At 40.9% G+C, this 72,089-nt stretch overlaps 1 protein-coding gene across 1 annotated transcript; it reads right to left on the bottom strand.

Annotated features, from left to right (window-relative positions):
* Positions 1-20,898: 20,898 nt before the first annotated feature.
* Positions 20,899-34,708, bottom strand: LOC133135693 (nanos homolog 1-like). Its single transcript, XM_061252890.1, has 2 exons — positions 33,955-34,708; positions 20,899-21,213 (listed from the first exon to the last, which is right to left on the bottom strand). Exons 1-2 carry the CDS (start codon positions 34,601-34,603, stop codon positions 20,999-21,001), a joined length of 864 nt encoding a protein of 287 aa, XP_061108874.1. The 5' UTR covers positions 34,604-34,708; the 3' UTR covers positions 20,899-20,998.
* Between the last annotated feature and the right edge of the window lie 37,381 nt (positions 34,709-72,089).

A 72,089-nucleotide genomic window follows, 5' to 3' on the forward strand; every position in this document is an offset into this window, starting at 1 on the left:
AGCTCTCGCCCCCACAGATGACGCCTGTTGCAACATGGGCCTCCACGGAACCCCTCCATTTGTTACAAAAAGAAGAAAAGTTGTATTCGGAAACTTTTACTTAGTTTAAATATCAGTAAAAACCTTCAATGACGCTTCACTGACTGTTCACTTTTTACCAGAAGTTGTAGTTAAGGTTAGTACAGTAGCGTAGTGGTGAAGGTACATGACTGGGACCCGCAAGGTTGGTCGTTCAATCCCTGGTGTAGCCACAATAAGATCCGCACAGCCGTTGGGCCCTCGAGCAAGGCCCTTAACCCTGCATTGCTCCAGGGGACGATTGTCTCCTGCTTAGTCTAATCAACTGTATGTCATCCTGGATAAGAGCGTCTGCCAAATGACATTAATGTAATGTAATGTGGATCACACCTGAAATTTGTCAAACTAACTATGGCTAATTTACTTGTTGCAACCGACAGTGAACTGTTCTTGTTTTATAACTTGATATGTAGTCTTTGCTTGGATAATAGGAAATAGTATACCAAGTTTCAATGATAGCTTGTCTGGAATGCAATTTGGGCAGCTACATGAACAATCAGAACAAGCCCCCATGCCATTGGCTGTGGCAATTATAACCATTTTCCAACCAATGAGCTTGAATTATTGTACAGCAGTGAAATGTTTTGGTACACAGTGATGACCCATCAACTGTATATTTTTAAACCAGAATTTAACAACTATAAACACAGGCAGAGGGTGAGTCAACATGTCAGTGAGCCTTTTTCAATGATAGGAAGGGATTGTAACAATGTCTTGTAACAATGTTTTAACACCAAAACCTTACCTATTGTCCCTTTAACCTCTTTATTGTTGTCTACTGTCCTCCTGGGCCCCTAGGAAATTTCCTTGATGAACTAGACCCCATTCACATGAACAGCTGTCACAAGATAACGGATGATGTCAGTTGATGTCGAATGATATAAAACATTTACTTATATTGGTAAATATTATGACAGATCTTATGTAATTAGATTAGATAAAAGTATGACCATTTTGTCAATTGACATAAACTTTCCATCATCCGTTACCCCCTCTTGTGACAGCTGTTATGTGGTGTATGAAGGTTGTATGTCAGCCTTATGACAAGGAGTTAAAGTAATGTAAAGTAGTACACTCTTTAATGTGTATAAACCAAAATAACAGGAACATGTATTAATTTATTTTTATATTTAATAAAATGACAATTTGCTGGGGGGGGGGGGTTCATACCCCCGACATTCCCAAGACAAGAGCTTTACATTGTGAGGGGATACTGTAGGACAATTAAATCCATTTTCACCTGGATTTTGGATTTTCTTATTGTGGTTTCCCTGCCTTTGAAATGATTCTGGAATTTAAATCTATTATGGATTTGGTTCTCTGGATCATTGTTGTTGTTGATAAATTAAGGTATGCAGCATTAAGAGTGGGAATCATGGGGATTGTTCTGTTTTGAGTGTTCTGATTGGTCGTGTATGTGAGGCCGCTGGGTGAGTGAGTGGAGTTTTTGGTTGTGTGTGCATTTTCAAAGCGAGCATGGTCACAGAGAAAAGTTGGTCATACAAGGGAGTTAATGTAATTTTCTTTGGTGCAATAAAGGAAGCAAACGCCTAAGAACTCTAAGTTTTTGCAACAGAAACCAGCTAAAGTCATTAAATTTGGTGTTATATAATTAGCAGCTTTGGCCCTGGAATCGAAAAGGAATAGTAGTTTGGTCCCCCTGTTCTCCCAGCTACGGTTTGGAAACAGAAGCAGGAAAAATAATTTATCATGAAAATAATTTTAGCCTGATTCATGTTGTCTCAAGTACTAAAATGCATGGAAGTTGAGATCCCTGTTATAAAATAAATAATCAATATTGCTAAAACAATGGTATCATAAAATAGTGTATTCAAATAGAACACACTCTGGTCGCATGGTCTAACCCATTATTGACTAAGGTGCCCTATAGAAAACATAGGTTTTCCATTTCCTTGCGAGTCTTTCTAAAAAAACTACACTGAACATCGGTATGATGCATATCATCACTTGTTATTGGAAACAGGAGTGCTACATAGAGGAAAATATTAACCACACCAATAAGTTACGGGTAGACCACTGTATTTCAATGGCATCCATGGCTTGCAAAAATACATCCTAATGGGCCCCTATGGCGACTCATTCTTAACATTGTAAAACTATACAGTAGCCTAACCCCCAAGTAGCCTAACGTACATGTCTTTGTATGGTGGGAGGAAACGGGAGTACAGGGAGGAACCCCACACAGACACAGGAAGAACATGTAAACTCCACACAAAAAGGCCCAGGTGCTTGCCACCCCATAATTGGCAACAAAAATAATAAAATAAAAAGATTGAGCAAATTAGTAAAACTAAAAATACTAAAAATAAAATAAAGCAACTGCCGGGATTAGTAGTCTATAGTTTAAAACTGTATGTTTCATAATGCATCAGGACAGGCTGGCGGATTTGCAGCAGCCGCAAAATATCAGGACGAGTGCTACACTTATTTTTGTTGAAGTAGAAATTGCTAGCTACATGTTTGAGGTCATCTTGGAAACAAATCTCCCAATGGATACTAATGCTAGCTACCAGGATGATGGCGATACTAGCTACCAGGATAATTGTGATGAGCTGGTGGAAACTGCCAATGAGAATGAAGGCAAAGGGGGTGAGTGATTACATGGACTGCTGTGTTGCTTTGTATTGCCAAAAAAGCAAGCCAACCCTAAGTGGCAGATAAACCCTGGAATTTGATACCAAACTGGCTGGTATCAAATTCCAGAAGCTAAACAGCGGCTCAAATATTCAGACAAATGCGACTAAATGTTTTGCTTTGCATGCAGGTCATTGGCATCTAGTATAACCACCTTTAATGACATTGTTTTCATAGCATGAGAGTGTCAAAAATATTCAAATATGCAGTAGGAGATTGGCATAATAGAGCAACGTCTAAACTCCTCTGAGATTGTCGAATATCACATTCATTTTTGCCATTGTGTAGCTCAACAGTCTCAACAACCAATTGTGTCTACACAAACGTTTCTGCCAAAGCACACCAGTACTCTGGGGCAAAGTGTTAATGACATTGCAAGACATTCCAACATTGTCTTTGCACAATTTAGAACTACAGTTCAAAGAGGGCTAATGTGCACTGATGTTTGGATATGCAAGCTAAGCGCAGCAAACAACTAGCTAAAACACCCCGGAATACTGGTGTAATAATCTAACTAGCTTTCATATGTTGATGGGTAACTCGATTAATTTGCTGATGTTTTGGGATTAAGTCAAGATTTTCGGTTTCATAAAGGGATTTCTGTTACTGGGACAACAGTGTCTAAACCCCAGGTTTAAGGTTAAGTTAGGAGGATAACATATATGTAGCCTATATAAACCACCTGACGAAATCACACTAAAACCAAGATCAGAAATGGGCTCACAGTTTGTCAGAGGTATGTGCTGATGATTATTGTTGCATGTGCAATACTGCCCAACATTGCAACAATCAGGAAAGAGAGGGTCCACGTGTTGGGTCCACGGGTTTGGTCCACCAGCTGGGTCAGCCCTTCCCTGTCAGGTGCTGGGATCCAAGTCCTCTTAAATTACATACTACATTTTTACGAATTAATAATTATAAAATTAGGTTTTTGTTTTGCACTTACCTCATTCAAAGTGTAGGTTGAGAGGGTTTCACTTTCGTCTTCTGGCACTGGGTCACTGGTGTAGGCAGGATTGTCAGGGCATGAGTCATTATGCATGGTTGGGAGGCAGATGAAATGGCCCACAGGAAATTCCAAAAGGGAGTGGAGGTTATGAAGGATGAAGTGCACCTATTACCAATATTGGAGCTGCTGCATCCAGCCTGAGGTTGAGAATAGGTTCCTGCATGGATGGCCTGTTGGCATTGTGCTGGAGCAGAGGTAAAGACTGAGGTTCCTGGGGTCCAGCCCCCTTTATTGGCTACATTAGGACAGTTTTGAGAGGTTCACCACGTGTACATTTTCAGCTACAGGGCGGCCTGTAGCGTAGTGGTTAAGGTAAATGACTGGGACACGCAAGGTCGGTGGTTCTAATCCCTGTGTAGCCACAATAAGATCCGCACAGCCATTGGGCCCTTGGGCAAGGTCCTTAACCCTGCATTGCTCCAGGGGAGGACTGTCTCCTGCTTAGTCTAATCAACTGTACGTCGCTCTGGATAAGAGCGTCTGCCAAAATGCCAATAATGTAACTAGGTCATGTAGAATTCCAATAAAGAATTACTGTTTGCAATATGTAAAGGATAATACCCTTTGAACAAGTCAGTTATGAGGAAATAATCGCCTGAAAGGGCGGTGTTTGCGGAATGCCGTTTACCACCCTGAAGGGCGGTTATTTCCTCACAACTGGCTCATTCATAGTTTTTTGAAACACAGGACATGATGTTATGATCCAGAGTGCCTGGGACTCTGCATGGCAGGGGCGTCCTCCCTGAGCCAAGCTTGCACCTAACTGCATACCTATTTAGGACTAGGTGATACAATCCTTGTTTATACCCTGAGAAACATGCTGTTGTGTGTGGGGACGATGATGGCATTTCAGGATTGAGTGGTTGAAGGAGTTAAGCACTTTACTGGGGTCGTCAGGTGGGCACCCTCCATCTCTGGTGTTTCGTTGAAAAGGCCCACAACACCTCCAGAGGGCTCAACAGCAGCATCTGGCGTCCCAGGTGTGCCCCCCTCCACTTTAACCCCTTCTACACCTCACTCCCTTGATGTCATCTTGTTCTTGCAGTTATTTCAGAGCCCAGATGTTATCTCGCCTCCTGATCCAGAGCTACTAACTTGCCCTTTCAGCAGCACCGGAGAGGGCTTTGATGGCTTGACGTTGGGCCTGGCCTCGGATTCCTATATCTTTAAGGAGCCTGGTAGTTGACTTGCCTACGAAGTCTCTGCAGCCAACTTCCATTAAAAACCGTAGCTTTCCAGTCCCTTTGTTCAACATCAGCTGCCAGCTCAGCGTACCTAAGCCTCTTGCGTTCATAGGCCTCATCCACAGCATCCTCCCAGGGCACTGTGAGCTCTATGATGTAGACACTTCAATGTGAAGAGGACCAAAGCATGAGGACCGCTCTGAGGTTGGTAGTGGCGATCTCCGTTGGGAAGCAGAGTCTCTGGTCGGCCAGTAATTTCCAGTCTCGTGCTGCTCCCAGCTGCCTGGCCACTGGTTTTGGTGTACGAGTCTTAGGTTGCTTTACACCTTCACGGACAAAATGTCCTGTAGGTGCACGATGGGATGGCAGCGGAGGCAGGGTGTTGATGGTCGTCCGTCTCCTCTCCAGCGTAGCTGCTAGACACTTCATTACCTGATTGTGCCGCTAGGTGTAACAGCCTTGTGTAAGGCTTGTCTTGCAGCTGACTAGAATGTGCTTCAGGTTTGCTGGAGATGGACAGAGGGGGCACGTAGGGTCTTTGCCGTACCATTGACTGAGATTCTGAGGAGATGGTAGGACATTGTATGTGGCTCGTATGATGAAACTGATTTAAATGCTTCCATGTTCCACAACTCCTTCCAAGAGAACTTTCTCTTCACACCTCCTCGACCACGAGGCCTCATCACTGAGATGGAGTTGCTTTGCACCAGGACGGTTTGCTCTCTCCAAGGCCAAAGCCTCCTCTCCTTTGTCGCACATGGCTTGAGGGCTGACTTTGCCTGTTGTGTAGCTGCAACTGGAGTCCACTTCCTCCCAGTTGCCAGGGTGGGAGCAGTTTGAGCTACACATGGGTCACAGGATTCTGTCGGCATCATCTCCAGCCTTACCTTATACTCCTCTGTAAGCCTGGACATAGGAGGTTCCAGGATGCCTTCTTTCAGGATGAGCTGATCATCCTCTCAAGCTTGTCAACCTTTGAGATTGGAACCTCGTAGATGGTCAATGGCCACATCAGCCAGAGTAGGAGACCGAACTGAAGACACCAGAGCGTCAATCTGTCAGGGAGCATCGACTTGTCGATACTCTCAAGGCCGCTGGTGGTACCCTGTCTAAGCTGGTCAACTTGTTCTGTATCCTTGAGGGTTGCATTGTACCAACGTCCGAGGCTCTTGACTGGCTTCTCTGTCACAGTTGGTATGGGCTCATCACCAATCTAGAAGCATTGATCTGACAGCTTCCCTTTGACTACTGATATGCTCCTGGACTTGCTCGGCTTCATCTTCATCCGGGCCCACTCGATATTCTTCTGCAGCTTTCTCAGCTGTCGCTTGGTGCATGCCTTGGTTGTGGTGAGTTTGGTTATATCATCCAACTATGCCCTAATGGGAGGGAGCAGCTGGCCTGGTTTTAGCTGCTCTCCTCCCACCGCCCACCGTGATGCTCAGATGATGACCTCCATGGCTATAGTGAAGGCTAGCGAGGAGGTGGTACATCCTGGCATGATGCCCATTTCCAGGTGCTGCCATGCTGTGGTGTACTCTGCCATCGTCAGGCATAGCTGCTCGTCCCGGAAAGGGCAGTGATAGTCTCTGGGACACTGAAGAAGCTGAATGCAGTCCAAAGGAGATTATGTGGAACTGAGCCAAAAGTGTTGCCGAGGTCCAGGAACATGATATGGAGATCTCTTCCATCCCTTTTTGCGGCTTGGATTTGATGCCAAGTCATGCTTGTGTGCTCCACACACCCAGAGAAGCCTGGAATCCCTGCTTTCTGCACCGATGTGTCAATGAAGTGGTTCCTTTCTAGGTAGATGGCCAGCCTGCGAGCCACCACGCTGAAGAATATTTCTTCGACTTCGACGTCAGGAGGCTGATTTGGTGAAACTGGCGAGTCCTTTTCCTTTGGGATCAGGATGCAACCTGCCCTCCGCCAGGCTGTTGGTATTGTTTGTTTCTGCCACACCACCTTCGTCAGTCTCCACAGAAAATGTAAGACATCTGGTGCATTTTTATAAAGCCTGTATGTGATCCCGTTGGGCCCAGGGGAGGACGCTGCTCTTTCCTCACGTACAGTTCTCTCCACTTCACTCCACTTGGGATGGCTAACATCTAGCTGATGTTCTGGAGGATGTATTGGTGGCATATCAGGTGGAAGGGCAACCTGTTCATGTTGACGGCTGTCAGTGTGGGTTTTTTCCAGGTGGGCTTCAAGGTCTTTCTTTGATTTTATGAGTTTTCTGCTTTTCTCCTTTGTGAACAGACTCTTCACAAACTTGAAGGGGTCTTTGAAGAAGTTTGACCTTGCCCGTTTCTTCTTTCTGTGCCTCTTTCTGAGGTTCTGAGCTCTCCTCAGTGCTGATAACCGGATCTTAATTTCTGCCTGCTGCAGGTCTATTCCCTCCTTTTCTTCCTCTGGGGCTTTCCTCCACTGTTTCTTCAGTTGCCTTCTCTCCTTGACCAGTCTCCTGGACTTAGTTGGGATGGATGGTGTATTCCTCCTCTTCTCCACAACTTTAAAGCATTCAGCACCGTAGCTGAAGATGAGCTCTCCCATTCTCTCCAGCTTCTTCACTGCAGTTCCGCCCCGTTGTTCCAACAGTATGCTGAGGTCTGTGTTGACTGTTTCACACTCCTTTTTCTCACAGAATTTTGGCCAGTTAATTAGTGGCTTTCGCCCCTGGATCTTTGTCTCAGTTGCATGTTGTGGAAGACTAGGCTTGTGGTGCTCTGCTGTGCCCTGGGACAGGAGGATTGATGTTCTGTGGACTTTGGTTTTCGTCCTGTCACTGAACTTCACTTGACTGACTCAACCTGCTTCTTAGGAAGAAGTTCCACTATCTTCAAGCATTTTTTCCAGCCTTGATGTATCCTCAGGCCTGCAGAGGATGTAACCTTCGCCCAGTCACAAATGCAACTCTGGAGTAGGTGTTGTAGTCTCAGGTATAGTGCTGATCATCGTACTTGTTGTCTGATTCTTTCCTGGGTCAATCGCTTATTATTAACCTGCTTATACCACATACCACGTAAATGCCTTTTCCACTTGTCATTCCTGCTTGCAGCCTCGATAAGATCATCAATCAGGTCATACATGTGTACAGGAAGGGCCATGGTGGCGCACAGCCGAAGTAACGGACCTTGATGCTGGCATCAGTTTGTTGCAGTGCCACTTGTGTTCCCAAATAACCCAGACATCTAAATTGTATTCAACACAAAAACTATGTTGAGATGTGAGAGATAATGTCATAATGATTGGCAAAAGCCGAAAAAGACAGGAAATTCACAGACAGGAAGCACCGAATACATTATCTTGACCTATGCACTGACAATGCCTCCAACACACAATGCATTAATACCTGCTATGGGTACTGTAACTATGAGTGGTCTACTTCAAACAACATGTATCACTGGGCAGGCTGCTGAGGATTCAATCAAATATTCTCTTTGAATCAACAACCAAATAGATTATAGATTTCAGAGGAATGCTCTGTATTAACTAGCAAATACATAATGGCCCTTACACGTAAACATCACAGCAGCAAGAGCTTCGGTGAAGTAGCCAACAAGCCTTGAACCCCTTGAACCACATTCTTTTCCGCCTTTTCTGGACCCTGTCAAAAATAAATAGTTCAAGTTATGGTAATTGTCCGGAAGCAATTGGTTGATTTAGCAAAACTTTCAGCTACCGTTTGGTTTGTGCCATTGCAAGCGGAAGTTGCTTTACTTTCTATAACTTGCTCCCCAAGACCATGTATATATTATGATACTAAGGACACATGCTAGATGTGGAAAGCATCTTATATCGGCTTAGAAACACATCCAGATATTTCCACAGGGTGTCTATGTGTATGTGTGTGTGTGTGGCAGAAATGATTTCCACAAGGTCAGTCGCAGTTGCTGTAGCTTCTCAAATCAGCACCTTTTAATACGACAAAGTTATCCTCAAAATATCTGCTTGTTTGGAATGCAAGATAAAGTGACCACTGATATAAAGTAAATATAGTGTGCTACATACACCAATCAGCCGCAACATTAAACGCACCTGCTTAAACCAGTTTTTTCATGATTAAAAATGCTTTAAACTGTATAAACGTGTCGATAAACAGTTAATATTTAATTATATGATATGATTATCTGCTTATACTTAAATGAATTGCATTCAAAAATGAAATTTCGTAGATGAAAATGGAAATCTTGTAAGCTCATTGGGCTGGGGGGTGCATTGTTTTGTTATTTAAATATGTTGGTACGTAGTGGTGTTCATGATCACGTCTTAACAGGTGGTCCATGTAGAATCTTAAAAAAATTAAGACCACCCGCCATATTTAAAAATGCATCCATCTAATCCTACATCAGTTTCACCCTACTTCCTACCATTGTTATTACATGGCACTTCATGTGGTGAAACCTATGTAGGGTTGCTTGAGCATATTAAGTTTTTTCTTTCCAGTTTGCCATTAAAAAACAACAAAGAAGATGTCATGCCTCATGCCAGGATGTGCTAGCTGTCGATAATGGCAAATCTGGAGATAACACTACACTAAGGCAATGTCGTTTTGTAAGCTTGGCAGTGACAACTAGTCTGCTGTTGTTGGTTTTTACATTACATTTACATTAATGGCATTTGGCATCCCCTAGAGGGAGGTACAATTTCAACTGCTACCTGCACAACAAAGATAAGGACCACGCAAATGTATGAACAACCCCTTAACTAGCCAAACACTGCTTACCTAGCCAAACTAAAAATACTGATACACAGAAAGTAAATCATAGAAAGACAACAATTAAGGTTCACAGGGAGGTAGGGAGGGACGGGGAGAGGTGCTGCTTGAAGTGGTGAGTCTTCAGTTTGCGCTTGAAGATGGGAAGATGGGAAGTGATGGGAAGATGGTTTAATTGATATGCTTTACAGGACTTAATTCCATAGCTAGCAATCTAGAAGTTGCCATTATAGCCAAATTGTCCTATTTAATGTTACAGCTACGCACATCTCCCTCCTCCGAATCACGATCTAGAAAGTACGCCCCAAATTTTACTTGGTTCCATGAATGTTGGATGAAAACATTTTCACTGTGGCTCTGATATTCCAACCACTGAATTGCAGGTGTTGAAAAAGACTTGCTTGCGAATGTAATTGTCAAGCGTAGTGATAGCTAGGGTGTCTTTGGGCAAAAAAATTGTGCAGAATTGTTTCATACATACAGAAGCTATTGAAAAGGGTCAATACCAGTGCTAGTACCTTAATCTGACACCCCTCACGCAAAATGACCACAATAGTCAATAGTCAGACATCGCTTTACAAAAGTCAAACAACCCCCCAGATATTGCTTCATACCACTGCATAAACCCACCCATCTTCTTTTCTGACATGGTATTGTAACCATAGAATACATTATATTAATGGCATTTGGCAGATGCTCTTATCCAGTTGATTAGACTAAGCAGACATTTCTCCCTTAGAGCAATGCAGGGTTAAGGGCCTTGCTCAAGGGCGTGGATCTTATTGTGGGGATTGAACCACTGACCTTGTGGGTCCCAGTCATGTACCTTAACCACTACACTACAGAATAAGGGTGGTGAGTACGGTCTAACGTAATTCTGATTAGTGACTGTGTTCGAAAAGTGTGGCATTTTAAAAACCTCATGCAGATGGCATGGCATTCTGCTTCATAGCAAGAAAACTGAATAAATCTATATAGACAGTTTCAGTTTTTATTTAATGTTGAACCGGATAAAGATTTAATAGAGATTTACCTGCATAACTGTTCTGTGAAAGAGGATTATAGATTAGCTATGCTATTGTTGTAACACGGACCCTATTGGGGGGTACATGGGAGTGTTGGTCTAGAGTAAACATTCATGCATTGTAAACAGGACCAGGATTTCTCAGGCAAGGTGCCGGATAAATAAGAGAACACAACAACCACTCCCTGGCCAAGTCAAGATGATACATAACTTTGCTACTTTCCCCCTAAAATTATAGTATATACAGGAGGAATTTAATTGTGTTCTATATCAATATGATAACATCCCTGCTTTTGTAACATGCAACACAAGGTCTTAAAACGTAAATGTGAAAACATGATCCCTTTTTCTTTGTTTTTGTTCTGGATGCGTCGTATCCAATCATATTCAGTCTTGCAACCATTTATTTTTCAATTACCAATCATGTGCGAGTAAGGCAGTTTTTTCATCAAATGAGTAGGGAGCTACTGTCAATCTGTCAGTCACCATGTCAGTCTTTGTGCTGAGTACAAAAGTATCCCCTGAAACATTGAAGCTATATTCATTCAAACTCAGGAAGACACAAGCCTAATTGACAGGGGAGTGAAAAATGAATGGAGAAAATGGTGTTGACGGGCAACCACTTAACACTTGGTGCAAGAAACTGTGAAGCTGGTTGTTGTTTCTGCACAGTGTGACAGGAAACTCATTCACGGCAGTGGCAATGTTTATCTGACAAGTTGAAAAAAGGAATGTTTTCTTAAAATGCTGATGTGTCTCCAAGCCTGAACATGGATAGAATTCTTAATGTCTTGTGTTTCCCACAGTGGTTTAACTGGTTAAGCGGGCCACCTTAACAAAAAATGACCCTGTCTTAACTAAGGTTGGATTGAAAAATGAAAATCAATTAAAAAGAAAAATACAAAATAACAAATTGACGTTGAACAGCGGCATTTGCTGGTTTAAAATAACATCACGCAGTTTGTCATTGAATTGTTATCAAATTGGAAAGTGAATAATCATAGCTCCATAAAATACCAGCATAACTTGTCTAATATTTCGCTAATTGTTAACCTAATTGGTTTGTCATGACACTACGAAACCATGACTTTTGCTCATCTGTTTGTCGACATTTATAGGTAGACTAGCGGCTATTTAAATTCAACCAATAAGCACACCAGCTAATCATCATGTTATATTACACACTATCCTCCAAGACTGTAAGCGTCTTCTGCTAAGAGGAGCAGAAGAAAGAACAATATAACGGTAAGAATCACCACGATTGTGTGCATCATTAATGTTTAATTATTTTCAATTAGCTTTTCTTCAAAAAAAAAAAGCCAGCCTGTGTATGTATGATTAAGAAGTCTACCATGGCCCAAGAGCGTCTCAGTGGACTCCCACTGACTGCCTGTGACCCCAACTACGTCTTGGATAATAATTGCCTCTATTAATGACCACAAACTCTGCTACCTGTGATATTCCCGTCTGCTCGTATCTGACCCTCGTATCTGACCCTTTCGGTTTTCAGTACACTTCTCCCTGGTTATGATTTGCACTTTATTGTAGGTCGCTTTGGATAAATGAGTACAGTGTAATGTAAAATTGGTGTAATCTGTACTAGGTGTACTTGTTCTTGCAATTGACACTTGAGGACATCTGGGTGCAGTTTTGGGAAGACTCACATGGAATTTGAATGCCTGTTGATATCTTTACCACATTTTGTAGACAAGTTGGCATCAACTTTGTACACAAATGTAAAGTAGTCCTGAGTTGGTTCTTAACCTAGAAATTGAGATATTCAATGCTAAATAATAAAAACATAAAGTTTTGTATTTTACTTTATATTTGGTGTACACTGTATAGACATGCTCTGACAAATTTGATGTGTCTCAAATATCTCAATGGAAGAATCCTCTTCTTTAAATTAAGTCTTCAACCATGTGTGTGCAGTAAATAGACTAGTACAAAATAGGTGGCCCTCAAGGGGGGGCAAAGTGGAAAGGCTTAATAGATGATGAACAAGAATACACTAGCCAAAACAGAAGCTAAATTCAATTTATGTACATGCATGGCAACCAATAAACATAAGGAAGGCATCTCTGCATTTGTGAAGACACTCTGTTCTTCTTCTCATCCACAGTGTGCGCTGGTGTACTGAACAGCTGTACAACAGAACACATTTGTGCAAGCTGTTCACATAGGTAAGCTTGTGCTGCTTCTGCCAGAAAGCCAGTAGCTGAGCTGACACAATCCCTCTTGGCAGTGCAGTTCCTAGAAATAATTAAAGTAATTTCAAGACTGTCTAGAATCAAATTGTTTTGGGATTTTATTTGCTATTTCTTTAAATGTGACTAAAATGTTAATCAGTGACCAGTGATCAAATCTCACTATTTGCCTTCTGAGCGCCACACTTCCGATATCAATACATTTCTTACATACAGAGACGTTAATACATTTTTTGTGCCATGGTATTGGCTGGTTGGATCACCTATGAATATCATCCAATATGTATTGGCAGCTGATAAATTGGCGCATCCCTAGGTTCAACACTTTCCACTGACCTGCCTGGCCTCTCTTCCGTTGGAGTTGTATTTGACTTGGCCTTCAGTCTGGGCCAAATGTGTAGTGACAATTGGATGGAATGGAGTCTTTGATGCTGAGACCTATGGGTCACTACTGGCAAGTTCAAGCTACTCTGTAGGGTGTTTTGTCCAGTTGAGTTTCGTGGGTCCAGGCTGTTGCTCTCGTGGGGGCAGTTGTGTCTGGTCAACTGGTTTTTGCTGGTGATGTTCTAGTGGAGTAGGAGGTAAGGTCTATCTGATGTGGTTTAGACTCAGCAGTTGGGCTCATTGTGGTGATGTGATGTAGGGGCACCATGTCTCTGAAAATGTGTCCCTTTGCTCCCCAAAGACCTAATTGGGCCTCATTCACGAAATATTTATTCAATTCTTCTAAATTTTGTTCTTAATAAATTTTCCTTCAAAAAACCATTGTGGGATTCACATCCATTTTGTTTGCATTTGGAAACACTGTAGCAATCCCAGAACAGGCATGCCACCTTCAGGCTCCTGTGCAAACATCAGCCATTCATCATTCTCCACTAATGTATCTGCATCTCATGCATTACTGTTTCTGCTGGAGGAGGGGATAGCCATTTCAGAGTGTGGGGCCAAGGGGTCAGCAGGGGCCACATGTACTCCTATCACCCTGGGTCAAACCTCAAAACAGGTAGGGGATAGTCTTGGGCAATGTATTTCTTTTTACTGATGCTTAGATGATTAGATCGATACCAATTTCATCCCTGTGCATCTACTACAAAAATATTTGAAAATAATTATGGTGTGCTACCACTGTGAATAGCTGCAGGTAGAAGCAGTGTTAGCTTTGCTAATGATTAATGGATCTCTCCCTTTTAAGAGGGCCATATACTGAATATGTAAGTGCTCACAGTCCTAGCCAGAAAGTAAAGTGAAATTAAAGGGAATAGAACAAGCAAATAAGTCAGATAAATTACATGAATAAAATACATTAAAAAATAAGGGAGAACAGCATGCACTCTGACACAACCCAACAATTTTCCATCAAGAAGGATTACCTCTGAGGATTTAATAAGTTTGCATAATAAAACCCATAATGAAGAAAAGAAGGAACTGACTGCAAATAACACTATTCACATGTGGAGGGCAATGCTGTACACCATCAATGCAATAAATGTGGATACACATTGGGGAATAGAGGTGAAAGGGTACAATTTACCTCTTACCAATTCATATGTTCTAGTATGTACTTGTCTTTTTTTAATCTTTAAAAAGTTGATTTTTAGAGTGAAACAAAACTATCCTTGAACAATAATTGGTAAACACCTGAATTATTAGAGAACCCCAAAGCACCCCAAAACATGAAAGAAGTCATTCTGATGTACAAATGCTAATGGGAGTGCAAATACAGTAACTAAAGTAACTGCTGCATTTTTATTAACTGAAAATACAGCACAATTTGGCAAGGTCTGAGAGCCAACCTACAGTTCCAGTTGAAGCCACAGAGTGGCAGCATGGAAACAGTGCAACTGAAGCTCAGGACCACTGATAGCACACAGAGAAATGATCCTCTTGGAAATTAATACATTCATTTCCAAGAGGATATTTATGGTTGGCATTTAATACAGCCACATGCTCATTCCAGTTACATTTCTACTCACCATGCCTAAAGTGTTACCTTCATTTCAAACTTTTTTACACAAAAGCAGAAAGAAATGAGGGACTGATATAATACAATTTTGTAATACATCTCTTTCTCAGGGTTGATTTGGATTGTGCTACGACTAGGAATTACACCCACTGACATTACTTGTTTTCTTTAGTTTCTCCCTTATTTTGTTTTTGTTCTGGCACTTGCAGTTGTGACGTAAGACACTCGTCTGTTCTACAGGTGAATTACATTGGCCTAATTGCGGGAGGAGGGGAACACAAACAGAGATTGGGTTTTGGTGAAGACAGTTCGATATACTGCTTCAGGGGGTAAAAAAAAAAACTGTCTATGGTTGCCACACGTCGTCAGTCAGTTGGAGGCAAGATTTCTGCACGCAGTATCACGTGGTCATCATCCGTGCCTATGGATTTTGTTTTGCTTGGCTTTTCTTTTGTTTCTTTTGTATCCACTCAAAATTCAATTAAATGAAAGCACAAAGAGAGCACGCTGCCGCAGAAGGCAGGATGATTGGGCTGGCCCTGGCAAGAATAAGGGGCTGTCTTCCAACAGAGGTGAGTCACTGGTGGATGTGTCCTGTGCCCTTTTGGTTTTTTCCTTTTTCCATTAGGCCCACAGACAGGAGTCTCTCAGTAATTCTAATTCTAAGTCTAATTACGAGAATTACGGTTTGGGCAGCACCTTATAGGCTGAATTTGATCAATGAATTTTCCAGCACAGAGGGATTCATAACAATTGATCTGGTTTTCCTGTACAAGTCACTTACAGTCGATTTGTATCTTCAGTCACCCACTACAGTGGCCTTCCATGTTCAACCAGGTTGTTTGCTATTGCTGAGCTCGCCTGTGTTGCTTCTTAACAATGCACCAGACAGTCCACTGTCTTGGGTATGTCTATAATCTATGTATTCCGATTTACTGGCATTAACACTTTTTTTGGCCTCATGTTGAGAACAACAGCAAAACGCTCCAAATGCAAATCCACTCTACACCTTTTGTTAGATTTCTTGTGCATTAACAACACACAGCTGGCCAAGACACAGGTGAGCAGCCAACTGACCAATTACCTTTTTTGTCAGGTTCTGTTTTCCCCTGTCTGAGCTTTTCTCCATTTTCTGTGTATTTTGTCTCTGGTCTCTTTCTGTGATCTTGTTTTTCATCTCAGCTGCGTCTTGTTACCCGTTCCCCACTCTTACATATGTTCGTCATTTCAGTTCATTATTGTATTTTTACCTCCCTGTTTTCCTTTGTTCCCCGCTAGATTGTTGTGTGTCTTGTACCATTAATTCCAGCTTTTTTCTGCCAACTGCTCAATTCTACCTCCACCTCTTGGATTATCTTTCTGTTTGATCCGCTGTTACCCAACTTTGATTGGACAATAGGTTACTGAGTTTTGGATTATGTTTTGCCTGTTCTGATTGCATTTTGCAAGTACAAACTTTTGCCTATGACCTCGACCACCCTCTGGATTATCCCTACTGTGTCCAGTAGCCCAGTGTAGGGACTTGTGCCTGAACCTTTGACCAAGAACTTCTCTGATATTCCCATCTGTGTCTGGCCTGCCTCCCACTGAATAAAAACCCTCATTCAGTCTACTTCCTGGTTGCTCTTGATTCCTTTCTTCTGAAGCCTGACAGAACAATCTGGCCAGCGACCCCACCTGCCACTCAGGAAGCCATCCATCTCCAGGGGCAGCAGGAATCGGAGATTCACTCTTTGCACCAAAATCTCCAGAACGTACACCTCCAAATGATGGGCAACTCCAATTCCCTGGTCAGACTCCCACTCTTGACAGCTTAATTGACCTAACCATTCGAGGCAGGTGAGAGACGGGCCCAGAAACCAACCCCCTTCAGGCCAACCTACCAACCCCTGACTGATGCTCCCGAACCTGAACCTATGCAAGTGAACAGTTTATCTTCACGGGAGAGACAGAGACGGGTGGCTATGTCTCTACTGTGCTGGTCCGGAGCATTTCATTGCCAACTGTCCAGGAAAAGGCAGTGCCCATCTGTAAGCAAGGAGTTCTGATGGACGACTCCATTGACCCCTCTGTCCCACCCTGTTTTCTATCTTTTCCTGGGGTAGGGGTCCTCTTACGGGACTCCAAATTATGTAGGGTCCTCGCACGGGCCGCCAAATAACGTAGGGATTTTACTCTCTACGAAACCGGGGCGCCAGTTAAACGTTGTGTAGCAGTATAACTGCAAAAAGTAATCAGTCTCATAAAATTACTATTATCATAAATATCTAACCACAAATTTAGTATTTTAATTAATAATTAAATTAACCAATATTAATGATTAAACATACCGATAACCTGAAGGTTGGAAGTTCTTCGAAAGACTGCTTTAACTCGGCTCTCATGTCTATGTGATTCCAAAACGGACACCGGGGTTTAATAAAATATATTTATTAAACAAACATACAAACACATAACAGATAAACTAACGGGAATTAGTAGGGGAAGTTAGTAGGTTAAGTTAGGGCGTGTATGTGTGTGTGTGAGCGCGCGTGTCGCTTGAACAAAGGAAAGGTGGGAGTAGCTAGCTTGAGTAAGCTAGAGTTCTGGGTGTGGTAATGAGTTAGAGTTAGCTGTGAGAAGGGACTACTTGCGTAGTTTTACTCTATATATGCGCAAAAGACGGCAAATCAATTCACGTACATATATATGTAGCTAACCAAACACATTACAATGGTAGGATGGTAAATATTGAAACACAGATTCACAAAAACAGTTAAGACTAAACTAAACACTGGCTATGCCTGAATGTTTGTTTTCTTACTGAGTCCATACGCATTGCTGGATCCAAAAGACATGCTGTCCTTGTAGAAGCGGCGATGGTGCTGTGAATGGTGTCCGGGAGAAATGCGCAGGCTGGGGTGTTCCCGTCTTAGCAGCGAGTTGTCGTCTGATCCGCTGGCCCTTTTCCAGGTGTAAAAGTTCGTTGCTGTTTCGTTGTTGAGCTTTATTGGGGTAAACTGATGTAGCGTTCCGCGTACAACTATTTCCACTCACTATAGGCCACGTAGTTACCGCGAGGTAACTGGGTGTGTCCGTAGGCCTGGTAGTGCGCTGTGCAGCATTCAGCCTCTGTCCGAGTCTCGGAGCAGATGAGCTGAAGCGAATGGCCAAAAAGGGTGCGTCTAAGAGAAGAAGCAGAAGAGGCAGAAGAGAGATCCCAAGAACGTCTTGCTCTTATACGGGACGTTTATTGCTCCCGCCATTACGGGATTGGCTGAACCAAGTTAGACGTCATTCGTGGTGGACGTCGCGGAATTTTCCTGTGGGAATGTGGAAGCTGTAGTCCCTACACTGGAAGGGTACCCGGTTACAAGTAAGGGTCCTGATTGACTCAGGAGCTGAAGTGAACTTCATATGCCCTACCCTGGTTCACCGATTGAGGGTCCCCACGACCCACTTAACTACCGCTCTCCGTATCAACGCACTCATGGGCACCCCTCTGGCCGAAGTTGACCACATCACCACTTCTGTCAGTCTCCTAGTCTCTAGGAATCATCACAAAGAAATCTCCTTCGGCATGACGTCACCTCACTTCCCCGTGGTTCTAGCCAGACCCTGTTTACTACATCATAATGTACAGATCAACTTGGCCCAAGGGACGATCATAGGCTGGAGCCCAGACTGTCATGTTTCACCGGACTACAGTTCAGTTTTTGGGATTCATGGTTTGTCGAGGCTAATTGGAAATGGATCCAGAAAAACCAGAGCAGTCGCTAGTTAGCCTTCACCTGCCAACTGCAAGGAACTACAGTGGTTCCTGGGCTTTGCCAACTTTCATAGGCACTGTATTTGCTGTAGCTCTGTCACTGCCCCACTCATAGCCCTTTCCTGTGTTCATGGCAATGTCAACCAGGTTCCTGCAGTGGATTTAGCGGTCCACAGTGATCGTGGTGATTGGGGAGTTACACCTGGCATTGTCCCTGAGCTCCCGGTTCCACTCCATATGGGCCGCAACTGTCCGGGATTCAATGTGCTCTACTAGCCAGCTAAATGAAGCTAGAGGGGGAGCCCCAGAGGCCTGAAGGGCAAACCTAGACGATTGTGCTGCCATCCTGCCCCAGTCGCCAACCAGACCTGCGAGCTGCCTGGCTGGGCGAGTGTACTACAAAAGGAGGATAAGGCCAGAAAGTTAACTTCCACTGTGACCTGTTTCTGACTTTCTTCAACAGATGTAGCACGGCAGTTTGGTACCACTGAATTTAGCTTTTCTGAAATGTAATAAACTTGTATGTATATTTTCTGCTTTATATGTTCTTTCTCTGCATATTTGCATTGATTTTAAGAGTTTCGATTAGAAGCTAGATAGGCAGCCCCTGTCTCTGCTTTTCCCCTATTAAATCCAAATATGAGTGTCAGAGCTCTTTCGCGCATGCACACTTTGATTAATAAATACTACACAGTTAACATCAAAGGGCAGAATATTCACTGCCTTTAAGCATAAATGTGTCTATATCAGTGATGGCTGAAAAAAATTAGAAGGTAGGAGGAAAACCAACCCACTGCATCATGTTATTCTATATGCGTAGTCTACTTTCCTCTACTTTCTTATGGTCAAAGAATAATTAAGCATTAAAATGATGTCTCACAGGGTTTTGGAACATGCTTTTTGTTTCATGCTCTCTAATTTAAAGAATAAAATAAAATCTAAAAACCTGAAATGAATACAAAGCACCAGAAAATTAAGGCTGGTATATTTATTTTGCCTGTGGGAGAGTTATAAGTTTACATTTTGGAAGAAAAAAACAGCACAATATTTGCTTGCAATTGCAGTAGTCCTCTTGTTGGAGAAGAGTGGTGCAAGATGTTTTGCTTCTCTCACGGATGTTTTGCTTCTCTCACACTGTTCCCTGCTACCTCCCTCACAGTAGCATTCAGGGGGTATTTCGTGAAGTCAGATTACTGAGTTAGCTAGATAACTGCACTGAATAAAACAAACCAGGGACATGGAAGTATATTTTTTACGGGTTTATTCAGTGCAGTAATATACTGCTTTGTAAAATACCACAAGTTCAGATTGCTAGCTATACCACATTGTTAAAATGGTATTCTGTGCTATACATGGTTGTAGCAACAACAGCATTAAACCAACAGGATCGACCAAGATAAGCTTGTATAGTACAACAACTGTGAGATGAATTTACACAAACGAAAAGAAACTGAGGCATTGAGTAGTTAAACACAGGCACACAGTACAATACAGCATATACACTGAGTGACCTGTACACAAGCTTGTTAATGCAAATATTTAATCAGCCAATCATATGGCAGTAATTAAATACATAAAAGCATGTAGACATGGTAAAGAGGTTCAGCTGTTTTTCAGACCAAACGTCTCTAGATTCTCTAGTTTGCAGAGAATGGTGCAAAAAAAAAAAAAACATCCAGTGAGCAGAAGTTCAGTAGGCAGAAGCCTGTTGTTAATGAGAGAGGTCAGAGGAGGGCCAGACTGGTCAAAGCTGACAGGGAGGTTGACAGTAACGCAAATTACCATGCATTATAACAGTGGTATGCAGATCTCTGAACACACAATGTGTAAAACCTCTAAGTGGATAGGCTACAGCAGCAGAAGACTTAATAAGTCTAAGAAATACCTAAGAAAGTGCTCACTGAGTGTATCTCCCTACTCACTATGCTCCTCTCCTGCCTACTTGGGCATTTTAAAAAGCAGCTCAAAACATTTTTAATTTGGCTTTTAACTTATTTTTATCCTGCCCATTACCTTTTCGTATTTTCTGTCTTATACATTTTTTTGTTATCTTTTATTTCTATTTATTTATTATTTCATACTATTTCATTCATACTTTCATTTCAATATTCCTTTTTTTCTTGTATCTATGTCTTAAAACTGTATAACTGATTATGATTGCTGTGCTTTTCCCAGTTTTTTGCCTTTTGTTTTTATTTTTTCTGTTAAGCACTTTGAGCTGCAGTCTACATGAAAGGTGCTATACAAAAAGCCATTATTATTATTATTATTATTATTATTATTATTATTATTATTATTATTAAAGATCCATTCACAGGGGACTGATATTACTGGTAGTGCCACATATGTTCTGGCAAGAGTGTCCAGGTGTGAATACACAGTAGAAAGTTTATGTCACCATTCAGATACTTCTTTACCTCCACTGTTGCATCAGCAGTAGCACGTTGTGTTCTTTGTATCGCACTGACAGTTTCAAAGCTGGCCTTCCCATCAGCTGTTGCACCTCAATCAATTTCTCCTTCGCATTGCTGCTCATCTTGAAGAATTGTTTTGTTGTTGCTCTGGCTCTGTCTAAAACATCAAGGTCAACTATGTTGACCAATGGCTCATCAAGTTCTTGCTCTGTCTCTGTTGGGGAAAAAAAGAAGAAAAAAAATCACCAGCAAGGAAATGTTACAAATATTATCTTGGAAAACAATCATGTGGGACCAAGTGGTGCTCGCAGGGATCGGGCAGAGGGAATCAATAGCAGACTAGGGATAATGTGAAAAGGGCAGGCTTTAATGACAGAGGGCAGATCCAAAACGTAATCCACAAATAGGCAATGGTCGAAATCCTGGCAGACAGATATATACACGGCAGACAGATCAACAGAAAAAACAGGCAGAGTTCAAAACCGGAGGGAAGTCCAAACAAGTAAAGGTACAATAACGAAATCCAAAACATAGAGTCCAAAAACCAGGCAGTGATCAAAACCAGAAAAATACAAAAGCAGAGCAAAATCAGACCGAATATAACAGCGGTAAAGGCACAAGGAAGAGGAGGCTAGAACCAGGGTAGGGAACAGAATCACAGAAAGACAAACTAGCACTGAACAAATGAAACAGGCAGGTATATATAGGACAGATATTGAAGGGAAATAACAATCAGGTGTGCATGATAACAAGAAAGTGAAAACAGGTGAAACAAATCAATGGGAATGAATGGGGAGACATACAGACTACGGAAAGCACAGAGGGTAACAAAACGCAGAAACACTGAGGACTTAGACATGAAACAGATAACTGTACCTTAGAAGACTGTCAAAAGCTGTTGCATGATCCATTGCACTAAGCCAACAGTGTTTCTGCCTTCCTTGATGGGCATTTATTTGTACTGTGCACATTAATCAATTTTTATTTTTTGCTACTTTATTGTCTCAATATAAAAATCTTGCCTTTTGATGGCACATGTGATGCCGCAGTGCAACAGCAGCATTATTGTTTAATATTGGTGGTGTGGTAACACTTGGATGTTCAAAATGCAGGTGTTGAAGCATTGAGGATGTGTTCGAATATGACAGCTGCAGGGAACATATACTGCATGTACTTTGTTAGGGGTCTCAGCATTGAAATGCTCCCAGACACGTGATATAGGTGTTTTTTGTGGTCCTTCCATTTAGGAAACTGTCGAGTTTGCAGGTATTTAGATGGCTTAAATGCATTTTGGAATTTGGAAGCTTGCGGCTATTAATGTGAATAAATAACTTGAATTTCTTTTTAAATTGAATTGGCCTTTTATTTATATGCTTTGGCACAACTTGGGTGTGACATAACAAAGCTTGGTTTGGTGTGATCATGAGGCTTGGAGTACTCTGACACTGAGTATATGCGTCAATGCGTTGCGCTCAAAAAACTTGAGCATTGACAGCACTGCTTTGACCGTCACATTGCTAATGGGGCACAATAGCAGGGAATATACTGTATCTGTCCATTGAGAAGCCTGTCCTTAGGTCTTGTACATTAATCTCTACACCATGCTGTCACCCCAGTTTATGCATTATTGCATTTCAGCATCTATGATCTCAGAGATGACAAAACTGCTTGGAGAGGGCTGAACTAAAATCAAAACTTTCTTCATGTTTTGTGTTGATGCTGAATTCACCCAAGCCCTGGAAGAGAGGGGACTAAGTTTCCCACGGTCGCCCTACCTGCCACAGTGCCCCTACCAAGCCTACATGTTAGTCTGAAGACATGCTTGCATTCTAGTTCAGACTGCACCATGAAACTTTCCCTTCCCTGGTCAACACCAGCACAACGGCACCAGAATGGGTGCTGCTACTGGTGCTACAGCCCCACCTGGGAAAAAGTTAGTGGGGTGCTATCATAGCCCAAAGCACCACCTAGAATTCTGTCCAAAAACACAAACTCGGAAATCTCAGCACAAAAACCACATAATGTAACTGGCCAGAGACTGATAGACGTGACAAACCATGGTGGTTTCCCCGCTTAGTTACTGTCGCTATGTTATTGTATTGACATTAACAGTGTTTTTAGTTTTTGTATTTATAATGGAATACTTAATAAGCATGAATTAACATTACTCCTCGTTTACTATGTTGTCTACCTGCTGTCGTTTTTACAAATCCACAAGCTAATATTTCTTTAAGATAGATTTAGGCAGCTAGCAAAGTCGATCAGTTTTGCTGCTAACATTACTAGCTAACAGTAGCGGAAATGAGCCTAATGTGCTAGCTAGCTAGATGTTCAGAGATGTCTCCTTCACTGTTGAAGAAAACAAGGTGAGAATTTCTTATTTTTCAAACTAAAAAATAAAAACATCAAATTACGTTACTTTAGACAATGTCAAGATAAACATTAATGAGGACGACACATCTGAATCAGCAGAACAGATCAATGAATCAGCTACACAAGTAAATGAGCTGGAGGGTGAGTGTGCACAGCAATCAGATTATCAATGTAGCATAACTCTGAAGTACCGTCCCCCTGATAAATACTGTGGGTGAGCGAGGAGTGCATTATCCATTTCCACATGTGGCATGGTTAGCTGAGCTAGTTCGCTAGTAAGCATGATGCAGTGAAAGTGAGGGCTTAGAGCAGGTCACCTCAACAGCACTCCCTGATGACGTAACCCTCAAATTCACTTTGCCTTACGCTAGGGGAACGTTTGTCTTTAGCTGACTGGTAACGTGTTTGTTCAACAAATATTTGGACGAGTAAGAGGCCAGGGTTCAAATCCCACCTTGGACACCAATTTCTCACCCGTTACACATATACGAGTAAACCAATTAAATTATCTGTTACTCGTACTCGGAAATGGCAGTGACGTAACCCGGAAGTGGTGTTGTTTAAACAGTCCCTAATACTACATTGTGATTTGCAGTACATTGAAACCAAGACTTTAACCTGAAGCACAACTACTACAGTTTTGCACTGTTATGCAGGTAAATCTCTATTATTAGTCATCTGCTTAATCTTAACATAAATTTAAAACCGAAACCGTCTATATAAAACAATGTGTGTGCGTGAACAATTTTACAAAGAACACTTTTGGCTATCTGCATTACCATCACACTTGCCCTTTAAACACACACCCACATTGTCCTAAAGCACTAAGTCTTAAGCAACACATCCATCACAGTTTGTTACATAAATAAAATAATGCAGATTAAAAATAAAATAAAAATCGCTGAAATAACATACCGTAAATCACAAACACTTGTGTGACCAGCAACCACACTCCCATCCACATCCTTGGACCATGACTCTCACGCCAATCTGTGACAAAGGCAATACACCTCATCCAATACACTGGGCTTGCATGGATTATCAAAATAAGTAATACTGGAACTAAACTGCCCCATACCTTGCTATCGGGTGACATCTGACATACACTACAGTACAGTCTGTTATGTACGGCGCTGAGGACCCAGACACAGACCAGGGGATAATCCAAAAACATTGTTATTTATTCCGAGTTCGTAAGGCAAGAGATCCAAAACAATGCCAAAAACAGAAAGCAAAAGAATAGTAGAGTAAACAGGCAAAAAGGTAAAAAATCCAATAAATCAAAAGGCGAAAGTACAAAAGGGTGAAGGCAAAAATGGAAGTCACTAAAATAAAGCAGATAATCAAAAAACAGGAAAGCAGATGGGCAAACAAAACAAGATGGCAAGGCAAGCTTGAAAATCAAAGTGAAAGGGGTGTCTTCAGGAATCTCAAAATATAGGCGTACAAGGAATTTGGCTCTATAAATGATCAACGTTCTGACAATGGTTGAAACGGAGACTGAGGTTTAAAAACATGAGGGAAGGTGACAATCTAGGCGGGGCTGGGGAAAAATAGACAACAGGTGGGGAAACATAATAGGGTAATAACATCATAACAGGAGGGAGACGAAAACGCGGACTGGATGCACGTAACCAAACATGTAAAACATACAGCTCCGGATCAGGGAGTAGAATTAGTTACGTGAATACTTCTAACTACCCAATAAAAGTGACTGTTAGTCAGTTAGTTAGACAGACAGTAAGTGTATTAATCGGATTAGTACTGTACAATATCTAAATTAGTAGTAGTTAGTAAGAATAGTGCTTTACAACATTTAACTACCAAGAGAAGCAGGAAGTAAGAATTGCAAGGTTGGAAGGAATGTTGAAAACCCGAAACTACCGTAAACACACGAATAGTGGGACATGCCGACAGGGGAGTGACTCGGCTGGTAAACATTCAGACGCAGACATAACAGGGGATCACAAATGAGAAACTGGAATGGAAAACAATAACCAAGGATGTATGATAATGAATAAATAACAAGAATAAACATTAATACAAACAGGACAGATACAGAAACATTACAGTCAGCCTAAAGTAGCCGGCTAGCCTACCAACCACTACCTAAGGTTACATTAAACTGGCTTATTTAAATTCAGCTAACTTACTTCACTATTTTAAGAGCTAAAAATGTATTAATTAACATGATCATTAAAACACTGTACTTACAACTACAAATGATTTCTGCAGTCTGACCCAGGTAGAAAGCTCACTCCATACAAAGTGCCACCATTCATGCTTTGAAAAGTTTGGGGCGTTATGGGTTTATTCAGCACAGTAATCCTGCTTTGTCAAATACCACCAGTTCAGATTGCTGACCAGCTAGCTACAGTGAGATACTGGAGTTAAAATGCTATACATGGATGTTGGAATAATAGCAATAAGCCAACAGGTTCCACCAAGATAAGCATTTAACATTATACACTAACCAACTGTTAGATTAACTAACATGAAGGACCAGAAACGGAGGCATTGAGTAGTTAAACCTGGTGAAGAATGGCTAGACATCAAGGATTTGCAGTTGTCCTCACACATTAAAGTGTGTTCAGACCGCTTCAGATGACAGGTAATTTGACCAGAAAATCAGCTACATTAACATTGCAGCAATCAAAAAAATCCACCACAAGCGACATCACCGTCACAGCTACACTCAGCAAAATCATAGTCCTAGCTAGCTGACTAGTACATTTTTAAAAGTGTAACAAGAATCACCACCGGAAAAAGCGAAATTGACAAAATGTACTACCTTACCTCAAGCTAAAATAATGTCCACAAAATCGTGACCACATCCTCCGTCCTCACAATTAACTTGTCCTTTTTTATTTTTTAATCCTGGATATGGCTGTGTGTTTACAATGTGTCATGGGAAGAGGTGGGGTTTGGAGTTTGAGTTATTTGAGTACAGTCTATGGTCTCTCCACACACACATTAATCTAATGAGTAAGTTTGCTGAAGCCATTCTGATTTGTCCACAATGTAGGGGTCAACACCCCCAGTAAGGTGAATATTTTCTTTGCATCTTCTCTTTGCTGTCCCTGTTCTATTTGCTTTTACTTGTCTTGACTGTGGCCATTCAATGACTGTGGCTAAGTCAGTACACATTTTTTCTATGTCAACAAAATGGCAACGGTCAACTACTTCCGGATTTAGCAAATACTATGCAAGGCACAAGCTGAGGTAGGCTAATAGTTTTGTGTAGCCTACTGCCATAATTCTGTACTCCTAGCTTCTTTCTCAGAAACCATTATAACTTTGATGATGTGGGGACAGCAGGGTTTTTTTTATAGCAATGATCATTTGTGATTTGAATGTTTTGAGTTTTTCTCGGGCTGTTGAATACAAAGCAGTGCCAAAATGTGAATGTAAATGACATAAACAACATAATTATGTATATGTAAGTAAGTACGTAAGATTTCAGTCATTCCGGTGGCACTTGGATGAAAGCTTGGTAAATCCAAGCACTCAAACAGCATGTTAGAAGGATGATCCATCCCAAATCATTTTATTTAAGAGCCAGTTTCATAATTTACTTTAATTTTGGGGAGGAATCACACTACCATTATGTAATGTGTGCAGTACTGTTAGACACTGTAAGGACAGATCAGGTAACTTAAACCAGGGCCCCCATATGGCTGGTGTTTTCACAGCAACATTATGACCTTTTGTCACCTAAGTGACCTTTTACACAAAATTATGAAGAAAAAAATTATCTCCAGCCTTTGCTAAGTTTGAAACACAAAATAGCAATTTTCTTCAGATTCTAACATTATATCTAATTGGATTGGCTATGGTAACACAGAGCCTCCAGGTGATTCTTTTTTAATGGGCAAATCTGTCATTTTCCTTTCTGCTTTTTAGAATTACAGTGCATTTTCAGTGATGCCACCTCAGTTATGTATATGCTCCAAGTTATTGATATATTTCTACACCTTTTTAAAATGCTTGTCAGCTAAGCAGAGGTCAAATAGTAAAGTGTTATGCTTGGGGAAAATATTATACCTTTATTGTCATTGTTTAGTTTTAGTGAACATTTAGTGAAATTTCAGCATTGTGAGTTTAGGGAAAATGCATAGCGACAAAACCCAAAAAATATCTGAATTAATATTTGCTTAACTAAGACAAATCCTTATGAATGATTAAATGTATTCCTGGCATCCTGTCACACCATTTAAAGACCAATCAACTCCTTTGTAAATGGCTTATCCTCCTTTCTGCTTCCTCTGCATCTATGGGGGAAGGTGCAAAAAGGAAGGTACTGTTACCACAAAGCTCACCCATGGAAAGAGCAACTTCGGCCAACTTGCCTTATCACATTCTGATACAGACCAATGTGCTCTAGCAGGTCCCTAGATACAGAGAGCTTCGTTTTCACAAGGGGGCATCCGTGGGAATCCATAAGCTTTTTTTTGGCCTTTTACCACTTTTTCTCATTTTTCCTCTTCTTAGCAAGCCAATACCTTCGGGAATGTGCATGCAAGGGGTGATCTCATACAAAGTGTTCAGTTGAACATTGACCATGCATAGATTTAAAAGTAATGACAGTGTATACAATTGACCACCCATCCATATATCTGCTTGTGGGGTATTTTGAAGGGGTGCTAAATGTGGCCTAGAATGAAGCTATTTTAGTTGCATATTATTCTTCTCATGTTTAGCCAAATTGATATAGTCCCAGCAGTTCAAATTATTAAATATTATCCCAATAAATGCTATATTTCAGACAAAAATGCTTTACTTATTGGTTACGAATATTATTGAGTGTACACATTTATTTCATTCAGCACCATAGATTTGCTATATGTTGAAAACCTTCAGTAAAGATTCAAGTTCTTAAATGTTTCATCCATATACCTCTACATACTTCTACAGAAATGTTTTTTCTTTAGTAAGAAAATATTTAGTAAGAGTTTTGTAACATACATTTACTAAATATATGCGTCAACCATGAATCCCAAGTTTAGCCATTTGGACATGTCTCTGCCCCCAAACAAATTGTTGACCTGCATCTTGGCTACAAGGCTGATCAACATGGAGTCATAACACAACCATAACAAGACAAAAAATGTTCAAATAGTTTAATTAACAAAGGAAGAAAACATGATCCATCCATTACATTACATTACATTACAGGAATTTAGCATCCATGTCAAATGTTGAAGTTTTTTCATACTAGGTTTCATCAATGGAAGGTCTGTTGAACCAGTCTCTCATAAAAGTATTTTGTGAACCATTCACAAAGACCTCAAAAACCTAAACAAATACGCTCACAGAGCACTTTATTAAGTATTTATTAGACTTATTTTTACTGCTGTAGCCTATCCACTTATGAGTTATGATGCATTGTGTGTTCAGAGATGCTCTTCTGCATACCACTGTTGTAATGTGTGGTCTTTTGTTTTGTTTTGCACCATTCTCTGCAAACTCTAGAGACTAGTGTGTGTGAAAATCCCAGGAGACCAGCAGCATACTCAAACCGCCCTGTCTACCAACAACAATCATTCCACGGTCAAAGTCACTTAGATCACGTTTTCCCCATTCTGATAATTCATGTGAAGCTCCTGACCCATATCTACATGATTGTATGCATTGCACTCCTGCCACACAATTGGCTGATTAGATAATCGCATGAATAAGTAGGTGTAATAAAGTAAAAATGTTCCTAATAAAGTGCTTGGTGAGTGTATAGTTTGAGACCCAATACACCTGGGAGGTGACTCAAGTTAAGGAATTATAAAGAAGTTATAAAAACGAAACTGGCGCATTATTGTGAGTGATCCTACTCTCTTAGAGACGGGGGGCCCCACTCTTCAGGATAAGCTGGTTCCCCAAACCACCCATGAGGCAATCAGCCATGTGGGAACTGCAATCAGTGTCACCACATGTGAGAACCAACACATGCATGGACCAAGTATATACAAGATACAATCATTTGTCAAATGTAATACTACATTTGTTGTATACAGGCTGGAATGCAAATGTTATTGTTTCTACATTGGCTGCACCAAATGTCTGAGCATGTGTATGCCATTAGCACTTGTCATAACAAATACCCTATGGCTAAACACTACAAACATTTCAGTCTACATATACACCATGTAAAACATATGGAATGGTTGCAAACTTGCAGGGAAGAGGACACAAGTGTATATTGTCCGCACTGATGGAAAGATGGTGAGGGAAGCCATAAGTAACCATAAGGATCACATTTTAAGAATTGCAGAGATTGGTTTTGTCATGCGGTCACCAATTTTCAAAGAAAAACATAAAATGGCACCTCCATACCAACAAACTCTTGGTATGGCAAGAAGACAGCCCTTACTGAGCACAATAAACAAAACCAAGCATCTTGTGTTTGCCAATGCTCATTGGAATTATAACAGAAAAAATAGATAAGCCCAAAATTGAAAGTTTTAGCCATACACAACATCGAGATGTTTGGCGGCAAAATGGACTGCACACAAGGAGAAGCACCTCATACCTACTGTCAAATATGGCAGTAGGTCAATGATGTTATGGAGATGTTTTGCTACCAGTTGCACTATATAAGATCAATGGCACAGAACTCTAGGTCTCGGCAGAAAATAGGAAGCTGAGACTTCACCGCATCAAGTATCTCAAAGATATCAATGATTCAGAAAACTTCTGCATGGAGAAATGGTCAAGAATCCATCCAAATGTGTTCTCTAACTTAATAATCATTAATAAAGCACGCTGCTTTACACACTTTGGAAAATAAAGCTTATGTCAACTTTTGTTATGTCAATTATTTTTTAGTTTACAGCATTTTTTTGTGCATATTTATCAAGGGTGCCAGTAATTGTGGAGCCCAAGTTCTTGATGAAAAACTGTAAATTTACATTTACATTTTAGTCATTTGGCAGATGCTTTTAATCCAAAGTGATTTACAAGTGCATAGGTTCTTATTGCCCGTTTCTTTGTGCTTCTTCAACAGAGTTTGGACAGCACTTCTGAAAACCCCTGCCTGCCTTGAAATTTCTGCCTGGGAGAGACCTTGCTGATGCAGTATAACTACCTTGTGTCTTGTTGCTGTGCTCAGTCTTGCCATGGTGTATGACTTCTGACATTAAACTGTCTTCAGCAACCTCACCTTAGAAGAGTTTGGCTGTTCCTCACCCAGTTTTAACCCTCCTACACAGCTGTTTCTGTTTCAGTTAATGATTGTGTTTCAACCTACATATTAATGATCATTAGCTCCTGTTTGGTATAATTGGTTAATCACACACCTGACTATATGCCTACTAAATCCCTGACGTTGTGCAAGTGTACCTAGATTAACTGATGCTGGTTTTAAGGCAAAGGGTTGTCACACCAAATAGTTGATTTGATTTTCTGTTCACTCACTTTGCATTTTGTTAATTGATAAAAATAAACTATTAACATTTTTGAAAGCATTCTTATTTACAGCATTTTTTTACACCTGCCTAAACGTTTTGCACAGTACTGTATGGGGAGAAAATGAAGAAAAATGGCTGCATATAATGAACAACAGATAATAATCTTTGTTATGTTCAAACGTATGGGAAACGATATACTTGTATTAAGTCATCTAATTCTTTTTTTTTTTTTTTTTTTTAGACAGTATATAGTATAGAGAGACAGGAAGAATGGGAGCGAGAGAGAGGGGAAGACATGCGACAAATGTCGGACGGTCGGATTCGAACCGCCGACGTCGCGGCTCGCAATGAGCATGCAGTCAGTGCTCTACAGGCTGCGCCACCAAGACACCAAGTCATCTAATTCTTTTCTGAAAACCATAGGTGTCAAAATTATTGGCACCCCTAACAACTATTGTACAAAATAACAGAATTAAACCAGAAAAATTGCCATAAAACGGTAAAAGAGGAATGCATACAAGGAGATGTCCCTCATACCTACTGTCAAATCTGGAGGTGACCCACCCACTTTAAGCTCCAACTCTTTTCTGCTGATTGAAAAGTAAATCACAGTCCCCTCCAAAACTATTGGTGGGACAGCAAGGCCAATTTGTATGTTTTTGCTATACACTGATGACAATTGAGTTCGAGCTCAAAGGATGAAAGGATGTACATGAGATGACAGATCCAAATTTCAGTTTTTATTTGCTGGTATTTTATCTAGATTTGTTAACAGTCTTAGAACATATCACCTTTTTTATCAGACATACCAATTTTTAGGTGAGCACAAGTATTGGAACATGTGACTGACAGGTCAGGTTTATTCTTTCCCAGATGTGTCCTGTTAGATTGATTGATTGGTTAAACAATAAATAGATCTGGATGTCTACTCTTGGTTTTAGCCTTGGGTTTTGCCTGTGAAGACTGCATTTGTGTTAGAAATGATAAACCAACAAGACCAGAGAGTTGTCTTCGGGAGAAAAGCAAGCCACTTTGAAGCCATTGCACAAGCCATTGCACAAGCATTGGGGATAGCCTGTACAAAAAGTTGGAATGTCCTGAGAAAGAAATAAACTGTTGCCGTACTGAGCAACAGACATTGAGCAGGTCAACCAAGGAAAACAACAGCAGTTGATGACAGAAACATTCTGAGAACTGTGAAGAAAAACCCCAAAACATCAGTCAGTGACATCACAAACAATCTGCACAGGGAAGGGGTGAATGACGTTAGAATGACGTATTCTCAAGTGGTCGGCATCAACTTTAAAATGATGGACAATGACAAATTATATTCTCTTATGGTTTTATGTCAAGTGACATGGCTTTCAGGAGTGGGCAGATCCCATGTCAGCATTTAAGAAGCAACAGGAAGACAAAAGGTTTTAGCATTCTGCAACAACTACTTTGGCATTATACACATTTTTTTTTCCCTACATACATACCTGTATGTCTTTTTCACCCCACTGAGGCACTGATTCAAGCAAACAACTTCAGAATGATTTAAAATATTTGATAAACTGTTTATTTCTGAAGTTAATTCATTTAGTTAGCATTCTGCACTGCAGCATACAGAGAATAGTTACAAAATATAAATAACAAAATTCAACAGTGTTTCTTGCTTCTTTTTTAATTAAAAACAGAAATTAAAACTGGCAAATGTTGATATTGTCTTCAACATAATTCATTCTTTTGTTTACACTCCAAAAAACAGTGAAACATCAACATGATACAACTTCAAAGATTGTATGTATATTATTTATAACTCTTGCATTCTGGCAAACAATGCGTAGAGCTTATTGGAAATTGACTTTCAAATGTATAATGCACAAAATAAATATACAATTATGTGATACAAAGATCCAAAAAATACTTTTAAAAACCCTTATTATAAATGGCAGCACTATATGTATAAACTGCAAATGTTGACATTTTACATATAAGTACAAATTACTTGAAAATTCTGTTGAGGTAGTACCCTCTTAAGTCAGTTATATACAATGTCCTTATTTCATTAAAGTTCCTTTGGTAAACATAACTGTCAGAAATGTGCAGTCTCTCCAACTGCCATGCTTGACTTTATTTTACATTCACAACATTTTTGCATCCTTTTGGATTCATTCGCGTAAATAATGCAAAAAGGGATAGTACAGTGATCAAAAATGCTTTAATGACATTCATTCGTGCTATAGGACTTCAGTATGTCAGAAGAAAAGACTGCATTTGTTTGCGGACTATATTAGGTGAATTGTCATTTATATGGAGGAAAAACCATATGAATTCGATATTATTCAAAAGACACGAGCATCCAGTGTTTTGCCCGCTGTCGGGTTTGTAAACATGAGGAGTAGCCTGCCTCCACTTTTAATGTCTACTTTAAAAGGCATAGCAATGTAAACCGCTATGAGTGCGTGTGATTATTTTTGATGACATTGGCAATGCAGATGTGCATTTTGAAGTAACTCTAAGCAGAGTAGCCTTTGTTTTATGTGGATATTTGTTTATCTGTAACGGATGTTGTATGTAATGGCATTTTGCTTCAGAACATGGGTGAAACTGTCTTATGGACTGAGTGGGTGACTGTAAAGAGGGTTGCTTACAGAACAACGCCCAGATCCCTGGGAAGTGAGAGGGACTGACATCCAGCTTCAGTGTAAAATCCAGAATGGAAACATCCGTTCTCGTTTTAAAAATCTAACTAAACTTTGGTTCATAAGACAAGCAACGACAGACGTAAGAAAATGTACCTGGGGAAAACTAAGCTACTACACGCCATACACAAATAGCCGTAGTCCCTTCTATTAAACAATACTAGCGTTTATTCACAAACAAAATAATAGGTAAATGAATGAAGGTGCATGTTTTCAACATTGCGACAATTGTGCCATGTAGCGCTTAAATACTTTTCCTGGAGGAAAATAAACCAACCAAGCAAATAAATCATTCTCAAATGAAAATTACACTTTGAGGGCAGATGCAGGGTATGTTTCTCCTCTTTATCTTTGTGTTAAATTGGATATTGTAGTTATGACCAGGGAAAACCGCAATCAAAATAGTCGTCTGGAAAGTATTCAGTGCAATTCTTAAGATTTTGTTTGCTTCTCAGTAATTTTCACGATGTATTTAGAATATTTTGAGCCTCTTACCCCCCACCGCTCTCCCTCCCTTTAGTGGCCGTTGTGCGGGATGATCTTTGGAAAGCGGGCAGTATTTTATGGTATGGGCATTATCCCCGTTGGCACTGCATAGGGGACAAGTATAAGCACGGAGAATGGGACAAACGACCCTCCCGTCCGGCGTTTTGAGTACATGAGAGCCGTACACCTCCTCGGGCGCTCCATTATTCCTGCAGAAGACGCAGATCTTGGGTTCCAGCTTATTCCTATGCGTCTGCTTGCGCATCTTTCGTTCCACGCCGAAAAGATCGAACCCTGAAAATCTCCCTCCCAATTCTCTGTCCTGCTGTGGCCCACCAGCGCTTTGTTTCTGGAAAGGGCTAAATATGGAGAAGCGCTCTTTCAAGTCGAGGATGGAGGTAGGCGGATGACTCGTGGACGGGCAGCAGCATTCCAAGTGTCCACCTTCACTGCTACCCCCGATAACGCACGAGCACGCCGGTGAATCGTCCAAACGCAGAGTAGCTTTCAGAGACTCTGTAATGGAATTGGGACTTTGGGGAGCGCTGTTCTTGCTCTTCGTCACCAACGTCGAGAGACCCAAATAGTCGTTCCAAAAATTGAATGTGTAGTCGTAAGGGGAGCGAGCGTTAAAATAGTTGTGATTTAGAAAATCCATGCTTATTTCGATGGAGTGTCGTCTTTCTTCGCAAATAATAGATTCCGCCAGATTTTTTTAGTCAGCTGACTTCGATTACTGTATTATAACAGACAAATAGTCATTCTGAGCGTTTTCCTTGTTCTAATCGCCAGACTGGAAAACTGCTGTTTTAAAGCTATCGTAGAACATGAACCTGAGAGGGCGGGGCTCGCTTTTCAAACCAAGTTTATGATCAGGTTGAAAGCACAGTTCTTGCTCGAGAGGATAGGCTCTGTTTAAGGCACGGAGTGGAGCCTCGAGTAATGCGGACGGGACGACGACTCTGAAGACAAAATATAAATGAAAAATGTATTCGTTTATTCGAGTACCGAATGTCAGTGTAATACGTCACCACGATTTACTTCTGTCACATTGCGGTTTTAAATTTCCCTGATTCGGTTTTATGCTTTCTTTGAAGCAGAAACCCTTGTTTTCTTACGAATACAAATGGGCTGCTACTAAAATGCTTCAGTGTAATATTAGGATATAAATTATGATAAAACACTGTTGTTGTTTTTTTCTGGACCACTATGTAATTAACAAAGAAACTCAACCCTTACCGACGCCAGTCGTCTCTTAGTGCGACTTTCCCTGCTTCAACGGGCAGTAGAAACGACAGCAGGTTCGCTCAATTCGCCCACACACAAATAGGTATGGAAATATTCATAAAAAAACGTCTTGCTAGCGTCTGTACGGGCACTGCGGTCACGCCATCCGCACTTCGAGAAACGTTAGTCAAACTGTCAGCAATTAGAATTTTTGTGCGCATCTACATTGCTCTTTACGGTTACGTCTGTGTTTACACGACAAAATGCAGCTGAAAACTCCACTGCTCGCTCGTTCAATACTCCAAATCATAGCCCTACTGTTAGGTTATTTTAACCTTCAATAATAAAAATAATAACCTTGAATACTCCAAATTGATAATTATGTTTAATGCATGACGATTTTTTGATTTCCATAACTGTTATTGATATTCTTGAAGATCACTAACCCAGGTTTACATGACATTTGTACTGTAGGAATTTGGAATTATGGGATTGCAAAGTCCTCCAAAATGCTAATTGTATTCAATAGGCACTATTTAAAAATCTAAAAGAAAATGCATGAAAAATGTAAATCAAAATGTTTTCCGGAAGAACCACATACATCTGGAAGAGCATAAAGCCAGGTATATATGGCATTGATTCCTTGAATTATTACTGTTGGAGTTTGGAATTATGGGATTGCAAAGTCCTCCAAAATGGTAACTGTATTCAATACATGGCACTATTTAAAAATCTATTTAAAAAAATAAAAATCAAACTGTTTTCAGGAAAAGCCACAAGAATCTTGAAGAAGACCTTGGCAGGTATGTTATAGTGAGTGCAGTTGCACTCCCATAATTTTGGACCAAAGTATCTCACCCGTTTTAAAACCAATCTCAGTGCCATTTCACAGGTCTACTACAATTCAACAGGCTCGCCAACTACTAATTTTGGTATTATATGGTGCACTATTTCAGTGTCATGGATACCCTGAAAAAAGAGCATAAAACATTAAGACTTTTTTTTGTGCAAAAATAACTACATTTAAGTCCAACAATTCCCTACATAAGACCACTCATTCTGTGGAAAATTTATAAATATATGTGCTTTTTCTCATTTAATGACTGTACATTTTATTGCAATTGAATTAGACCTCAAAATTCAAAAGTTCAGCAACTGTATCGCAGGCAGGCAGTAGAAGACATTTAGCACATAGCCAGTCTGACGGACTGTCTAAAGTGGCAAGCAAGCACTCAATTTATGAAAACAGAGTACACAAAATATTTGGATATAGTAAAGCGAGGGCCAAAAGAGGACAACTATTTCTGCGTACATAAATGGAAAACTTATAGCACTCCTGGAGTTTTCTGAGCTGCACTCCTCGTCAGGGGCATCTACCTTAGATAATGTAGCTAGCTATGTTGGCTAGCTACTATTAGTAAAGCTAAAGTACGGGGAATCAATTTCCCCAACCTGCACTGTATAAAATTAAACACAAACTAACCATCCCACTAATTTTGCTAGCCAGCTCAGTGAGATAACAGTGCGACGTTAGCTAACTAGCTAGTCAGCTAATAACATAATTGTCAGTAGCTAGAATAATAAAGGTAACTAGTTCACTTAACCTAAGTTATCTAGCTACTGTAGCTCTAGCTCAATTTAACCACTAGCTCTAACGTTAGCTAACTGTTATATTGGGTGTGATCTGGAGTGACTACAGTTATCCTTTCAGCAGGACCTTTGTTGCTAAATTAGTTGCAGTCTAGCAAGATTAGATAACTAGCTATAACTTGATATGACCAGCACCTACGGCAAAGCTTAACATAGTCTAATAAATGTTCCCTTTCATAATTATTCTGTGTTATCCAAATTGTGTTTGCTAGCCAGGTAGGTACCAACAGTTGGCAAGCTATGTTGAAAGAGTGATACAAGTGTTGGGTCCTCGCACGGGCCGCCAAATACCGTAGGGATTTTATACTCTATGAAATAGTGAGGATGATTTGATACATACAACATTTTGTATTATGGCACCAATTAACGTTATGTAGAAGTATAACTGCAAAAAGTGATCAGTCTCATAAAACAACTGTTATCTAAATATCTAATCTGTGTGCATGTTCTCCCTGTGTTTGCGTGGGTTTCCTCCGGGTACTCCAGTTTCCTCCCACAGTCCAAAGACATGCAGGTTAGGCTGATTGGAAAGTCTAAATTGCCTGTGGGTATGAGTGAGTGAGTGAGTGAGTGAATGGTGTGTGTGCCCTGCGATGGACTGGCAACCTGTCCAGGGTGTATTCCTGCCTTTCGCCCAATGTATGCTGGGATAGGCTCCAGCCCCCCTGTTCAGGATAAGCAGGTTAAGATAATAGCTGGATGGATACTCTAAGATTGTTTAAGAGCAGAATCCAAGGAATCCACAATCTGCCCAGTGGTGAGCACATGCTGTTTGACGTACAGTAAATGGTAAAATGGTAAATGGTTGGCATTTATATAGCGCCTTTATCCAAAGCGCTGTACAATTGATGCTTCTCATTCACCCATTCATACACACACTCACACACACCAACGGCGATTGGCTGCCATGCAAGGCACCAACCAGCTCGTCAGGAGCATTTAGGGGTTAGGTGTCTTGCTCAGGGACACTTCGACACAGCCCGGGCAGGGATCGAACCAGCAACCCTCCGACTGCCAGACAACTGCTCTTACTGCCTAAGCCATGTCGCCCCTATAGTAGACATTATACATGGTTGGAGCAGTCAGAGATCAAGCTGATACCTTGACCTCCCACTAGAATCTCAAAGAAGACCATACCAGATACATGCCATTGAATTCAAGTTTTTTACTGTATGAATTTGGAATTATGGGAATGCAAAATCCTCCAAAATGGTAACCATATTTAATACATGGAACTTTTCAAAAATGAATAAAAAATGTAAATCAAAGTGTTTAAAGGAAAAAGCTCTTATATCTTGGAGAGCACATGGTCAAGTATATACAGTCAGGTCCATAAATATTGGGACATCGACACAATTTTCATCTTTTTGGCTCTATACACCACCACAATGGATTTGAAATGAAACGAACAAGATGTGCTTTAACTGCAGACTTTCAGCTTTAATTTGAGGGTATTTACATCCAAATCAGGTGAACGGTGTAGGAATTACAACACTTTCTATATGTGCCTCCCACTTTTTAAGGGGCCAAAGGTAATGGGACAAACTAACAATCATAAATCAAACTTTCACTTTTTAATACTTGGTTGCAAATCCTTTGCAGTCAATTACAGCCTGAAGTCTGGAACGCATAGACATCACCAGACGCTGGGTTTCATCCCTGGTGATGCTCTGCCAGGCCTCTACTGCAACTGTCTTCAGTTCCTGCTTGTTCTTGGGGCATTTTCCCTTCAGTTTTGTCTTCAGCAAGTGAAATGCATGTTCAATAGGATTCAGGTCAGGTGATTGACTTGGCCATTGCATAACATTCCACTTCTTTGCTTTAAAAAACTCTTTGGTTGCTTTCGCAGTATGCTTCGGGTCATTGTCCATCTGCACTGTGAAGCGCCGTCCAATGAGTTCTGAAGCATTTGGCTGAATATGAGCAGATAATATTGCCCGAAACACTTCAGAATTCATCCTGCTGCTTTTGTCAGCAGTCACATCATCAATAAATACAAGGGAACCAGTTCCATTGGCAGCCATACATGCCCACGCCATGACACTACCATCACCATGCTTCACTGATGAGGTGGTATGTTTTGGATCATGAGCAGTTCCTTTCCTTCTCCATACTCTTCTCTTCCCATCATTCTGGTACAAGTTGATCTTTGTCTCATCTGTCCATAGGATGTTGTTCCAGAACTGTAAAGGCTTTTTTAGATGTTGTTTGGCAAACTCTAATCTGGTCTTCCTGTTTTTGAGGCTCACCAATGGTTTACATCTTGTGGTGAACCCTCTGTATTCACTCTGGTGAAGTCTTCTCTTGATTGTTGACTTTGACACACATACACCTACCTCCTGGAGAGTGTTCTTGATCTGGCCAACTGTTGTGAAGTGGTTTTTCTTCACCATGGACAGAATTCTTCTGTCATCCACCACAGTTGTTTTCCGTGGTCTTCCGGGTCTTTTGGTGTTGCTGAGCTCACCGGTGCGTTCTTTCTTTTTAAGAATGTTCCAAACAGTTGATTTGGCCACCCCTAATGTTTTTGCTATCTCTCTGATGGGTTTGTTTTGATTTTTCAGCCTAATGATGGCTTGCTTCACTGACAGTGACAGCTCTTTGGATCTCATATTGAGAGTTGACAGCAACAGATTCCAAATGCAAATAGCACACTCAAAATGAACTCTAGACCTTTTATCTGCTCCTATTAAATTAGATAATGAGGGAATAACACACACCTTGCCATGGAACAGCTGAGCAGCCAATTGTCCCATTACCTTTGGTCCCTTAAAAAGTTGGAGGCACATATAGAAACTGTTGTAATTCCTACACCGTTCACCTGATTTGGATGTAAATGCCCTCAAATTAAAGCTGAAAGTCTGCAGTTAAAGCATATCATGTTTGTTTGTCCCAATGTGTATGGACTGTATGGCATTGATTCTGGGAATTTTCACTTCAATAGTGGCATATAGTGAATACATAATTTTGGAGAATTTTGCAGTTCCATAATTCCAAATTCATACAGTGAAAGTTTGCATAGTTGATATACCTGGGATGGTGTTCTTCAAGATTCTAGGGGTTTTTTTTCTGTTTGATTTAAATAGTGCCATGTAGTGAGTTCAGTTGCCATTTTGTGCCTGCACATAGACTAGAAAAAACAATTCAGAATGCAAATCTTTGGTGATATTGTCCTCAAATTTGAAAGAGGATTTGTGTCCAGTGTTGTGACTTAATCGCCTCTCCCAGCATTTGGCAATAGACTACATATAACATGCTTATAGTAGGCATACAATAGGTTATATAAATTCCACTGCAGGCTATGTTTAAGGTTGACAGTTTACCATGCAAAACAGTGAGTGATCGTCATAGACTAGCGCCATCTAGAGTATATGAATGAAAATGTTTAACCAGTTATTAGAGAAATCTTTGGAAAACTGCACGTGAATGACTTGCAATTCAGCACTCATTTTAAACTATTCCAATTGCACTGTATGTGTTACATTTATCATGTTCAGATTATGAGCAAATATCTGTTGACAATGGAGTTCAGTGAGAGAAAAAAATGGCCTGCCCAGACAGTGAATGTGTCTGGTAATTAGGGATGTGTACCGAGAGCCGGTATTTTTTGGTACCGGTTCCTAATTAGCCGGTACCAGAGTACCGCTAAAACAATACTGTTTTTTAAGAGTTTACCTAACCGTCGCGTAATTATGACACTGCCGCCATCGACAGGTTATGACACAGCGCCCCGTTGTTTTCTCTAGTAGTCAATATGTCGGCTGTAAGAGCTAAGCGCTCCAAGGTATGGGCTCACTTCATCAAACTCAATGAATCCTCAGCTCAATGCAATATATGCAAGAAAGTAGTTGTGTCAAAGGGGGGTAACACCAGCAACATCATGAAACACTTGCAGTCTACCCATAGCATAAAGCTGAAGGAGTGTGGCGTGTTAAACAACGCATCTAAAGTTAGCAACCCGGCAGACGCTAACAACACCGTGCCCTCCTCCGTGCAGGCAGAGTCCGACAGTGCTTCTTCATCAAGTCACGGTGAGTGTATGAATCATTAAAGGGGAAGTGAAATACTAGATTAAGTTGGCATAATTTACAAGATTGATTCCCAATATATACATCCTTAAAGGTGTAAGACTGCCAGTAAAGCTGGATTAAAAATAATAAGTAATTAAATTACCCTTTTTTAAAACATGCACAGCGCCATTTTATCCGAGTGTATAGCGTGACGTCACTCTGTCCAGAGCGATCTCGGCTGCTCCCAGAGAAAGTAAATATGTTGCTTTTCCTTAACAAAAACTGTTAGGGCTAAATGCGTCAGGAGAAGCGCCTCCCCTACACTGTTCTGTTTCCATGTATGTGTCTGTTGGGTTGAACATGTAGGCAAGGGCTTTGGTCATCTCCCTAGGTTTTTTTATTTATTTAATCTATTCTGAGAAGCATTTGTAATTTTAAGTTAAGCTTCTGTTCTGTTGAAGCATTATCACATTGACAGTTACCTTTAAGGCTGTATGGAGCTGCCTGCTCGCTTTTTTGACATACCTCGCACTGCACATGTTGACTTGCTAAGGGCTTAAAAGGCAGGTGCTGTAAGTTGTTTAATGATGTTGCTGGTGTTACCCCCCTTGTGGTAATAAAAAACGATTGAATCTTTTACCATCTTGTAACGTCTTTATTTTATACACTAAATTACACGCCGTGGTATCGATAAGAGTATCGATAAATACCGGCACCGATAAGGAGTATTCTAAATTTGCAGTTGTGTCTGTTTGTTATCCTCTGAAAAACCTGGTTGACCCACTTAACTGCTTCTCATCTTGCTATTTTCACGTTTAGAACAAGCAGTCATGTAGAAAATAGCAGTTTCCTGTGGTAAGGAGAGGTGGCCTGTGAGAAAGAGCCATCGTGGGCTTTTTAATTAATGTCTCCCCTTCCAGCTCATTACCTGGAGAGGTAATCAGCGACTATCCTCCTCCTGCCGCTGCAAGGGATCCTGGGATTTTGCTTCCCAGTGATAGTGGGATATTAATAGCATCTTCATTACCAGTAAATGAGTTTCACCATGGTGCCATGGGAGGGTAAGAGGCCTTTATTGAGTTATTAAATATAACACGTCACGCAGGGGAGATGGGAAATGACAGCCATTGCGAAACAAATAAGGAGAGCTTTTTATGGCATAGCAAGATATTGTGATTTACTTTTCAGGCAGGGGCTGGAGCGCTGCTGTTTTGGTCACCTTGGGAAACCAGAACAAAATTTAAAAACGTATATCCTGGGTTTTCTATTGAAAAGGGCAATCCTGCTTAAAGCAGCCTGCTAAAAATACACTTTGGCAGATCGATTTGTGCAGCACAAAGGCAGACTTGTCAGCTGAGGACATCCTTTGGAGCAAATGCCGCAGAGTTCAATGTGCTCACATTAGTGAGTGACGTCACTGCAGAATAAAAATAATTCAACAACAACCAAAGGGGACCTGGGGCTTGTGTACAGTGAGCTAATCCAAGTTGTGCCAGGTTGCTGCATAGTTGCAAAAGCAATAGTCTGATCCCCCATGCATTATAAAGTATGATTAAACAAAGGCCTGTTAGTCAGCACACATATCAAGGTTGAGAGATGAACCAAAACCTTGACTATACTGTAAAAATCATCGTTCTTGATCATTTGTGGGTCTGTACAAAGAGGCCTGGAATTAGTGGCTTGAATTATTGGTGTCAATTTGACAGCGGAAAAAATTGGTTAGATCATATCATCATTGCTGCTAAATCACCCTTCAGACGGACTCAAGAAACAGACAATTTGAATCCAGAGGTCTAAATGAAGTTTCAGAATCAAGTGTTTGACTATTCTTGAATTAACATGGCAGTATTGTTTTCCATATTGTTCAAATAAAACGTGGAGTTTCTCTCTGCAATGTGGGGTCATTGTTTTGTAATATTTCCTCACTTCATGTATGGTTACTTACTCTACCATTATTGACTGTAAATTTCTTCCTGGGTCTGCTGTTATATCCTAATGGAATAATCTTCCTTGAAAAAGGAAAAATGGGAAGATTTGCAAAGTTCTCGTCTTGATAGGTGAACAGAACATATCAGTCATGGGCTAATATCAGGAAAAAATACTTACACTTTCAAAAAAAAAAAAAATCTTCTGTTCTAAAGGATATCACTTTAAGGATATCACAACAACCATAAGCGATAAAAAAAAACATATTTACCAAAACTGCTAATGTCAAATGTGCGAGCTGTGATTAAAAGAACAAAAATCTACCAAAATCTGTCTACCAAGCCAAAATAAAATCTAATCTGTGAATGTACCCTCATTTGCATTGGCGCAAACAGTGGTTTAATACATATTAATGATAACAAACGGTTACCGCCTGCTGGTTGGATCTCAAACAAAGGAGCAGAGAGCCTGCAATGAACAAAGAGCTCTCAGGCTAGTGGAAGAGGGGCCAGGTGCAGCAGAGGGAAGTCATATCCATATAAAATGGGTTAGGGTTAGATCTTCTTGGCTCTAATTAATAAGACTGATAACATTACACTTGCAATTCACAAAAACTCATTCTTGTTGCGTGAGTCAAGCATTTATACACCAGCATTACATTACTCAATGCATGCTTATTGCATCCAACTGAAAACTTTATATCATGTCACATTTCTACTGGGTATGAATGTAACATTTTAACTGAAGGCAGTAACTCACTCCTCTTTGTCAGGTTATTACCAGAACAACTGTCCTTGTCTGACATGGTTTTCAATAGGGACCTCATAACACAGGGCTAGCTTTCTTTTCCTTAGAGAGCGCAGATACAGTCCCCTCCAGAAGTATAGGAACTGAATACATTTCAGGTTGAGATAAAAATATGAACACAAGACAAGAGTTCGGAATTTCAGCTTTTATTTCCTGTTATTTACCCCTAGATGTGTTAAACTACTTAGCGCCTTTGGTATCAGACCACCCAATTTTTAGGTGAGCAAAAGCATTGGAACAGACAGTATTTAAGTAAATGAAGGCCCTCGTCCTTATCTTTGTTGTACAGGTAGCAGTTGAAATTGTACTCTAGGGTCTTTCAGCGAACTTATCCCTGGTTATGGGTATGCACTTTGTTGTACGTCGCTCTGGATAAGAGCGTCTGCCAAATGCCAATAATGTAATGTAATGTAATGAAAGTAAATTACACTTAATATTCGGTAGCATATCCCTATTTCCCTCTTCAGGAGGTGAAATGCATGCTCAAATGCATGCCCTGTGGAAATAGTTTGTGATGTCACTGACTGATGTTTTGGGGTTTTTCTTCACATGGTTTCTGTTAACTACTGCTTAACGTCTGTTGCTCAGTACGCCAGCAGTGTCTTTCATTCCAAGTTGTTGTGCAAGCTATCCCCAATGCTTGGGCTATACTTGATTTCCCCTCTTTTCTAAGCTTCAAAATGGCTAGCTTTTCTCCAAAAGACAGCTCTCTGACCTGGTTTTTCTAACTCAAATGCAGTGTTCACAGGCAAAACCCAAGGCTAAAACCAAGAGTAGACATTCAGCACTATTTATTGTTTAACCAATCAATCTAACAGGACACATCTGGGCAACAAGAAACACCCATCAGACACATGTTACAATACATTTGCTCACCTAAAAACTTGGTGATCTGATACAAAAGGTGATATGCTATAAGTTGTTTAACAAATCTAGATAAAAATACCAGGAAATAAAAGCTGAAATTCGGATCTGTCATCTCATGTACATCTTTTGACCTCAAACTCAATTGTCTTCAGTGTATAGCAAAAACAAAGGAATTGAGCTTGCTGTTCCAATACTTTTTGAGGAGACTGTATATTGGGAATTCCTCCCTTACAAGGCCTATTTGCAAGCAGGCAGTTCAAGAGGCAGCCGGGAGATAAGTTTGTGCTCTGCCACACACGGTCCACCAACAATGGCCTCGGCGGCCCACGATATCTCTCGACCCGTCAGCCATTTAGTGTCTAATTTGTGGCAAACACTCATCTGTAATGGGCAATTAATAAACCTTTCATGCTGAGAGTGCGGCTTTCATAATGCCAAATTTGTCTTCTTGTGTCAGCGTGGCTTGTGGTGAAAATACCATCTATGATGGAACCAAACAGATCATCAAACACCACATTACCATGATGTGAAAAGGTTTATAGGTTTATAAGGATAGGTTTATTACTAATGATTACTAATTACCTTGTTAACTTGTCAATCCTCCACACCTGATTTCCATTCGCATGCTGCTCTCAAGCTAATTGTCTGCACCTGTCTACACCTGCATATAAGCTTAATTTCCATGTCAAGTCTTTGCAAAATTGTTGCCTCCTGTTTGTCCATGCACATTTGAGCATTTTTGGCAAGCCATTGTCTACCTGTTAAGATGCAAGCCTGTTTATCAACCATCGTTATCAACCATCGTTATTGACTGTTTTGTTGACCACTGCCTGCCTGTACCACAAACTCTTGCCTGCTTTCTTTGTGCTTTTGCCCCATGGAGCTGACTTTGGTCTTGACTCTTGCACTGCCTTCAACTCCAAGCCTGCGTCCGTCCATCTGCACTACTGCCCTGCTGACAGCTTTCCTGGTTACTGGACTTTTTGCATGGTGTACCGATTGCGAGACGGCCTTCTCCCTTGGTACTGTACTTTGGTTTACATGATTAGGATTACATGAACTTTGCCTGTTTTCAACTATGCTCATTGGACATTCCCCTAATAAAGCCCTGATGGGAATTTATCACATCTCCGTTTGTCTGAGTCGTGCATTTTGGGTCCAACCCCCATGCACCCGTTTCATTAGACACTTGTGTCCATGCAGCAATGCAGCACTTTCGGGGAAAAGAGTTATTTTAAACTTTGGCTGCTTCAGACAGACAAATGATATTCAATGGGGTTCAAAGCATGTTTTGCCCTGCATGATGACACATACCAGTCCTGGTAAATGGTAAATAGACTGGATTTATACAGCTGCTATGCAAAGTAGCATAACATACTTTTTTTTTTCTTTTCTTTTCTGACAGAGTTTTTGTCAAATATAATTCAGTGTTCAAGATTAAAGATCAAGTTTTTTCTATCTTAATATGCTTTATTGAGCATAAATTAAGACTCACTGACAGTTTGAGAATATGTTCAGTGAGATGAATATCATATATTAGTTCTTAAAATGTTTGTATGGGAATTCATGTCCATGAGTAATTTTTATTTTGAGTGGAATGGTTACTGCAGAAGAATTACAAAAACAAAAAAACCTATAAATCAAATAAATTAAGAATTGCTTTAACAATAACAGCATTAACAGCATTTAGTTCTTAATTGACTCACATAAACTGGGTTAGAGCTGAATCTTAGCATCTTGCTGTGTAGAAATCGCCATCTATTAAACATTGGAGATGTATTGTAGGTAATCCCTCAGCCTTGTCTTCTACTTAATTCATTTCCAATTATGGCTCAATTTGAGTCAGAACCTTACTTAATCTATACTCATGCCTTTTGATCGATTTACAGACAAACTGAACATGATTCGGTGGTCTGTCATAAAACAACTGCCCCTTTGTTATTATTGTGATGCTATTATGAGCTATCAGCTTGTTTGTATCATCCTGCAATTGAGTGCAATCTTTTTTCTTCTTTCAAATACAATACTGCGCCGAAGTCTTAGGCACTCTAGACTTTATTATATATGTTTTTTTTGTGTGTGTGTGTGTGTGTGTTAGTATAAAAGAACACATTTGAGATTTCCAAATTTCATTTTCCAAAAGATTACATTTTACAGAGACGTTTTTGTATTTAATTAAAAAAAAGTAACATATTACTGTAAACTTGATCAAGACTGTCTGAGATCAGAAGCAAGGAGTCAACCAAAGTCTGCAGAAGAAGACAGCATGCTTGGAACAACTTCCCTGATTGTCAGGACAGCGTTGGCTATCTCAGAGAAGTGATGCAGTTTTAACACATCACGCATTAGGTGGACACAAATAATATTGATTTGATTCAGTTTTTAACTATTCTGCCAAATTACTTAAATGTAATGTAAAATGTATAGTACATATATTTATTTAGGACCTTTCATTGAATTATTTTTGAAAGAATCTTATCTGTACAGTACTGTATTTCTTACTGTGTGGACCCTCAGAGATCGTGCCAAGAGATTCTACTTTCAGAGATAAAGATGTCTTTGGAGCCATCTCAAAGTAAATTGCTCCGATCTTCTGCTACAATAACACAGCCAATCAGTGTCTTCAACACTTCATATATATACGTTCAGGAATATGTTACTCAATGAATGAAATGTAAAACAAGATATTAACATCTTATCCCAGTTATTTGTGTCCACAGATTCCCTGTGGTTTAAATTTCAATCTTTACTGTTTGTACGAATGAAAGTACTGCTCTTTCAGACAACAAAGCATGCTTAAAGGGCAGGGCATTATTTCAAAGGTTTAAGTGTATATCATATGGTATCTCTCATTGTCTCATATACATTTTTTCTGGCCTCTTTGTAGACTGACAGATTAGTATACTGACATCTTCTGATAGTTCCCAGAGCCAACTGCAAAACCTTGAGTTTAGATCATTAGACCAGACTATATAATAACTTGAGGGCACATTGTATCCCAGGTAGAAACAAAAACTAAAGATTTCAACTTGTCCCACAGTGCTCTCAGTGAGACACATATTTATGCACTTCAAAGAAACTCTGCAATCCTGTCTGCAAATACAATATAATATACAGTACACTCAGTGAGCACTTTATTATATATTTATTAGACTTATTTCTTAAGACTTATTAAGGCTTAGGCTGCTGCTGCCACTTAGAGGTTTGATGTATTGTGTGTCCAGAGATGCTCTTCTGCATACCACTGTTGTAATGCGTTGGTTACTGTCCCCTTCTCCTCTGACCTCTCTCATTAACAACACGTTTCTGCCTGCAGAACCGCTGCTCACTGAATGTTTTTTTGTTTTTTTCCATACCATTCTCTGCAAACGCTAGAGACTGTTGTGCATGAAAATCCCAGGACATCAGCAGTTTCTGAGATACTCAAACCACTCTGTCTGGCACCAACAATCATTCAACGGTCAAAGTCACTTAGATCACATTTCTTCCCCATTCTGACATCTGGTCTGAAAAACAACTGAACCTCTTCACCACGTATGCTTTTATGCATTTAGTTGCTGCCACATGTTTGGCTGATTAAATATTTGCATTAACAAGCTGGTGTACAGGTCTTCCTAATAAGGTGATCACTGAGTATACACTAAATGCCACAAGAGCTACATGAAAAAAAGAACAAATGTGGAAGACAGCTAGAAACATGATGGTTTTCTGATAGTGAATGCTATTAAGCACACAACAATAAGATTTTTGATTGATTCAGCATAGAATGGGTCGCTAAGAATAATGGATAATGTAGATGCCTGCATATTTACAAGCACATAAAGAATGTAAATACACAAAACTGGAACTTACCATAGGAAGATTATCCCTGATTTTCAACTGAAAACTGAAAACAAAAAAATGGCTTATCTTTCTCAGGATAACCAGTATTTAAAAACTTCTGGTTTAAAAGAGCTTTATTTTCCTTCGAGGCAGTTGCAGATAATTTAAGAAAGGGCACATGGATCAGTTCATTTTTGTTGCTTGAGGGTTTAAAGCTCAGCTAGCTGGATTGATATTAAACTATGTGAATTTGTGCACTAGGTATATGTCTTGAGATCTACCCTAACCCTTAAAAGAAATTGCACTTACAATGACTGTCTTTTTGTTTAGAACAGCCCTTTATGTGTATTTTACTAGTTATTAATTTGATGCTTTTAATCTGTGGAAGAACCTATGCACTTGTAAATCCCTTTGGATTAAAAGTGTCTGCCAAATTACTAAAATGTAAATGTAAAATGTACTTTAATCTAACCAAGCAGAAAATCCCAGGTGTTTCAAATCAAGGGAGAGAGAGAGCAAGTAACTTATTCTGAGAAACCACAGTAAGCTCTCATATTTCTGACTGATGAGAGTGATCTAGTGTTGACCACACACACCACTGACAATGGTTAAAAACATATGCTTTTAGGAGATTTTGTTTTTATCATATCCGCAATGGACTGGGATCTTGGATTGGGAAACTGAATTTAAATTGCACTGTATCATCTTGCCACACTAGTTTTGACATATTTAAAATAAAAATGTAATCAGGTCAAACAAACTCTACTTTATTGAAACATTCAAATCAAAGCACTGCTACCTCACCTTTCACCTAATATGGCTTAGCTTTCACTTATCTTACAAATGCAACCGGTCAGGCCCATTTAGAGGATTCTTGGATTATGTCGGGATGAATTAAATTGTGTTTTATGAAACTATACATCTATGTTATTTGATGACAGTTACACAAAATTAGTTAAGTTACCCAGACATTAGGCAATTTATTATCTTCTAAAATTTTCCAGGTAAAGTCATTGAAAGGATTCATAAGCTAACTTCATAAATCCATTAACCCGGTGTATTCTGGGTAAACTGGCAGTTTTGATTGGATAAATTTGTTGACATTATTCCTGAACTGTAAAGAGTGCAAGGTTTTCTCCAGATGAGAGCAGTGTCAATTAAAAATCACTGTACACCAGAAGAGTGTGGCTGCAAATTGGATGGCCAAGAAGAAATCTCTGATAAAAGGTTCAAACATCATACAATGGGCTCCTATCATCCAGTGTCTCCCTTCCAATACCTCTCATGTGCAGCTGAAATGTGCAGCTGCAGTCTAGGTCTCTGTGATGGCAGACATGACATTAGTATGCAAGTCTCATTAAGAGCTAAAATGGCCATCATTTGAATATCAATGGTATTGATGCAAGCTATGTTTTGCCAAGCACTTGCTGACTGCTGTTTGGCATGGAAAGCACTTAGTTCAGGGGCTGAATCGATCCATCTTCTTCCTTCCCAGTCACGCCCAGAAATCTGGCTGCACTGTCATCTGAACAAGAATGACAAGGGACAATTTTCCATTTAAAGACCTTGTACTAAGCACAGAAACACCAGGCACCTCACTTCTCTCTCTTCCTTTGCTCTCTATGTCTCTCTTCTCCTCCTGTCAGTTCATTTCAGTTGCAGATGCATTATTGATATAACTGATTAATTCGCTCAGTGTTTCATCCTATAAACTTTATGATCACAAAAGATATACATTTGCCAAATATAAAGTTACTAAAAACAATCAACTCCACTGAGAAATAAAAATAAACAACATGATCCTCTCTTCTTGTGTTTCCTAATTATGCTGTTCTTCCATACAGTACTGTACATTATGTGACCAATCAACAGCCTTCTCTTTCTCTCGTGTCTTGTCAGAGAATTATGGCTTGAATTTCTCTCCATCTGTGATGTGAATGACACATTCAGAAAGCAGTGAACAGTTTGGTCAAATCTTGTTGATGTGAGAGAGAAAAAACAATAGATATGGATGCAATCAATATGGTACTTTACAAAATCAATAAATCAATGAACATCAATGAAGTGGCAATAAAAAAAGGGGGGGGGGTTCCATAATAGCCCTGTGATGGACTGGCGACCCGTCCAGGGTGTATTCCTGCCTTTCTCCCAATATATGCTGGGATAGGCTCCAGCCCCCCTGCGACCCTGTTCAGGTTAAGCGGGTTCAGATAATGGATGGATGGATGGATGGTTCCATAATATTCAATTAACAGAAACCGGGCCCCAAGAGTACGCCTAGGGCAACAGTGGCAAGGAAAAACTCCCTGGAAACAGGAAGAAACCTTGAGCAGAACCTGACTCAGTAGGGGAACCCATCTGCCGCGCTGGTTGACACCAGTTTATAGAAACAATGGTTTTAAACAGAAAACCAGATTAAATAAAAGTACATAAATGTCCAATAACTTGAAGCACAGATGAGGTTTGAGGGATGGCAGGAACACCAATGGGTGGCACTGTCAGGCAAGGGGACAGCCTTGGTGCTACAGCTGAATCAGCATTAGCAAGCGGGAGTTGTATAGCTGGTCTTGGGCTGGAGCTCCGGGCCAGGAGGTGGTGCACAGTTGGGCTAGCACTCCGGGCAGGTGCCCAGAGCGGGGAGAAGAGGAAAGTAACATTGTTAGGGGGTCCAGATAGTAACTGGTCAATCACAGCAGGAGGGAGAGGTACCTGCGTGCGATAAGCAGAACCCCGGCAGAATAAGGCTATGGCAGCATAGCTAAGGGAAACAAAGGCAGTGGCCAACACAGCCATGAGGGTAGGCTTGAGACGGTCACCACCAGACCATGACTGGTTATGCTTAACACAGCACTACCAACAATGATCCACTGACAGCACTGACCGCCAAGTCCCCCAGAGACTATAGCTTATGCCAGCCACCCACTCCTGCCCCTCAACTATAGGACAGACTAAAGAGATATGTTTTTAGCCTAGCTTTAAATAAGGTGATAGTGTCTGCACCCCGAACATGAGCAGGCAATTTGTTCCACAGGAAAGGAGCATGATAGGAAAAGTCTCTGCCACCTATGGAACTTTTAGTTATTCTAGGAATAACAAGGAGGCCTGCACCCTGCAAACAGAGTATTCGTGAGGGAGTATAAGGATGAAGTAAATCTTTTAAGTACAGAGGGGCAAGCCCATGTAAGGCTTTAAAAGTCAGAAGTAGTATTTTGTAATCTATTCGGAATTTAACAGTGAAGTGAAGCTAACACTGGCTGATGTGCTCAAATCTCCTTGTTCTAATAAGAATATGAGCTGCTGCATTTTGAATTAGTTGGAGCCCTTTCCGAGAGGAATTTGCATGTCCACACAAAAGAGCAGTGCAGTAATCTTGAGGTAACAAAAGCATGCACTTGCTTTTCTGCATCATTTAGGGACAGTATCTTCCGAATTTTGGAGATATTCCTCAAGTGATAAAAAGCAACCGGAGAGATGTTTTTAATATGTACATCAAACGCAAGATCTGGATCAAAAGTAACACTAAGGTCTTTGATGACAGCACTTGAAGTAATGCAAATTCCATCAATGTTTGGCATATCATCAGATAATTTAAGGACTTGGGCCCCACTACCATTATCTCAGTCTTATCTCAGTTTAGCAAAAGAAAGTTATGATTCATAAGACAAGCTTCCATTTTTGACAGCTGGACAACTTCCTCAGGTTTGACTGATAGATGCAACTGAGTCGTCAGCATAGCAGTGGAAGTTAATGCCATGTTTGCGAATAACTTGTCCCAGGGGAAGCATATATAGAGAGAAAAGCAAGAGCCCAAGCACAGATCCTTGTGGTACTCCGTATCTAACCCTGGATTGATAAGAGGAGTCATTGTTAAAGTGCACAAATTGATATCGATCTGATAGGTATGATCTAAACCAAGAGAGAGCCTGTCTACGGAGGCAGACAAGATTTCCAAGTCTATCCCACAAGATCAGGTGATCAACTGTGTTGAATGCTGCACTTAAATCTAGAAGCACAAGTACAGAGATGCAGCCACTGTCAGAAGCGAGGAGTAGGTCATTGAGTACTTTGACCAGGGCTGTTTCAGTGCTGTGGAAGGGTCTAAAACCTGATTGATAAACTTCCAATACATGATTGGGGTGCAGAAATGAACAAAGTTGTTTCGAAATTACCTTTTCTAGTACTTTAGACAGGAACGGGCCTGTACTTGGACAAATCGTTCACATCTAAGTTTGGCTTCTTAAGAAGTGGTTTGATGACTCCAAGTTTAAGAGTCTGTGGTATGTGTCCAGATGCTAAAGAAGCACTGACAATATGTAGGAGTGGTGCTCCAATCACTGGTAGCTCCTTCAAAAGCTTTGTTGGGATAGGGTCTAGAAGACAAGTAGATAATTTTGAAGAATTAACTATGGTATTAAATTCAATGAGCTGTATTGGAGTAAAAGAGTTCAGATAGGCCATCGGTCATTCTGAGGATTGTGCATCTATGTGTTGAGTGGATGGAAGGACAGACCCTATAGGAGGAGTGGCAGAAGAACTTTGAATCTTGTCCCTGATTTTTAAAATTTTGTCATCAAAGAAATTCATGAAATCATTGCTACTAAACGATATTGAGACGCATGATTCTTAGTCAATCTGGCAACAGTTGCTGTTTCTATTTTCATCAATTAAGGTAGAGAAATATGATGAACGTGCTGTGGAGAGGGCATGTTTATAGGTTCGTAGGCTGTCTTTCCAGGCATGGAGGAATACCTGCAATTTTGTAGAATGCCATTTGCGCTCAAGTTGGCGTGAAGCTTGCTTGAGAGCACGAGTATGGTCATTGTACCAAGGTGCTAATTTCTTATGGCCAACTTTTCTCTTCTTAAGAGGTGCGATAGTATCCAGGGTTCTGCAAAGTATGTTATTTATGTTGTCAGTCAGCTGATCAATTGAGTTAATGCTAGTTGTGTACGCATTTTGGCTGGAGCTAAGGAAATCCCCAAAGTAGGACCTGGTGACACATGAAAAGCTTGTGAAATTTCCATCCATCCATCCATTATCTGAACCTGCTTATCCTGAACAGGGTCGCAGGGGGGCTGGAGCCTATCCCAGCATACATTGGGCTGTGAAATTTGAAAAGTAATTAAATAATGGTCTGATAACACAGGATTATTAGGCATGACTGCTATATTTGCTATTTCTGTGTCATAAGTTAATGTGTGGACTGATGTAGATTGTGATGACCCGCTGGTTGAGAGAGAGAGAGCGAGCAAAATGGGTGAACAAAAATTATTTTTATTTTTTGTAAGTGCCTTCAGGGTACATTTCAATTGTCCAGAGCAGAAAAGTGATTCCTTTTTTTTTAAAAAAAGAAAAAAATAAGCGGCCAAAAAATTAGGAACCCCGAAAAGGGAGAAAAAACAAAAAGAGACGGAATTCATGCGGCCGCATTCGTCCGTCTTTGTCTGTTGCAGGGCCGTCCAATCCTAGTAGTTCCCCGGCCTCGGAAGTCCTCCTTCCCAGCCTAGTCGCCCGTCTTGGGTGATCCTGTCTAGGGTTAGAGGGAGAGGTTAGCTGGCTTGTAGCAGGAATTGTTATGTTTCATCCGCGGGGTTTCTTCCGTAAGCAGGAGGCTCTCCCGTGGTCCTCTCCGAAATTGTTCCACGTCTTCCTCCACTGGAGTTCGGTCGTTGCTCGGTAGAATCTTTCGTCCACACTGGCTCCGAGTATCTCCTCCTCCGTCATGAGCCCCGCTCTATGCACGAGTTCTGCCTTTTGTAGGGCATCGCTCTCTTTCTCGAACTCGGCGCAGCTGCGCCTGCTTAATCAGAAATTGTTAGTGGAGTGTGGTCGCATTCCACACGCGCCTCGCCCGGTGGTGCTGGCCTTGGTGCTGATTCTCCCCCCGGGCTCTCTCCAAGGTGCCGGTCTATTAAATACGACATTGGGAAATATTCGCCGTTAATTATTTTCCCCAGCTCCTGGCGCCGGCGCACTGGCCGTTCCACTCCAGTGGTGTACCGATCCTCGATTCGTAAATAACTTACGTTTTATCTGCCTGTATTTATTCCGTGTGCTTGTGGATGATATAGGACATGGTGGGAACTTGGAGCGCCTTATTGATGGTAGAGTAATCCAATGATTATTTTCAGAGTATAGTGTCAAAAATAGAAGCAAAGAAAAACGCGCCTCTGGTTCGAACAGCTACATCATATAATATTGTATAATAAGGTATAATAAGGCCCCACCAGCCCCTAATGTAGAGACGCCACTGGTCAGGATCCATCTCTGCCTTACATCTCAGTAGAGAGGACAACCAAAAAATGTATTTCCGGAAATCAACATGAATATTATGATTAAAATATCAGTTTAACCTTAAATTTAAGTGTTGTGGACAATAATTCTGCTTATGTGGAATTTTAATGTGTCTGTTTTTGTGGCTTTTAAGTGCTCATTTTACCAGCATTCCATCAATGTCAAATGCTGGATCCTGACAGCACTGAAAAACAGACAGATTTCACTGAACATTGTTTTCATTTATGGAGCTTGAAAATGGTGATGTAACAATAGTTTTTACTGGTTGACTTCACACGCTCATACATGGCAGTTGGTGGCAGTTTGTACTCTCAATATTTTCGCTGGACACTCCTCATATTCCGCCTGAAAACTTGAAAGTCCCAGTTGATTGGTGAATAGTTTAAACGGATTTGCGTAATAGACATGGCTACAATCGTGTGAATGATTTCGAGTGATACCACTATGTTTAGGTAGCAAATAACCATACTGTATCCCTCTGACATAATTTACACAGCAACTGTACATCCAGATACCGCCGCTTCACTCACAGTGCCCAAGAGGAAACGATGATGATTCAGAAAATGTATAACTTTTAAATATTTAAATCAATCCTATAGTGGGACTTTTGTCGTTTATGGACAGTGTGAATTTTTGGTGCCGTTGACCGTAATCGAAAGCTTTAATTTATATTGTTTGAATGACCAAGTGCCATTCAAAATTAATTGTATGGGTTTGTGCTATTTATTTATGCCAGCTACATCATACTAAACTCTTACAGGGACCAGTAAATGTGTAGAACACACTAGCACTTAGTTCTTGTAAGTTTGATCACCACTACTGTGAAGTAAAAAAGTGGACAAATTACGTTTTCTGTGAGAAATGTATTGGCGAGCTCACATTCATACACAGTGGTCTACATTCTAAAGCTCCACTTTGCCCTCCCTAATCTCAGGTAGAGAAGTGATATTTTACTGGAGTATAGTATTTTTATCTATTGGCAATGTAGTCGACTTTGTATTCTGGTTTCTTTATCTCAATGTTAGAAATACAATGTTTTAGTGTTCTTTTTTGGATACATATTTATTACCAATGGAAACCGGCCTAATTCTGCCCTACATGCATTATGTACACTCTGAGAAATAAACTGACAGTGGAGGTACATTTTTGTTCTTCAAGGATTACAAAATGTACCCTGAAAGTACAGTAATGTTCTCTTTGGGTACAAATGAGCAAGTTTTCAAAGCAAAAAAAGTACAAATTAATTATACACTCAGTGAGCACTTTATTAGGCATTTATTTGACTTATTTTTTAGACTTCTTAGGTCTTCTGCTGCTGTAGCCTATCCACTCAAGAGGTTTGATGCATTGTGTGTCAGTACTCTATTTAAACCTGTCCTTTTCAGTTTCTTGTTGCTAGTTTGTCTTTCTGTTATTCCGTTCCCTACCCTGGTTCTAGCTTCCCCATACCTGTACCCTGTAATCTGTTTAGTCTGCTCCGTTCCGCTCTGTTCTGTTTCTGGATTTTATGGTCTTGATCTCTGCCTGGTTTTTTTGACTCTGTGAATTTGTACCTTTGCTTGTCTGTCTCCTCTGTTTTTGAACTCTGGCCATTTTCCTGATTACGCTCTGCCTGCCCCACATGTTCCTGTCTGCCTGGATCTGGACCATAGCCTGTTTGTGGATTATGTTTTTGATCTGCCCCTTTATCATTAAAGCATGCCTGATTACGTTATCCCTGAGTCTGCATTTGGTTCCTCTGTCCCACAATCCTGACACATGTGTTGGTGCCTTATTGCCATCGTTTCCTGAATGTTTTTGAAATTCTGAGAATCATGCACTACTCTTTTGAAAAAGCGATGCCTCCCCTCAAACCGCATGGTCCATAGGTGCAAGGGGGCAGGTTTATCAAGTTAGGATAATATCAGGAAAGACTTCTTTCAACACTTGCCAGTGGTCAGCAATTTTGCACCAGAGATAGTCTAATGTTTTCTCAGTGAACATTGTACACAACAGCAATTCAACTAACTTCTTCAGGTCCATTATGACTGCCCATGGACCACTTGATTTTGCACTACATTGCCCACAAGTAAAGGTAGCAACCTTAGCAAAGTGCCATTTTCATGCTCATTGCCCTCTATTGTGCCTTGACACATCACAGTTTTCAGAATAGGCTTAGGTCTGTCAATTTTATCTGTGAACTGGAATGGGAGTGGCGTTATCTTTTGGTTCAGAGTTTCTAGGGTCTGAGCCTGATCATCTCTATAATGCAAATACACAATTCAACAGATACAATACCTTTCAAAAGATCGTGAAGTATGTCAGGTGGGAAATGTGGAGGAAATACAGTTCTGTGCAACCGTTTTAGGCAGGTGTGAAAAAATGCTGTAAAGTACGAATGTTTTAAAAAATAGAAATTATAATAGTTTCTTTTTATCAATAAACAAAATGCAAAGTGAGTGAACAGAAGACAAATCTAAATCAAATCAATATTTGGTGTGAGCACCCTTTGCCTTCAAACCAGCATCGATTCTTCTAGGTAATACTTGCACAAAGTTAACAGGAGCTAATGATCATCAATTTAATATGTAGGCTGAAACACAATCATTAACTGAAACAGAAACAGCTGTGTAGGAGGGTTAAAACTGGGTGAGGAACAGCCAAACTCTGCATCCAAGGTAAGGTTGCTGAAGATAGTTTAATGTCAGAAGTCATACACCATGGCAAGACTGAGCACAGCACCAAGACACAAGGTAGTTATACTGCATCAGCATGGTCTCTCTCAGGCAGAAATTTCAAGGCAGGCAGGGGTTTCCAGATGTGCTGTCCAAGCTCTGTTGAAGAAGCACAAAGAATCTGGCAACGTTGAGGACCGTAGACACAGTGGTCGGCCAAGACACATCATGCTTTCTTCTGCCACAATTGGCAGAACCCAGTGCAAGGAATTCTTCATGGAAGAATTGTGGCCAAAAAGCCATACCTCCGATGTGGAAACAAGGCCAAGCGACTCAACTGTGCACGAAAACACAGGAACATCGAGTCTGTCTGGGATTAGATGAAGAGACAGAAGCATTTGAGGCTGCCTAAATTCAGAAAGAAAAAACAGAAGAACTGTGGCTAGTTCTCCAAGATGTTTGGAACAACCTACCTGCTGAGTTCCTTCAAAAAAATATACCTAGAAGAATTGATGCTGTTTGGTGACACCAAATATTGATTTGATTAAGATTTTTCTTCTGTTCATATACTTCTTCTGTTCATGCATTTTGTTAATTGATAAAAAATAAACTATTTCCATTTCTATTTTTGAAAGCATTCTTATTTTACAGCATTTTTTCACACCTGCCTAACATTTTTGCACAGTACTGTATTTCTGTCACTGTTCCTCCTCGTCCCTTTTAGGTGGGTGAAATTGTCCAGCAGCAGTGATGTTGAAGAAACACTCAAAGTCAAAGTTTTTCAAATAAGAAATCTTTAGTTTAAAATAAAACAGATTAATCTGGGGAATCTTTGTGCTCCGTGCAAGAAGCTTCAAGATCCCAGATAATTCTAAAGTAACAGTTGGAAATATCCTAGCCTTTATGCAATATAGCTAACCAATCATTTGACATACAAACATCACATTGTCTCTCTTAACCCGCCTTAATATTTTCTGTTATCCTATGAAAGCTGAGCTGTCCTATCCTTTCATCTCTGTGATGAGTCAGGCTGCTTGGCTTGCAATCAGAAACCAGAAAATTTGGTAACTTGAGGCATGGCCTTCTCTATCTTGTTTTTTTGTTCTCTTTGGCCTTCTAAACACCTGATTAAATATACTTTGTACTTTGATTAAATGTACTTTTACTTTGTGCAGCTCAATATGTTTGAACAGACACATAGTTTTAAGCACTGATGCTTACTGTTCATCTGAAGGACTGAACACAGCCTGCTAATCTATCAGCAGCGAAATTGTCAGCAGAAACACAAAAAACTGTGCCTTCAATGTTCTGACCAACTGAATCAATAAAGATACCATCCTCTTCAAGAGTACAGACATCACCCAACAGCAAGTACTGCAGAGTAACCATATTTCTGTATGCCTGTTACTTTACACAGCACAGCTAACTGAATGCTATGTAATGCTAACCGATATTTAGGGGGTAGATTGACAAGGGTCCAATACACCGCACGTAGTTTATGAATTTTGTGAGATGTGCCAAGAGGGTTCACTATTTCCAAATCACTGCTCGGCACAGAATTAGCTTCAGAAATCTTCTTGAGAATGTCAGTATTCCAAAACAAAGACTGAATAATTTGTCAAATTTAAACAAAAAGACAAAAAAAGTTGTCTTTTTCTTTCTATTTGGATGATTACATTTGTGAGATTTTATCATACCAATGCAACAAATATATTGACAGAATATATTATATATATATTAGACTTCCCAAGGCACCTATTGACACATAATATGCATTGCTTTAAAACATTTAAAATGTAATTAATTAGACCACTCTGCTTTTTCAGTCTTTACTCATTCATTTGTGAGTTTTGCTCAGTGCAAATTCTGGCCCATCTCATTCACATTGAAACGAGGTGATAATTATTCTCTGGCAAGGGAGGGGCGATGCCATGTGCAAAAATGGCTACTGTAAAGCATGATAAAATGACATACTGAAGCATAGGCTATTCACTTCTTTTGAGGTAAACATTTTTAATAATGGAACACGTTTCATTAGAGAAAATGGCATTAATAACTGGACTTCAGGTGCTGCTTGCCTTGTGGAAGATGCAAACAACTCATCAGGTACTGACCAGTGGCGGCTGGTGATATTATATATTTGACTAACAAACAAAAGACATACATTTCTAAAATGTATCAATATTAAAATATATATACATTACAAATTAAATAGAAAAACATATTGTGACATATGTCTTATCCTGCTATCTAATATCTGAGTGACCAGCAAATTATGCAGATTATAAGTCAGACATCTCAGTAACCAGTCTCTTTTCCACTGACAGCATGGCCAATGCATTCAGCCACTCCTGGGACATGGTGTTTCTGAGAAGTTTTCATTCTTTTCAAGGTTGCGAAGCACATCTCGGCTTCTGCCATGGTCATGGGTGTGGTGATCATGATCGTTAGGAGAGTGACAGTCTCTGAAAAGACTTCTTCAGTCTCTGAAAAGACTTCTTCAGTCTCTGAAAAGACTTCTTTAACATTATTCTCCATAAGCAACTGGAATAGGTCCACAGCACCACGACAGGCTTTGAACTCTTCCTTGCTGTAGATGAGACTAAGCTCTGTCTTCATCTTGCTTCCATTCAGCATTGGGTAGGCCTTCAAGGTGTTGCTCAGTGCATCTTCAGGAAATGCCATCTTGTACTGTTCAACCCTGTCCCCTTGCAGCAAGGTGGCACTGACCAGCTGGTTTGTGAAGGAGAAGCGTTCCCTGGTGTGTCCCAGTATGGTATCACAGACCTATAGAGAGAAGAATTTAAAAAATAACAATAATAGAGATGACAGAATGCCCATTTCACCCACATCAAGTTACCAACAGGCAACAGCTCTATTTCTAAATATGGAACATATGACTAAAGTCATTTTACTGACACTGTATCATCACATCAAATTGCCAATTGTAACAACCCTCCTGTTTCTTCACAAGCATTCAACATCTCTTTAAACCCTGTTTTCACAGGGTATTTACTTAAAATATTCAATCACTTCCACTAATAACTCGCAGGTTAGATTCACCAAGACTATATTAATTTTAACTGTTGGGCTTTTAGCTCTTTTAGCTAACACATGTAACTACTTGTAGTTACATTTCAAGAATTTCAATTTAGTTCCTAACAAACATATTTAATCTACACAAAGTAGGTAAAAGGTTAGCTAACGTCTTTCCACAAAAAATAATACAGTGTAACATGGACTGTGACTGATTTGAACAACATAAGCTTTCATGTTCCTCTGGACTGAGTGCCCGACGCCTCTTTGTGGGCTGAGAGCCACTGCTTTGCTTGGAGAGAATTTCTGTGAAGGACAAAGATAATTTATAATAATAATTAAAGGAGAAAGAGAGATAATAGTAAAAGAGAGAATGTGAATAATAATAATATAAACAACAGGAATACAGTTACTACCTGATCTTTTGTATTTCCTGTTGAAACTGCTGGATGCAAAAGTTGCAGAAGAACTTAAAATCCTGATCCTCCAGTAGCATAGGGAAGGATCCTGCATCTCTGATGGTATTGGGGTCAAAGTCACCTGAGTCTCATATGCTTTTAAAGCAGTGAATGAGGTCGTCTCTGTGCTCAAACACAGTATTGATGGCATGGGTGTGAAAATTCCATCTGATGTTGCTGGATGTTGGCAGCCTATGGGCCACTCCTTTATCAAGAAGACCTGTCCGCTTCGGTGATCTGTAAAAAAGCTGGCAAATACACCAAGGTGGCCTGTTGCATTATCAGGTTGAACTGTGGATGTAGTGTGCATCTTGTATTTTCCTCTGAACACCTGCAGTGGCACCCCTCATCTGCAGTGGCTCCATCATATGCCTGGCAGATGAGCTTACTTTTCTGATACTCGGGAGGGACGCTCTTTTAGTGCTGTAGCAATGGACTCGGCTACAGCTGAATGCAGAGGAATGAAATCCTTCCTGCACATTGTTTTTGTCATTCATGTAGCGCAGCACAAGCACAAGTTGGCACTGTGTGGCAATGTGCATTGTCACATCTGCCTGGATTGATACAAAATCACTGCTCTGGCCTTCTTTGATGATGTATTCCCGCACAACACACAACATATAGTCCAGTAGCTCGTTCTGCAAGTTCCCTTCAATACAGTTGTCGAGGACCCGGCCCTAGGCCCCCCTGATGAGAGATTGACAGGGGATGGGTTAGGAAGGAATGCATTGTTAACCCCTCGCACACACCATTGAGGTGGTAGCAAGAACGCCCGTAAGAGGAAAAATATGCGGTTCAGAGATAATGAGCAGCCCTACTTGTCAGCGGAGGAGTCTGAAGTTGGGGGACTTAGATTTAGAGTACTAAGGAGCAAGGTTAAAGTTCTGACTGAGGCCATGCATAGAATGAGTTCCAGCATAACCTTGAAGGAGATTCAACATGCTGAGCGAGCAGTCGGGGAATACCCCAACCCTACAGGGGAGGGGCACAATGCCTGGCTAAAGCAAGAAGATAAGGTAAACGGAAGGGATGTCAATACCGAAAGAATATTAAGAGGCTTTAAGGGCCTTCCTGATTATAATCTGATAATTTATTGAATAGATTCAAAGGACTGACTGTAGAGGAGTTGGGGGATGATTTACACTCAGCTATTAGCTGGATGTCCTTTGTAGATCCCTTAAGGCGCCGCTGAGAGGGGCACCTGAAGAGTGTGTTGAGATGGTGGAGGGCACTAACTTCTGGCTTGTATGAAGTCAAAGTTTGGAGAGAGTCCAAGGAGAGATTATGACAGAGAGTCAAATACCAGTGATGAATAGGTTCATTAAAAAATTACATAAGAGCTAGTGTTTTTCCACTCGTATACTGAGATGGTGGAAACTCCCAACCGGAGGGGCACATGAGATAAAGTATTGGGGAAATTTCCTTTGAGGTATGAGAAAATGACAGTGAGACAAACAGAAGTAATGAATATGGTCATTAAAAAAGTTGCATAAGAGATAAATGTCTTCCCACTCGGTATACTGGGGACATTTCTTATCAAAAAGAGGTACACTTTTATACGAGCTAAGTATATATGGAGTGAACTTTTAGACGTTAAAAAAGCAGGAAAAAAGAAGGAGAAGAAAGAAAAAAAAGCATCTTAGAATTTTGCTTCAGAAGATATCTATGGGCTGTTGAAGAGAGAGCAAGACAGGACAGCTGTAGTCAAGCTGGAGTGGCGCGCTCCCTCTGCGCGCCACTCCAGGATCTGGATATGGAGAACAGAGTGATGTACGCGGTGCGGACTTCGCCCAAGAGTGATGGGCTAAGCAACAGGACTGATGTCGAAAGAGCAACGCAGAACAACTATAATCAAGCTTGAGTGGTAATTATAATCTATATTACTTGTAGAAGTAGGAGGGGTAGCACATAGAAGTTCAACGTTATAAGTTTCCTTTTATTTTTATGTCTTTTATTTCTCATTAAGGTACTATATAAGGTAGAAAAATGTAGAGAAGTTTTTAGAGTTTAGATAAATATAATATTCTAGGAATAGTTTATTTTAAACGTCCAGAAGGGGGAGCTATAGGATAAGGCTAAGGCCAAAGAGGATGGGTATTTGAGGGGTGTACCTTGAATTTTAACATCATGGTGGAAAGGTAAATTAGAAAGAGCTAAAGGGGTATATGTAACTTGCATGTGATCAGCAAACTGAAAGATGATATATATCCTGTAAGCTGTATAACTCTATTCTTTTGATTGATTATAATAAAGTATATCTTACTATAATCATATGTGATAAAGGTTATTTTAGAGGAATACATTTAATACAGGACATCGTATACCAGATTTGCATCACACCCTTCACTTCGAGACTGGGCTGGAAGTTCAGTAGAACTTACCAGGGCTCCAGAACGTTCGGAGTACTTAAAGAAAAAGAGAGTTCGTCCCCGAGACACCTCATGGTGAGGTACTGCTCGTGGGAACGTGAGGTCTGAGCTCGGCAAGGGGTCCGTGGCTCACGACAATTCTGGCACCCAACGTGGGGCACGAGTAGTTGAGAACTGCTCACGGCCTATTGAGGCACTGCCCGAGTAGATTCCTACTCGTGGGGCTCGAGTCGATTACTGGCACTGACGGCACTGAAACCGTAATACTCGAACTCGAAAGGAATCGAGATAATTTAGAATAAGTTACAATATTAGAAGACTGTATAGGACAGTAAATTCTAATAAAGTATAGTAGTATAAATATAAATTCATAACTAGGTGGGAAAATGGCTGTTAGTGATATGCCAGACCCACATATAGAAGTATATTTCGGAGCGGTTGAATCACTGTTCCATGAAGTGCAGAGGCCTTTTCCCTGGCCGCTGCACTTAGCGGATCCATGCAACCTTGGCCAGAGTGCTGGCGCAGGTGTGTCATGGGCAATTAGTAGAATATTAGATGGGCATAATCAAAGGGGAGGATGGTATGAACGGAGATTACTGTTGGCTCAACAGGATACGGCGCGTCAGGTGATAATCTCCCAAGCAGCAGATGTACATCCCGCTCAATTGGGTCCAAATATAACTGCAATTTTGAGTCATGTGCCCCCTTATGGGCAACACCCTACTAGATCGAAGGCCCTGTTGTACAGTTACTATATGAGATTAATACGAGCCTCAGAGACAATTGGGGATGGGGGAATAGTAGCCACAACCTTAGCAGGAAGTGGGAACTTCGGTGGCAGTAGTAAAAATAGCTTAGAGGCGTTAATGGGGGTAGCTCAGGCTATCAATGTCAATTCCATCGGTTCCCCGGTGTTCCTGATAATATGGAATCGCACCAAGGATGAAATGGGGAGGTTGTATCGTGGCTGTAAACCATATCGTATGCCTTCTCAATATGCAATGCAAGCTGAGCACTTTGAAAAAGGCACTGAACCGACAGATAAAGTAGAAAGAAAATTGTTAAATGAAATCTGGGATATGGCCTATCCAGGCCTAGGAGGGCCAGGCGATTCCAGAAGGGCCAGAGGCCGGAGGAGGGACTCCTTGATTTCTATGACAGGGCTCAGAGAAGACCTTGAAGACTGGGATGGAATAGCCCCTTCGGCGCCTCTTCCTGATCGGTCTAAACATCCCCCTGGTTGGGAGGGGATTCCCTGGCATTCACTCATTCAAGGAAGGAGGAGCCGCATAAATCCTACCAGCACGGTTGCAGGAGCACACGGATCTGACCTCGTCGGAGATGAGTGGGATGAGGATCCTCAGCTAGGCCCCTGCAGATTACAGCCTGGGGCTTTAGTAAGGCCAGGGACTCCATATCCAGGACCGCCACCATCGGCACTAGGGCCTGAAGGGCGACCTCACCTCAAACCACCAGTCCTACCTAAGCTTAGGGGCATACCCGTACTACCACTACCACCACCACCCCCTCCATTTAATCCTCCCCCTACTGATCCAAACGACGGATTAACATGTCCACAACCTTTACCTGACACAGTGAACAGGCAATTAGAATCCCTACTACCCTCCACACCCCTAAATCCGAACGCAAGAGTCCCTGAATCCCTACAAAGACCAAACCCCCTAGGCCCAACCCCTAGAGGGGGCGATGAGGGGGCAAGGCCTGCACCTCCAACAACACCACTTACACTGATCAGTGTGGGAAGACCGCCTGAGCCCTCAGGTGAGGGGAGAAGAGGAAGAGACTCTGGTGGGACACGAGGGCCTGCTGAGGGATCACCCGAACCACAGAGAAGGGGAGCAGACAGACCTCGGGGTCCTATACAGACGAACAGACCTCCTCCATACCCACATACAGATGAAGAGGAGGACTCCGAGCCAGAACTGGCTAACCTGTGGCAAACAATCCCTGTTCAGTGGATGAAGGGCCGAATTAGGCCCAGAAAATCATATGATTTAGGTGAAGCTAGTAGACCCTATGCGGCTGAGCCTGAACCAGGACCAATTATAGCAGAAGGGTACCCTCTCCGAACCCAGCGAAGATGTGGCTATCCCGAAGACCACCCTATCAGGAGCGTAGGCCCACTTTCCCGGGTGACAGGGAAGATAGTAGTCCCTCAGACACAGGCCCTACAGCTTATGTGTTTACCTGAGCAGGAAGACATGCGACTGGCCGGCTACACTGATAGGGTAATAAGAACTGAAGTCGAAGGAGGATACAGCCACCTGAGAGGAGTAGTTAGAGACGCCATGGATAACCCAATCATAGAGGAAAGAGATCCAGATGGAAGATATAGCAGGCAACGCCTACCTTCTGATATTCAAGAAATGGAGTATGACTATGATCCAAGTCCCCCTGAACCTCCTAGCGAGAGAATATGGAAAGGACCTGAAACCAGATCAAGAACAAGAGAAAGAATGAGGGTGGGATTCCTAGATACAGTCGAAATACCTAGTAGGGAATTTTTAGGCCCAAGCGAAAAGGAAAAAGAATACCGACACTCTACACCTCAGGGAATTCAGATGAGCAAGTTTGCCCCTTTTCAAACTGGTGAGTTGTTGAGTCAGATAGACAACTGCACCAATGTACTTAATGAAATCAAAGCTTTAAAAGCAACCATTCCTGGTCCCCGTCCAGGGGAGAATATGGACGCTTATGTGCGAAGAACACGACGAAAACTGACCAAAGCAGGGGCCTCAGTAATGGCTCGAAAAATGTGGTGGGCCAGGACTGGAGCAGGAGTATATGATGCTGATGCAGAAGAGGAAGAGATGTTGGCAGAAGCTGGATATCATCTAAATCAGGGGCTAATCTCAGCATTAAGAGATGCAAAAGTAAGCCTAACACAGCAGCCTTCTGTATGTTTTTAATGACCTGGCTGCTACTGTTCCCGCCTCTCAGTTGCAGGAGGCCCTAATCGAGGTTACACGAAACAGGCCTGGACATGAAAGGTTCCTGGCCCTCCCCGAAGGAAGCACTATGACAGAAATGAGAGAAGCAGTGAAATGCTCAGATCAAGTGTCAAAATACTACGCTCAAAGGGCAGCTGATAAGAAGGAAAAAGAAAAAGGAAGAAAAGATAAGGCAGAAAAGGGAGGGACAGCAATCCCCTCTGCACCCAGAACTCCGTCAAACCCAATACCTGAACATCTCAGGAGAAGGGAAGACTCCTCACCCGCTCAGGCTAGATCAGACCCAGGGTCAAAAAGAACGCAATATCAAAAATACTCTGACGAGGAGTGGGCTGCTCTTACAGTGGAGAAGAGAGCGGAAATCCGGGCCCAGAGACAAACAGCTTTAGAAAAACGCCGGCAGACGGCCCCCCAATAGGAAATTGACAAGGGCATGAGCCTCCCTGAGAAAGAGATCAAACATGACACAATAGTTGAGAAAGATAATCTACCCTATGTACAGATTGATGGAGTTGAGTACCTAATCGATACTGGCGCCCAACAAGACATGGTAACTGGAGGCTTAGACCTGGAGTCAACAGGAAATGAAGTAATAGTAATGGGAATAGGTGGAACTATGCAGTTGATGGAAAAAGTTAGCCAGGATTCTAAAACTGGATGTCCTTGCAGCATCGATATTAGCATTCTGTATCTAAGTTGAGGGAAAAATAACTTTAGCTAAACAGACCAACTTCAAGACCAATGTATTTCTTATGATCATATTGGTAAATACGTGTGCTGTATTGAAACTTCTCTCTGTGTTCGTCTAAATATTCAGTAATGCGTGTTTGTAAGTTCCCACTCTATTCAGAATGAATGAACGATGAACCATTACATCTCAAAATAATACGGTCGTGCCTCTGTGAGATAATGTCCGAACAACACTTGCATGCAAAACACAAAAATCGCCCCAACTCTATTTATCTTTAAAAATAGACTAAAGACCTTTATGTTTACCTCTGCCTTTAACTGCTGCTAAACTACTGCACTCTGACGCTAAAATGCACTACTTTTACACTTTTTAAATATTTTTTATTGTCTTTTTTTTAATGCTCATCTTATGTCTATTTTATGATTCTGTTCTCTATGCTCTTTTTCCCCCCCTATGCTGTTTTCCTCTGTCATAATTTTTGTTTATGTAAAGCACTTTGAATTGCCTTGTGTATGAAATGTGCTATACAAATAAACTTGACTTGACTTGACTTAATGTGCAATATTTAGGTGATGAACTGTTTAGCATAGAAGTATTGCAGGCAAATCTTTGTCTGACATAAATCTGTGCAGAAGACACTAAGCTTTCACCACAGGGACGTTCTATATAAAACTATGTTTTTAGCTTATCCTGGGGGTATTTATCCGGCTGTTGTGCAAACATTTCTTTTTTTTTTTCTTTTCCTTTTTCAATTGGAGGTAGTCGTATTAGATGTACCGCCCGTACCCCGTCCCTCGGCGGCCCGAATGAGAGCGACACACCTTCTTCAAGCCGTCTCGTCTCGTGCCCGTTGCCGTGATTCCAAGGCGCCCGAGGTGCTTATTGTGCGGTGATCTAATAACCCTGCCAAGTCCCTCCCTCTGGAGCAGCGAGCCAATTATTGCTGCCCCACATGAGCCGGCCAAACTTGGCTTTTGGCAGGACCGAGAATCAAACCCCGGTCCCCAGTGTGCAACTGCAGCAAACTGCAACCGCAAGTCTGCTGCGTCTTAGCCTGTTGCGCCACCGCGACTCCCCAATTGTGCAAACATTTCTGTCGGATACATCAATATTAGAGGACTGTTTTTTTAGCATTTTGGATTGAAGTTTGGTAGTACAGCAGACATCATAGCGATTTTGGTCTGATATTCCGATATTGTACATTTGTAAATAGATTTATATTAATTTGCCTCTTAAAATCCAATGTCCATGTCGTATGAGGTGGTAACAGACAATTACAAGATTTGGATTTGCTATCAATAAACCTGTTATTGTAAATGGTCTGTTTAAGCTAATTTTGAAATAAAGTTCCATTTTAAACTCAAAGGAAATATTTTTTATTCGTTCTCTAATATCCTGATCCTCCTGGGCTGTTGAATCATGGGTCTGTTGCAGTGTATCTAAAGCAACAATGGAAATTGGAATAGATATAGGGTATAATTGGCTACCACATTTGAAAAAATCATACAAAATTTACAAAAAAAGGGATCAATGCATATAAGTGCATATAAAAAATTTTTTTTCAATGAGGTCATATAATACATTTGGTCCTTCAAAATTCCAAGGCACACACTCAATGGCACAGTGGGCAGCCCCTGTGGTGGAGGCAGCCCCAGATATAGTAGGGGCCAATCCATCACCTGTTACATCACCTGTACTGTATATGCTTCCTGTCTATGTTTATCACCCTGTAGCTTTCAGCCAGCCTAAGAGAATTTGCATGTAGCTAATAGGTTTAGCAACAGTCACATCTGCTCCTTTTTCTGCCTACACCCTCTTGGCTGGCAGGCTGGCAAATACACAATGCTGATGAACATTTTAGAGGCAGTGTGTTTCATGCAAACATACACTGCCACTGTCAAACTCAAACACATCTTTCATGGATGGTTTTATCTTCATACTGGCCCAGCTGATGTTCTCCTCCAGTTTTCCGAGTAGTCTCCTGGTGCACGGGGCAGTGGTGGTCAGAGTAGTTATACCATCCATGTAAGCTCTGAGGGGAGGGAGGCGCAGGACCGAGTTGAGCCGTTGTCCGCCCACCACCCATTTAGTGCTATGTACAAACATGAAATGGAGAGAAAGCAGGAAGTAAGGAATGCAAGATTGGAAGGAAGATTGAACCCTGGAACTACCGTAAACACCCGATTAGTGGGGCACGCAGACTGAGTGACTGGGCTAGTAAACATTCAGACTCAGACATCACAGGGGAAGACGAGTGCAAAGACTAATGAATATAAACAGAACACCAGATATGGGGCAAAGCAAGCAAAGCAGGTGGTGACTAAAGTGAAGAAATCAAGCAGTGCCGGCTCTGGCCTCCGGGGTGGCCCTAAGCAAAACGTTTTTAACTTATGAACCAGTGAAGACAAATAAACTAATCATGGGTTCTGAGTTGCAGTCCATCATCCACGGTGCCCAGCGTTCCCATTGTGGGAGCATCTACTGCCACTTTGTGGTTCATATTCATAGCATAACATTAGCTATAGGCTGAACTGACATGGTGTGCTAGACTAGACATAGAAAGTAGCTAGCAAGTTAGATTAGTTAGCTAGTGGACTTGCTTTCAGTTTAAAAAATGAAAATAGCTAACGTTAATTTAGTTAGCCGACAAATCTGTCAACAAATTCTCTTACCATGCTAATTGTATCTGCTTGGTTCACCTGGTGCCAAAAAGCAGTATGTCTTTTTGCAATGTGTGTACTTTTTCTTCTTCTGAATTACATATAAGGGGTGTTGAATTTTATTGTCATATACTGTATATGCTGAATTGAAACTGTTATGTGTCCAATAATATGAGACGGGTGCGTGGGGGTTGGACCCAAAATGCACGACTCAGAAACAATAATAGGATAAAGTCCCATCAGGGCTTTATTTGGGACGAATCCCAGGAGCGTAGTCACAACAAGCAAAGTCCATACACGTAGATCCAGCCAAACAAATATTAAACAAACAAAAAGCACGGTGCCGAGGGAAGAGGCAAACTCGTAGTCGGTAGACGTGCAGGGAGGTCCGGTAGCAGGAGAGCTCTCAGTGGGGCAGAAGAACAGGCGGACGGCAGGCAGAGTCGTAGTCGAGGGCGATGCGGAAGTCGAAACCATAAAACAATCAGCGAGGCAAAAGTACAAAGACGGTAGGCGAGGACGTGGTCAAAAACAAGCGGTGGTCAACAAAACAGAAATCAATAAACAATAGTCTGTAAACAGGCTTGGATCTTAACGTGAATCAATCAGAAATAATGCTCAAGAGTTGCGTAGTAAACTAGAGGCAGACAATTTCACAGTGAACAGTAGCGTGACTGGGATATAAATGCAGGTGTAGACAGGTGTAGACAATTAGTTAGAGCGTAGCAAGGAAATGGAAAACAGGTGCGATGGATGACAAGTTTAACAAGGTGATTAGTAATCGTTAGTAATAAACTCATCCTGCCCTAGCATTAGTAAATTAGTAAATGACATGCACGAGAAACGTAAGGTAACATGAACACATGATTAGTTTGTTAGTTTCTACCCAATCCTGATCTAGCGTTAGTAGTTTTAGTAAATAGACAAATGGAAACAATTAGGGAGTGAATGACAGAAAGAGAGAGAGAGAAAAGGCGGAACGCAAGGTTTGCGGAAAGACATGTAAAAGTGTATGTTTAAACAGTAACCAGTCTACGTAACAATAAACATAAATCAAAACATAACACAAAACGAAACTAAGACGATAACCATTCAACATAACAAGGTAATATAATCGTAACGAAACATAACTAGACATGACGAGAAAATAAATCGTAACAAGAAATAAACTAAACAACATGACGAACCTAGACTAACATAATACATGATAAGACAATACAAGACTAAGACAAAATGAATAAACATAAAACATGGCGAGACAGACCTGAAACGTGACATAATACTTATTATTTATTTTTCTTTTTTTGAAAAACCTTATTTAAAATATTAATAGAGCTGACATGGAAAGAAAGCACTGGATGTTTAGCTTGAACAAAACAGGAAACAGATATAGAGTTGTGTAATCAAGAATTATTTGCTTATTAATGTGCCATATGGTTTCCAAATGCATCATGAAAAGTGTAAAATTTTCCACAAATGTACATTAACTACATACAAAATATTTTTGAGGCCTTAGCAATGGGGTCTTTTGCCAGATTTTAGGGATTTCCATTCATCCAATTTAGGCCTTGAGCAGACTCTTTAGCCAATTAAAAGCTTACTTATTTATTTCTCCTTTATTTCTCCCATTGAGATGGTTATCTCTTTTACAAGGGAGCCCTGGCCAAGGGAGGAGCAAGCAGAGACTACAACATGAAAATCTAAACAATTCAAAAGGACAAAAACCAATTACACATTTATACAATCTCAAGTAAAACAAGTGCCAAGCTATTGGCTACCCGTTACGATCCAAGCCTGTTTATTGACCAAAGATTATTGACTTCTGTTTTGTTGACCATTGCCTGCATGTACCACAAACTTTGCCTGCTGTCTGTGCTTCTGCCTCGCGGAGTGGACTTCGGTCTTGACTCTTGCGCCGTCATCGACTCCGAGCCTGCCTACCGTCCGTCTGTACTACTGCCCCGCTGACATCTTTCCTGGTTTCTGGACTTTTTGCATGGTTTACCGACTGCCTTCTCCCTCGGTACTGTATTTTGGTTTTGGCTGGATTTCACGTGTATGAACTTTGCTTGTTTTTTGACTACGCTCACTGGACATTCCCTGAATAAAGCCCTGATGGGACTTTATTACACCTCTGTTGTCTCAGTTGTGCATTTTGGGTCCAACCCCCCACGCACCCGTCTCAGATTTAAATAGCCAGGGAGTTGCCCTATGATGGAAAATATGCCAGTGAAGCCATCTCCAGTGGGATAATGAAGTCAGACCAGTCTTTTCATACAAATAACAGTGATGTGTAAAGGATTTAGCATTTGAGATAAAGTGTAAGGCTTCATAGACGAAATTATTACTGTAAGTGCAGGAAAGCATCAGAAACCAGCAGATATAGCAGCCCTCTAGCATTTCATTTTGACCTTGCTGCCTTAACATATACTGATTCTTAATTTCATAATGTGACAAATGTTTTATAAAGAAATTCTTGCATAATATCACATATTGCCACTACTGGATTGTGGAAGTGATTCAAAATGAATAACATAAAAGGGTAAGTGTATAACGGTGAGTATTTCAGCACAGAATACAACAATGCTCCACCTTCCTTTAACTGTCTCACAGCTACTATTCATCAATTGTCAGTAGTATCACTTAGTGACCACAGCATTCCATTAAAGAAATGTTTCTGTCCTGTATGTAGATCAAT

This window comes from Conger conger, chromosome 8 (assembly GCF_963514075.1).
Source record: "Conger conger chromosome 8, fConCon1.1, whole genome shotgun sequence".
In the NCBI taxonomy this organism is placed as follows: Eukaryota; Metazoa; Chordata; class Actinopteri; order Anguilliformes; family Congridae; genus Conger; species Conger conger.

What these genes read in the sequence shown, in the direction of transcription:
- LOC133135693 (XM_061252890.1), bottom strand. Translation starts at nt 34,603, where the DNA reads ATGGATTTTCTAAATCACAACTATTTTAACGCTCGCTCCCCTTACGAC. An exon ending in GGGAGGGAGAGCGGTGGGGG is followed by an intron (nt 21,214 to 33,954) that starts GTAAGAGGCTCA and finishes TTTCCCCAACAG; the next exon opens with AGACAGAGCAAGAACTTGAT.